General features: G+C 42.5%; 1 pseudogene and 3 gene segments (V, D, J or C); all 4 read left to right on the top strand.

Annotated features, from left to right (window-relative positions):
* The first annotated feature begins 21,628 nt into the window (after positions 1-21,628).
* On the top strand, positions 21,629-22,242 carry LOC119869014. The segment is given in 2 exon segments: positions 21,629-21,790; positions 21,894-22,242. Coding segments are annotated over 2 exon segments (384 nt in total).
* Positions 22,243-31,764: 9,522 nt separating this feature from the next.
* LOC119876518 lies at positions 31,765-32,379 on the top strand. The segment is given in 2 exon segments: positions 31,765-31,926; positions 32,030-32,379. Coding segments are annotated over 2 exon segments (381 nt in total).
* A 16,334-nt stretch (positions 32,380-48,713) lies between these two features.
* LOC119876539 lies at positions 48,714-52,955 on the top strand. The segment is given in 3 exon segments: positions 48,714-48,759; positions 48,863-49,210; positions 52,882-52,955. Coding segments are annotated over 3 exon segments (468 nt in total).
* An 18,976-nt stretch (positions 52,956-71,931) lies between these two features.
* LOC119876538 overlaps positions 71,932-72,089 on the top strand; it is a 13,016-nt pseudogene continuing 12,858 nt past the window's right edge.

The raw sequence follows: 72,089 nt of genomic DNA, 5'->3' as shown, positions 1-72,089 counted from the left end.
GTGACAAAGTGAGGGGACCTCAGTGTGAGTCCAGACACAAACCTCCCTGTAGAAGGGGATCAGGACCACCAGGGGGTGCACACTCCTCACTTTTGTCTTGAAGGCCCATGAGCAGGTGTAGATGGAGGTTCTGGGTAGTTTTCCTGTTGGGGTCTGGGCTTCCTCTCAGAAACAGTTTCCCCCAGGGAGTCTCTCTGAACATTTGATTGTGTGTTTACCTCTTCAGTCTCTCTCCTGGAGACTTCGAATTTAACTATAGCACTTGCACTTACTTGTACTTAACTTTTCCTGACCTGAAATATTAATCAATTACAAATTACTCCATTCATGTCATCTGAACATTTTGATGAGTCGTACTGGCACTCCCTTTGGATCACAGGACCCCAAGATAACTGTTCTCTTGCACATCATGGTATTCAGTAATCTCCATTCAACATAAGTGAAAAGAGACATTCTACAAAAATGTTAAAAATGGCCTGGGAGTGAGAAAAATTCCCAGCATGACATGGTAGGGAGGTGGACTCTGAGGTCACTCACACACACACAATCATGAGAGAACAAGCTTTAAATACCTTCACCTTCATATATGATGAGAGCCAGGCAAGCCTCTCATCACGTCATAAATGCCTGGATGGTGCCAGGGAGGCCACTAGCTTCGGGTGTGTGTTGTGGGTCAGTGGTGGGGACAGGATCCTGTTCCATGGGATTTGGGGAGGAGGTGGGGCCCTGGGGGCGCACTGAGGTCAGGAAGTGCAGCCTCATGATAGGTACAGGGCCCTTATACACCAGGACTGGGAAATCTCCCTGTATTCTGGCCCCATGTGAGGTGATGGGGAAAGGACAGCCTAGGACCTGGGTGCTCTCCAGACACCACATGTGCCTGCACCTGGACATCAGATGCCTCAGATTCCAGATCTGTGAGAATGAGTGTCTGTGGTTTGCTCAATCCAGTCCATGTCCAATATTCCAGGACTTGGAACAGCCCAAAGTAATTTTTCTTTGTTTAAATTGAATTTACTAATATTTAATACACATTCAGTGCTCATCACCTCACGTGCCCTCCTTAACTCCAATCCCCCAGTTTCCCATTGCCCACCCCCTCCCTTCCAGCGACCCTCAGTGTTTTTTCCCCAGAGTTAAGGGTCTCTCATGATTTGTCTTCCTCTGTAATATAACCCCACTAATTTTCATTCCTTCCTTTATGGTCTCTTTCAATATTTCCTATATTACACATATGAATGACACCATATCATTGTCTTTCTGTGATTAATTTCTCTCAACATAATACCTCCAGGGCCACCCATGTTGAAGGAAATGTTATTTCATGTTATTCATCATTTCTGACAGCTGTGTAATATCCCATTGTATATATAAACCACATTTTGAGTATATTTTTTATTAGAGTCCGTTTGCCAACATATATTATAATAGACAGTACTCATTCCGACAATTATTCCCCTCAGCTCCTGTCATCCAGGATCCCCAACCCCCTGACCATCTCCCCTTCCACTCTCATTGTTTTTTCCCCCATACTTAGGAGTTTATCATGTACCGTCACTGTCTCTGATCATTCCAACTCATTCTATCTCTTTTCCCCTTTATTCCCTTGCACTATTTCTTATGTTCTTTTTATGAGTGAAATCATAAAATGTTTGTCCTTCTCTGAATCACTTACTTCACTCAGCACAATACCCTTCACGTCCATCCACGTTGAAGCAAATGATGGGTATTCATTGTTTCTAATGGCTGAGTAATGTCCCAGTGTATATATAGACCGTATCTCCATTATCCATTCATCTGTCGATGGACATTGAAGCTCCTTCCACCGTTTCTTTATCCACTTTTCTGTAGAGGGGCTTCATGATTCCTACCATGGTTTGACTATTGTGGACATTGCTGCTGTGAACATTGGGGTGCAGGGGTCCCTTCATTTCATTAAATTTTCATATTTGTGGTAAATACCCTGTAGTTTAGTGGCTGCATCATAGGGCGGCTCTATTCTCACTGTTTCAGGACATTCCTTTCTATTTTCTGGAGTGGCTGAACAAGCCTGCATTCCCACCAAAGGTGAAAGAGACAGTTCCACTTCCTCAATATCCTCGCTTATATTTATTGTTTCCTAGCCTTGTTACTTTATCCATTCTGAGTTGTATAAGTGGGATCTTAGTGTGGTTTTCATTTGTATTTCCCTGATGACAAGTCATGTGGATCATTTTTCTCATCTGCCTGTTGGCCATGTGTAGGTCTTCTTTGGAGAAATGGCTGTTTGTGCCTTCTCTCCATTTCTTCACTGGATTGTTTGTTTTGTTGGGTCCTGATGTTGTTAAGGAAATATCTTTTCCTATTCTGTATGTTGCCTTTCATTTCGTCGCTTATTGCACTGTTGTACAGATTCTACCATGATGAAGTCCTAATAGTTGGCTTTCCCTATGTTTCCCTGTTGTTTCCTATGCCTTTTGAAAGGTGCCGTGGTAGCAGTCACTGCAGCTGAGGACAAAAAGTTGCTACCTGAATTCTCCTCTATGATTTTGAAGCTTTTGTTTCTCAGATTTTGGTACTTCATCCATTTTGAGATTATGTTTGTGTTTGGTGTAGCTGAATGGTCCACATTCATTCTTATGCAGGTGGCTGTCCAATTTTTTTCAGATCCATTTATTGATGAGGCATTTTTTCATTAAATATTTTTTCTTGCTTCTTGAAGAGTAGTTGCCCATAGAGTTGAGGGTCCATTTCTGCGTTCTCTGCTCTTTTCCATTGATCTATGTGTTGTTTTTGCCACACAGAAGGAGAATAATGATACAAGAGAGTCAGAGATACTCAGACACTTTGGATCTTCAGTATAAGGATGTTCTTTTATAACGTTTCCAGATGATGAGAAAGTGATGACCCAGTGGGATTTGTGTCTCTCCATCACCTTACAGGGTTGTGTTGTAGTGATGGTTGTGACATACGTGCCTTGTCACTTGCGAACATGTGGTGCCCTGTGTCCTCATTTCAAAACCACCTGCATCAGTGACTCTTCATCTGGGCATGAGTTCAGATTCCCTTTAGGATTTCCTCAATGAAACCCCTCAAGGGACCTACGTGACTTATTTACTCTTTATCACTGTATTTAAATGCAATCATTTTTGTCATGGGATATGCAAAAACCAGGTAACATGACCTGGTCATGTCAATATCTAACAGCCCTACCATCCTAATCCGTAGTCTACATGTGAACTTACATGACGGTGAAGCTGTTTCAGGGAAGGTTAGTCCACTCATGGTCAGCAAGGCAGTGGAGCGGCTCCAAATGCCCAGAAGCAAGGCAGTAGTTGGTTTTGCCAATTTCACTAATATTTATACAGATACCAGCTGTCTCCAAACACGCACACTCAGAACATAATGTGAGAGGATGGAGCAAGGGATGGAGCACACATTTCCTCTGACAGTATGCAGACCTGGACCTGAGATGGGCTTGGATGAATCTGTAAATTCACAGTGCAGTTGGCAATGGATTGGTATCATTTGCTATTGGTTTAGTTTCCTCTTTAGATGCTCACACCCTATCTTGTTGAGGCCTGTTTTGGGGATTTTATGACTCTCTTCCTGGCTGCATCAGAGAGCTGTTCTGAACATGGCCTCCTACCTCTAGCCTGGAGTTGAATGTTTGCACTTCCAGTCTTCAGGGAGCCCTCACAGGAGAGCCATCAAGCCCTTTCTGTCCTCAGTTTACACCTGAACCCATGTTGACCCTGCTTGTGTCTAAGCTGGTTTATCTCTGGCACATGAACGAGTCTCTAAACGTCAATAAGAGGGATTCCTGTCGTGTGGACCTGGGATGGTCCTCCGAGCAAGGGTCTCATGGTCTCTTACTTTCTGCTTGCTGGTGTCAGGTAGAAGTCACAGGACCAAACAGGGTTCAGTTTATGGAAACACAAATCACAACGCCTGCACTCAGACATAATGTTTACCCATCTCCAGAATCCTGTTCTTCTTAATCATCCATCAGATGGTGCCACTTTTTCTTTGCAGGACTCAGGGGGACCGCAGATCCTGGAAATTTCCCCACTTTGCCACTTGAGCACCATCATGCCAGGTTCGCTCCATGCAGGACCAGAATTCTTTTTTTTTAAATCGGTGTTCAATCTGCCAACATACAGAATAACACCCAGTGCTCATCCCACCAACGCCCACATCCGTGCCCATCACCCAGTCATCCCCACCCCACCCACCTCCTTTTCTACCACCACTTGTTCGTTTCCCAGAGTTAGGAGTCTCTCATGCTCTCTCTCCCTTTCTGATATTTCCCACTCATTTTTTCTCCCTTCCCCTTTATTCCCTTTCACTATTTTTATATTCCCCAAATGAATGAGACCATATAATGTTTGTCCTTCTCTGATTGACTTATTTCACTCAGCATAGTACCCTCCAGTTCCGTTCACATCGAAGCAATTGGTGGGTATTTGTCGTTTCCAATGGCTGAGTAATATTCCATTGTATACATAGACCACATCTTCTTTATCCATTCATCTTTCGATGGACACTCAGACACCTTCCACAGTTTGGGTATTGTGGACACTGCTGCTATAAATTCGGGGTTCAGTGCAGGATCAGAATTCTAAAGGTTCACACGTTCCTCTCTTGTCCTTAAAATCCTTGACAGTAGCTTCTGCAAGCAACCTCTTTCTTACTGTCGTTCCAATAGTTGACTCTCCCCTAAGTCAACACTCCACAGCTCCAACACTCCAAAACCTGCTCAGTATTATTTTTTAAGATTCTATTTGCTTATTCACAAGAAACACACACACACACACACACACACACACACACACAGATACTCAGTATTTTTTTATGAGTATTGCAGTTTATATTCTTTCATCTCTGATCAATTTCTTCGATGTTCGAAATGATTCAATAAGCATTCAGTTATTCCAGGGATGTGACAAGCCCTGAGTCCCCCTAATCCTCTGACATCTTAACTCCTTCTTCCCATATTTTTTTATACTAAAGATGGTGTGGTGAATTCTTTCTGATTTATATGTTGGTGGTCCACCTTGAACTCTGGTATTTTGTTTCAGAATGTCCTAAACATATTTCACCCCTGACTCTCATTCTGGATCCTATGGAATTATTTTTGTTTGCACAAGCCTATTCAATATGGTACAATCATTATATTATGTTGCAAGACTTACATGCTGACCTATGGGGTTCATACACCTAAGGTCATCCATCATGTGACATAAAGAGCAATGCACCTCCTAGCAGTGAGATGGAGCTTCTAGGAGGGCAGGTAGTTTTCCCACGGACTAGAATTTCAGGAATATTATAGGCAAGACTCCTTGTCTTTGTGAAGTGGACACAGGAACCTTTTGGTTGGTGGGCTCTTCTGGCAGTTTTCCTGATGCATATGATCCATTCAAAGTTGGAATGTGTTAGATTTGGAGACAGAACAGAAGTCGTGTGCACAGCCACAGGGTCAGGGGGACTGATCTGAGAAAACCAAATTTAAGGTTGATTAGAGGCACAGAGTGAAATTTAGTTGAAACTGAATTTTCCTGACACATTTGGTTTTTTTCCTTTTATTTTATTATTTTTTAATAAATTTATTTTTTATTGGTGTTCAATTTGGCAACATACAGAATAACACCCAGTGCTCATCCTGTCAAGTGCCCCTTCAGTGCCCACCACCCAGTCACCACCACCACCTCCCTCCTCCCGTTCCACCACCCTTACTTCTTTTCTCAGAGATAGGAGTCTTCCATGTTCTGTCTCTCTGATATTTCCTACCCATTTAATCTCCCTTCCCCTCTATTCCCTTTCACTATTATTTATATTCCCCAAATGAATGAGACCATATAATGTTTGTCCATCTCTGCTTGACTTATTTCACTCAGCATAATACCCTCCAGTTCTATCCACATCGAATCAAATGGTGGGTATTTGTCATTTCTAAGGGCTGAGTAATATTCCATTATATATATAAATCACATCTTCTTTATCCATTCATCTTTCAATGGACACCGAGGCTCCTTCAACAGTTTTCTGCCACATTTATTATCAAAAATACCCGATAAATCTGTCGAAGGGTTCAAGGGTAGATATTTTTCTTCTCTTAGATGGAATATACTATTTCAATGTAAAAGGTATTCATCAAAAACTTAGAGTGGAAAGGCAGCATTACACTGTTCATTTAGGAGGGATAAGAAAAATAGACATATAAGCTATACAATGGAAAATGCTCATCCTGACATCAGTTTATTATATCCCAAACTCTTCATGAATGCAGCTCATTCGGCATCAGGTAAGCTTATCAAAGCCATTGCAGAAAACCACAGATTTGACTGGAGTGACACACAGTGACTGAGTTGATAGAGAGTTACAAATCCAAGTACATTACCTGAAACACTGAAATTCAGCTATATTCTAAATTTAGCAGAATCATGTGATCCTTGATACAGCAGGGGTCCACATATCTCAGGAACCCTGTCAGTCTGTCCATCAGGTGTTTCAAGAGGGCCAGTAAGTCCTGTGGAGAGGAGCACAGGCCAAGATTCTGACTCACTGAAATGTGCACAAGGACATATGAACAAGACCTCTGCAATTTAAGGGGTAGGATAAAATCACTCTATGGGGACACTTGACACCTAAAAGCCAAGATTGACATGCTAAAAGCATTACAAAGAACCACGTGGACACAAAGTCTGAAGTCTGGAATATTACTTAATAAAAACATAGTTTCTCAAAGCAGTCATTATGAGCACACTAAGGCAATCACAACAGTTTGAAAGGTAGGGCAAGAGAAGAACAGGTAGGATTCGAGATCCAGAAGTTATCAGGTAACATTCAAAAACATGGTGTGGTGAAAAATGCCACTAAACAATTATGAAAAATAAGGGAAGAAAGTTGGAAGAGGTCCTTTCATTGATCCTTCAGGTGTAGATATCAGCTCATTGTGTGTGACCTCTACCATGCCCTTGTTGAAACCTAAGGCCCATGTAATGGGAGGAGGAGGTGGAGCCTTCGGGAGCACGTAAGTCAGCAGATGGATCCCCAAGATGGGATCAGGAACCTTATTCACCAGGACTTGGAAATCTCCATGCCTCCTGCTCCATGTGAGGTGACAGTGAAAGGACAGATTAGGACGTGGGTGCTCTCCAGACACCACATCTGCATGCACCTGGACGTCAGATGTCGCAGACTCCAGAACTATGGGAAATGAAGGTCGTTCTTTTGATTTGCCAAATCCATTTAGATGTTACAGCAGCCAGCACAGGCTAAAGTTTCCTTCTTCTTCTTCTTCTTCTTCTTCTTCTTCTTCTTCTTCTTCTTCTTCTTCTTCTTCTTCTTCTTCTTTCTCCTTCTTCTTCTTCTTCTTCTTCTTCTTCTTCTTCTTCTTCTTCTTCTTCTTCTTCTTTCTTCTTCTTCTTCTTCTTCTTCTTCTTCTTCTTCTTCTTCTTCTAATTATTATTATTTAATTAAATAAAATTTTCCAAAATTTACTATACACCCAGTGCTCATTACATCACGTACCCTCCTTAATGCCCATCACCCAGTTACCCCATCCCCACAATAACCTCCCTTCCAGTGACCCTCAGTTTAATTACCAGAGTTAAGTGACTCTCATGGTTTACATTCCTCTCTAGTATTACCCCGGTCAGTTCCACTCCTTCCCTTTTGGTCTCTTTCAATATTTCTTATACTCCACATATGACTGAGACCATATCATTGCCTATCAGTGATTGGTTTATTTTCTTCAATATAATACCTCAAGTTCCAACAATGTTGATGTGAATGTTCCTTCATGTTATACATAATTTCTAGCGACTTAATTATACTTCAATTTATATATAAACCACATCTTCTTTATACTTTTTCCTGTCAAGGAACACCATAGTTCCTCCCAGTTTAATTATTGTGAACATCGCTGCTGTGAACATTGGGGTGCAGGTGACACTTCATTTACTATATCTGTGTCTCTGAACCTAATACCCAGTAAACAATGGCTTGTTCACAGGGTGGCTCTATTCTCAGTTTTTGAATAAATTTGATTCCATTATCTGAGGAGCCTGCACCAGCTTTCATTCCTACCAACAGTGGAAGTGTTCTCCCTTTCTCCACATGCTCTGCAATATTTGTTATTTCCAGCCGTGTTAGTGTATCCATTCTGAGTTGTAGAAGTGGTATCTCCTTGTGATTTTCATTTGTATTACCCTGATAAAAATTCATGTGGATCATTTTGCTTTTTTTTAATAATAAATTATTTTTATTGGTGTTCAATTTGCCAACATACAGAATAACACCCAGTGCTCATGCCATCAAGTGCCCCCCTCAGTGTCTGCCACCCAGTCACCCCCACCCACCGCCCTCCTCCCCTTCCACCACTCCTAGATCATTTCCCAGAGTTAGGAGTCTTCCATGTTCTGTCTCCCTTTCTGATATTTCCTAATATTTCTTCCCCCTTCCCCTCTATTCCCTTTCACTATTATTTATATTCCCCAAATGAATGAGACCATATAATGTTTGTCCTTCTCTGATTGACTTATTTCACTCAGCATAATACCCTTCAGTTCCATCCATGTCGAAGCAAATGGTGGGTTTACCTCTTGTAGGAATACATATCATATATGTATACCTCTTGTAGGAATACATATCATAAAATTTTCCTAAAATAAATAAAATGAAATTAGAAAAAATAAGTATACAATATACATATAATATAAACATTAAAGAGAAAATTTAAGAACAAAATAATGGTGTGAAGATTAATTACATTAAACAAGTATGGAATTTGGGAAGACAAAAGAGAGAAATGTTCATTCTAAGTAGACAAATATTTGATTCTCTGGGAAAGGAGATGAATGATATATGGAAGAAACACATAATACAAAATTATAGTACAAATACACCAAGGTCCTATGTGGAGCCTCAGATGGAAGCTGTCCTCTCCCCAAGGTCACCAGCTGGTTCTGAAGATCAGGTGTACACTGTGCACATGCAGAGACCACAAGCTTGTACTGGACCCATGAGGATCCTCATGGTTAGGATCTGGATTGGAGGACCTCCCACCTGAATGGAACAACTCCTTGATCCTTCAGGTGATGATATCAGTTCCCTGGGTGTGACCTCTACCATCTGCATGCTGAAACCTATCGCCTATGTGATGTGAAGCAGAGGTGGAGCCTTAGCGGAGCACTTAGGTCAGAAGGTGTGCAGCCTCATGATGGGATCAGGTCCCTTATACACCAGGACTGGGAAAGCTCCCCGCACACTGGACCAATGTGAGGTGACAGGGAATGGACAGGCTAGGATGTGGGTGGTCGCCAGACACCACATATGCCTACTCTTGGACCTCAGGGTTTCCAGGCTCCAAGTCTATGGGAATGAGTGTCTGTTGTTTGATTCATCAAATCCATGTAGGATGTTCCAGCAGGGGAACAAAGATAAGGTCGTTTATATTGTCTTTATTTAAATGCAAATTGCCAGCATATTGTATAACACACAGTCCTCTTCACATCACATGCGATCCTTAATGCTGATCTGTTGTGCCCAACATTGCAAATCTGAGAAACCCCCAAGGAGCCGACTCCGATGCACATGCAAGAGGGTTTATTAGCAAGTTTGAGCTTGTATCCCAGTATACCCAACACAGTGGAGCAGGGACTCTGACCCCGAAGTGGGTTACAGCTGGGTTTTTTATGGGCTGGTCTAGGGGATTTTCAGAAGGGGTGGACTAATTTCTCAAGTTCTGTTTACATTCTGATATGGGGCTTTCAAGGGCATGGAGCTCTGTTCTCATTCTAATATGGAGCTTTCTGCCACTGGCTTGGGCTGTTGTCTTGTGATATGGGGTTCCCTGCTGAGGACATTCTGCAGTTTTTTCTGTAAAGTTCAGCTCTTCCTTACAGGGGCCTAAGATGGCTGTACTTATGATAATGCTAAACTTGAGGTGGAATGGACTTAATTTTTCTCAGCCTCCACATTTCCTCCTTACAGAGGAACCTAAGGAAAGACCCAATCATGGGTCCACGTTGGTCTCCGAGTGAGCCAGGGGAATGATTAAACCATCATTCAAACCAACCTTGTTGCTGTTCTTGCTCCCGTTTATGTCTAGCCAAACCTTTTCTGACTTTTGCCACAGATTTCCAGACCTTTCCTGAGTGGCCAGTAATGAAGCAACACTCCTCTTTTGGGGCAGCACATAACCCCCCTCCTTGCTTGCAAAAGCCTCTCTACACTTAAGATGCTCCCATCTTTTTAAACCTTAAAAGACTTTAAAAGTAAGGCTGAATTGGGTGCACATTTTTAAATGGCTAATGGGGATTGGTTGTGGCACGAAGAGGACCGGCATAAGCAACATTAGTGGGGAAAGTGAGAACGGTGCTGTCTTAGCTTTAGGGGATTGTGGCCTTTCCATTCTGGAACAAAGTCCATGATAATGGCGTGTGGGTCAGCTGGCCAGACGTGGGTGTAGTGGACCCAGGGAGTAATCCCATCGACCTTGAGAGCATTTAGTGTGGTCGGGATCACAATGTAGTGTCCCTTCTAGCGAGGTTGAAGTGTCTGGTGTTGGTATCTCCTCACCTACACCCAGTCACCTGCCCGGTATCCATGGGGACCCAGAGGTTGCCCAGTCTCTTAGAAGGCCCTCCGTTATGGTCAAAAATGCTCATGGATACGTTGTAACATTTGGAAGGAGAAAAGGAGTTGGTGATCATCAAATTCAGCAAGCACCTCAGGTTTTAAGTTGGATATAATAGGTGGAGCAAGACCCAACATGATCTCATAGGGAGTCAGTCCGATCTTATATGGGAAGTTCAACACCGTATATAGGGTGAAGGGGAGGAGAGTCACCCAGTGCCTGCCAGTCTCCAGGGCTAATTTAGGCCAGCGGATCTTGGCCAGGTTTCGGGTCTGCTGGTCACATAGTTTGGCTTGTTTCTCTTCCAGACTTTCTCTATTATTATAGACTCTTTCTGCTACTATTACTAAGTCCTGTAAGCTCTTCTCTCCTAGTCTCTCTACTCTTGCAATTTCTTTTTAATGTCCAAAGTGGCCTGGTTAACAGAAGCCATGATAATTGCAGCCTTTGTTTCTGGGGCTTCTGGGTTCATAAGGGTGTACTGCCTAAAAGCTTCCATGATTCTATCTAAGACGGCTGCTGGTCTCTCATCCTTACCTTGTCTCACATCATATACCTTGGCCAGATTGGTAGGCTTGCAAGCGGCAGACTGGAGACCTGCCATTAGAGTCTGGAAATAGACCTGGAGCCTCTCCTTACCTTCAGCTGAGTTGTAGTCCCAGGTGGGGCGGGATAAAGAGAAGGCAGCATTTATGAGGTCTGGGTTTTGAGTCAGCTATGTGTCCTCTCCCAGGACAGACTTCCAGGCTTCCATTTGAATTCGTTCTCTATCTTCGGTGGTGAAGAGATCCTACAAGAGCTGTTGTCAGTCATCCGAAGTAGGCGGTGGGTAAAGAGAATAGTATCTAAAAGCCCGATTAGATCTCTTGAATCCGGAATCTCCAACCAGGCACATGCACATGAGAATCAGCACAGCAAGCCGCACCCCCAGAACACCAACTGTAAGGTCAGAAGCAGCAAGTTCTTGACCAGCAGCGCTGGAATCGTAGAGGGGTATATGAGGGATTTACAGTATATAGAACTAGATGGTACTCTTCCTTCTTTTCCTGTTTACTTTTGGGTTTTCCCCCTTTTTAATTCTTCTTTTCTTTTTTTTCTCTCCTTTGTGATTCTTGGAATTTATTGTTTACTACTTAGTTTTAAAATTTGATTTTCAGTTAAGGGGATCTTTTGCTTTATTTCATTCCGTACTTTGTTTTCCATTTCTAGCCTCCTACTTTGTCAGAATTATCTAGGGTGAAATTTACTCAGGTTGTGGTTAATATTCTTAATGCCGCCCGCTGAAACAGCCACTCTGCACTGAGCAAAATGACTAGACAGAAGAAATAACCACAAAAGAAAGAAACAGAAACAATACTCTCTGCCTCAGACTTACAGAACTTGGATTACAACTCATATTCAGAAACCCAATTCAGAAGCATAACTGGAAAGCTACTAGTGGCTCTGGAAAAAAGCATAAAGGATCCGAGAGACTTCATGAATTCAGAATTTACATCTAATTAGACCAAATTTACAAATCTCAACGAAATGAGATGCAATCTAAACTGGAAGTCCTAATGATGAATCTGCTTTTTTAATAATAAATTTATTTTTTATTGGTGTTCAATTTGCCAACATACAGAATAACACCCAGTGCTCATCCCATCAAGTGCCCACCTCAGTGCTAATGATGAGTCTTAATGACATAGAAGAAAGAGTGAGTGACATAGAATACAAGTTGATGGCAAGGAAGTAAGCTGAGAAAAAAAAGGGAAAATAATTAAAAGAACATGAGGAAAGGTTAAGGGAAATAAATGATGGGTGTGCACACTCCTCACCACTTCTTGTCTTGAAGGCCCAGGAGCAGGTTCAGATGGAGGTTTTGGGCAGGTTTCCTGTAGGGCTCTATATCTTCTCCATGGAGCATATTCCCCCAGGGAGCCTCTATAGACTCAAGATTCTGAGTTGACTTCTTCAGTGTGTGATTTTAAAATTTGTTTCTTTATAAGAAACAGTTATTTCTATATTCACAGAGCACACAGTTGCTTACACTTCTTTAGACTTGTCACTAAATAGGAATAAATTACTAATATCTGAGGGGGGGAGGAGCAAGATGGCGGAAGAGTAGGGTCTCCAAATCACCTGTCTCCACCAAATTACCTAGAAAACCTTCAAATTATCCTGAAAATCTATCAATTCGGCCTGAGATTTAAAGAGAGACCAGCTGGAATGCTACAGTGAGAGGAGTTCATGCATCTATCAAGGTAGGAAGACGGGGAAAAAGAAATAAAGAAACAAAGGCCTCCAAGGGGGAGGGACCCCGCGAGGAGTCTGGCTGAGGCCGGGGCGAGTGTCCCCAGGACAGGAGAGCCCCGTCCCGGAGAAGCAGGAGCTGCACCAACCTTCCCGGGCGGAAAGGGGCTCGCAAGGAGTTGGAGCAGGACCCTGGAGGGCGAGGATGCCCTCCGGCTCCCTGGGACAGTAACAGAGCAACTGCGCGCCCAGGAGAGTGCGCCGAGCTCCCTAAGGGCTGCAGCGCGCACGGCGGGACCCAGAGCACCTCGGAGGGGCTCGGACGGCGGCTCCGCGGAGGGGGCTGCGCGGCCCCGGGAGCAGCTCGGAGGGGCTCGGGCAGAGGTAGAGGCTCCGTGCAGAGGGGGTTGCGCGGTTCCAGGAGCAGCTCGGAGGGGATCGGGCGGCAGATCCGCGGAGGGGGTTGCGCGGACCAGGAGCGCAAATCCAACAGCGCAGGCTCCAGAGCACAGGGCGCCGGGACACAGCCCAGGATCCAGCCTCCACCGGGACAGACAGAGGCCGGGAGGGCCCAGGACAGCAAGGACGCTCCTGCCCCGAGCTGAGCAGATCAGCGGCCCCGCCCCGGAGCCTCCAAGCCCTGCAGACAGAGACCTCCGGAGTTCCTGCCGGAGCTGAATCCAGGTTTCCTGAGCTGCCCCGCCACTGGGGCTGTTCCTCCTGCGGCCTCACGGGGTAAACAACCCCACTGAGCCCTGCACCAGGCAGGGGCACAGCAGCTCCCCCAACTGCTAACACCTGAAAATCAGCACAACAGGCCCCTCCCCCAGAACACCAGCTAGACTGACAACTTCCAGGAGAAGCCAAGGGACTTAAAGTACACAGAATCAGAAGATACTCCCCCGTGGTTCTTTTCTTTTTTTTTTTTTTTTGCTTTTTGATTTGTTTCCTTCCCCCACCCCCTTCTTTTCTCCTTTCTTTTTCTTTCTCTTTTTCTTTTTTTTTTCTTTTTTTTCTTCCCTTTTTTTCTCTTTCTCTTTTCTTTCCTTCTTTCTCTCCTCTCTTTTTCTTTTTTTTCCCAATACAACTTGCTTTTGGCCACTCTGCACTGAACAAAATGACTAGAAGGAAAACCTCACCTCAAAAGAAAGAATCAGAAACAGTCCTCTCTCCCACAGAGTTACAAAATCTGGATTACAATTCAATGTCAGAAAGCCAATTCAGAAGCACTATTATACAGCTACTGGTGGTTCTGGAAAAAAGTATAAAGGACTCAAGAGACTTCATGACTGCAGAATTTAGATCCAATCAGGCAGAAATTAAAAATCAATTGAATGAGATGCAATCCAAACTAGAAGTCCTAACGACGAGGGTTAACGAGGTGGAAGAACGAGTGAGAGACATAGAAGACAAGTTGATAGCAAAGAGGGAAACTGAGGAAAAAAGAGACAAACAATTAAAAGACCATGAAGATAGATTAAGGGAAATAAACGACAGCCTGAGGAAGAAAAACCTACGTTTAATTGGGGTTCCCGAGGGCGCCGAAAGGGACAGAGGGCCAGAATATGTATTTGAACAAATTCTAACTGAAAACTTTCCTAATCTGGGAAGGGAAACAGGCATTCAGATCCAGGAAATAGAGAGATCCCACCCTAAAATCAATAAAAACCGTTCAACACCTCGACATTTAATAGTGAAGCTTGCAAATTCCAAAGATAAAGAGAAGATCCTTAAAGCAGCAAGAGACAAGAAATCCCTGACTTTTATGGGGAGGAGTATTAGGGTAACAGCAGACCTCTCCACAGAGACCTGGCAGGCCAGAAAGGGCTGGCAGGATATATTCAGGGTCCTAAATGAGAAGAACATGCAACCAAGAATACTTTATCCAGCAAGGCTCTCATTCAAAATGGAAGGAGAGATAAAGAGCTTTCAAGACAGGCAGCAACTAAAAGAATATGTGACCTCCAAACCAGCTCTGCAAGAAATTTTAAGGGGGACTCTTAAAATTCCCCTTTAAGAAGAAGTTCAGTGAAACAGTCCACAAAAACAAGGACTGAATAGATATCATGATGACACTAAACTCATATCTCTCAATAGTAACTCTGAATGTGAACGGGCTTAATGACCCCATCAAAAGGCGCAGGGTTTCAGACTGGATAAAAAAGCAGGACCCATCTATTTGCTGTCTACAAGAGACTCATTTTAGACAGAAGGACACCTACAGCCTGAAAATAAAAGGTTGGAGAACCATTTACCATTCGAATGGTCCTCAAAAGAAAGCAGGGGTAGCCATCCTTATATCAGATAAACTAAAATTTACCCCGAAGACTGTAGTGAGAGATGAAGAGGGACACTATATCATACTTAAAGGATCTATTCAACAAGAGGACTTAACAATCCTCAATATATATGCCCCAAATGTGGGAGCTGCAAAATATATAAATCAATTATTAAACAAAGTGAAGAAATACTTAGATAATAATACACTTATACTTGGTGACTTCAATCTAGCTCTTTCTATACTCGATAGGTCTTCTAAGCACAACATCTCCAAAGAAATGAGAACTTTAAATGATACACTGGACCATATGGATTTCACAGATATCTACAGAACATTACATCCAAACTCAACTGAATACACATTCTTCTCAAGTGCACATGGAACTTTCTCCAGAATAGACCACATATTGGGTCACAAAACGGGTCTGAACCGATACCAAAAGATTGGGATTGTCCCCTGCATATTCTCAGACCATAATGCCTTGAAATTAGAACTAAATCACAACAAGAAGTTTGGAAGGACCTCAAACACGTGGAGGTTAAGGACCATCCTGCTAAAAGATAAAAGGGTCAACCAGGAAATTAAGGAAGAATTAAAAAGATTCATGGAAACTAATGAGAATGAAGATACAACCATTCAAAATCTTTGGGATGCAGCAAAAGCAGTCCTAAGGGGGAAATACATCGCAATACAAGCATCCATTCAAAAACTGGAAAGAACTCAAATACAAAAGCTAACCTTACACATAAAGGAGCTAGAGAAAAAACAGCAAATAGATCCTACACCCAAGAGAAGAAGGGAGTTACTAAAGATTCGAGCAGAACTCAACGAAATTTAGAGAAGAAACCATACCTATTGTACTCAAGCTGTTTGGAAAGATAGAAAGAGATGGAGTACTTCCAAATTCGTTGTATGAGGCCAGCATCGCCTTAATTCCAAAAGCAGACAAAGACCCCACCAAAAAGGAGAATTACAGACCAATATCCCTGATGAACATGGATGCAAAACTCTCAACAAGATACTGTCCAATAGGATCCAACAGTACATTAAGAAAATTATTCACCATGACCAAGTAGGACTTCTCCCTGGGACACAAGGCTGGTTCAACACCCGTAAAACAATCAATGTGATTCATCATATCAGCAAGAGAAAAATCAAGAACCATATGATCCTCTCATTGGATGCAGAGAAAGCATTTGACAAAATACAGCATCCATTCCTGATCAAAACTCTTCAGAGTGTAGGGATAGAGGGAACATTCCTCGACATCTTAAAAGCCATCTATGAAAAGCCCACAGCAAATATCATTCTCAATGGAGAAGCACTGGGAGCCTTTCCCCTAAGATCAGGAACAAGACAGGGATGTCCACTCTCACCACTGCTGTTCAACATAGTACTGGAAGTCCTAGCCTCAGCAATCAGACAACAAAAAGACATTAAAGGCATTCAAATTGGCAAAGAAGTCAAACTCTCCCTCTTTGCCGATGACATGATACTCTACATAGAAAACCCAAAAGTCTCCACCCCAAGATTGCTAGAACTCATACAGCAATTCGGTAGCGTGGCAGGATACAAAATCAATGTCCAGAAATCAGTGGCATTTCTATACACTAACAATGAGACTGAAGAAAGAGAAATTAAGGAGTCATTCCCATTTACAATTGCACCCAAAAGCATAAGATACCTAGGAATAAACCTAACCAAAGATGTAAAGGATCTATACCCTCAAAACTATAGAACACTTCTGAAAGAAATTGAGGAAGACACAAAGAGATGGAAAAATATTCCATGCTCATGGATTGGCAGAATTAATATTGTGAAAATGTCAATGTTACCCAGGGCAATATACACGTTTAATGCAATCCGTATCAAAATACCATGGACTTTCTTCAGAGAGTTAGAACAAATTATTTTAAGATTTGTGTGGAATCAGAAAAGACCCCGAATAGCCAGGGGAATTTTGAAAAAGAAAACCATATCTGGGGGCATCACAATGCCAGATTTCAGGTTGTACTACAAATCTGTGGTCATCAAGACAGTGTGGTACTGGCACAGAAACAGACACATAGATCAATGGAACAGAATAGAGAATCCAGAAGTGGACCCTGAACTTTATGGTCAACTAATATTCGATAAAGGAGGAAAGACTATCCATTGGAAGAAAGACAGTCTCTTCAATAAATGGTGCTGGGAAAATTGGACATCCACATGCAGAAGAATGAAACTAGACCACTCTCTTTCACCATACACAAAGATAAACTCAAAATGGATGAAAGATCTAAATGTGAGACAAGATTCCATCAAAATCCTAGAGAAGAACACAGGCAGCACCCTTTTTGAACTCGGCCATAGTAACTTCTTGCAAGATACATCCACGAAGGCAAAAGAAACAAAAGCAAAAATGAACTATTGGGACTTCATCAAGATAAGAAGCTTTTGCACAGCAAAGGATACAGTCAACAAAACTCAAAGACAACCTACAGAATGGGAGAAGATATTTGCAAATGACATATCAGATAAAGGGCTAGTTTCCAAGATCTATAAAGAACTTATTAAACTCAACACCAAAGAAACAAACAATTCAATCATGAAATGGGCAAAAGACATGAACAGAAATCTCACAGAGGAAGACATAGACATGGCCAACATGCATATGAGAAAATGCTCTGTATCACTTGCCATCAGGGAAATACAAATCAAAACCACAATGAGATACCACCTCACACCGGTGAGAATGGGGCAAATTAACAAGGCAGGAAACAACAAATGTTGGAGGGGATGCGGAGAAAAGGGAACCCTCTTACACTGTTGGTGGGAATGTGAACTGGTGTAGCCACTCTGGAAAACTGTGTGGAGGTTCCTCAATGAGTTAAAAATAGACCTGCCCTACGACCCAGCAATTGCACTGTTGGGGATTTACCCCAAAGATACAGATGCAGTGAAACGCCGGGACACCTGCACCCCGATGTTTATAGCAGCAATGGCCACGATAGCCAAACTTTGGAAGGAGCCTCGGTGTCCAAAGAAAGATGAATGGATAAAGAAGATGTGGTTTATGTATACAATGGAATATTACTCAGCTATTAGAAATGACAGATACCCACCATTTGCTTCAACGTGGATGGAACTGGAGGGTATTATGCTGAGTGAAGTAAGTCAGTCGGAGAAGGACAAACATTATATGTTCTCATTCATTTGGGGAATATAAATAATAGTGAAAGGGAATATAAGGGAAGGGAGAAGAAATGTGTGGGAAATATCAGAAAGGGAGACAGAACGTAAAGACTGCTATCTCTGGGAAAAGAACTAGGGGTGGTAGAAGGGGAGGAGGGCGGGGGGTGGGAGTGAATGGGTGACGGGCACTGGGTGTTATTCTGTATGTTAGTAAATTGAACACCAATAAAAAATAAATAAAAAAAGATAAAAAAAAATAAAGAGTCATAACTATAAAAAAAATAAATTACTAATATCTCCATGTTGAGGATGTCCAAAATAGGTCAACCTATATATGCACCTATAAAAAAATCGATGTAGAGAAAAACAATATGAAATATGGAAAATGGTTAGTGATCTCAAGAAAGCAGCACAAATCATGAAAAGATAATAGAAGATGCCTGAGGTACTACCCAGGGTCTCAGGTGGAACCTGTCTTCTCCCAAGGTCACCAGGTGGTACTGAAGGTCATGGGTACACTGTGCACAGAGACCAGAAGCTTCTACTGGATCCATGTTTACCCCCAGGATGAGGAGCTGGATTGGAGAACCTTCCACCTGCAGGGAATAACTCATTGACCAGTCAGGTGCTGATATCAGTTCCCTCTGTGTGACCTCTGCCATGTCCATGTTGGAACCTAATGACATTGAAATGGGGAAGGAGGTGGAGCCTTAGGGGAACATTTAGGTAAGGAGGGTGAAGCCTCAGGATAGGACCCTATCAAAACACCACCAACATTTTTCTAGACAATGCAACAAGCCTAAAATTTGTAAATAAACAGAAAAGATTCTGAGTGAGCAAAAGAATATTGAAACAAAAACAAATCAGGGCAGCCCGGGTGGCTCAGCGTTTTAGCACTGCCTTTTTGTCCAGGGCTCGATCCTGCAGACATGGGAACAAGTCCCATATCCGGCTCCCTATATGGTGCCTGCTGCTCCCTCTGCCTGAGTCTCTACCACTATCTCTGTATCCCTGTGTCTCTCATGAGTAAATAAACAAAAACTTAAAAAAAATGCAAAAGCCATCAGAATTCCAGATTTCAAAGTTGTGATCATCAAAACAGTATAATAGTGACAGTAAAACACGCACATGGTCAATGGAATAGAAAAAGAGCCCATAAATGGACACACAGCTCTATGGCCAACTTATCCTCGACAAATTACAAAAGACTATTGACTGAAAGAAGGGCAATCTCTTGAACAAGTGGTGTTGGGAACATTGGACAGCTGCAAATAGAATGAACCTGGACACATTCTTACACTCCACACAAAGATAAACTCAGAGTAGATGAAAGACCTAAATGTGAGTCAAGAAACTCTCAAAATCAAGGAGATTTTGTGACCTCGGCCACAAGAGGTTCTTGGTACTCGAAACTCCAAAGGGAAGGCAAACAAAAGTAAAAGTGAACTCTATGCACTACATAAAGGAAGGAGCTGTAGTACAGCTGTGGAAACACAACATAATTAAAAAGCAACCTAACAACTGGAAAAGATAGAGATGCCTGTGTAGGTTGAACAACTGTCTTTGGCTCAGGGAACCCTAGAGCTCTAGGATTGAGACCAGCATAAGGCTCCTTGTGGGGAGCCCACTTCTCCCTCTGCCGGTCTCTGAATCTCTCACTACATCTCTGATGAATAAATAAATAACGTCTTCCAAAAGAATAAAAACAATGGGAGAAGAGATTTGCAAATCTATCTCCAGATTAAGGCTAGTTTCCAAAATCGAAAAATAAATTACCAAACTAAACACCACAAAGTGAAAACTACAATAAGAAATGGGCAGAGGACATGATGATTCACCTTGTCCTGATTTGAGTTGTAGACTGTCACTTTATATTAGGTAGGTCATCCACATACAAAATGAAATGTATTAAAAAAAATGAAATGTATTGTCTCCTCTAGGTCTACCTTATATCAACTGCTTACCCGAATGATGCACATGCAATGAAATGCCGGGACACCTGCACCCTGATGCTTAGAGCAGCAATGTCCACAATAGGTAAACTGGAGAAGGAGCCTCGGTGACCATCGAAAGATGAATGGATAAAGAAGATGTGGTTTATGTATACAATGGAATATTACTCAGCCATTAGAAATGACAAATAACCACCATTTGCTTCAATGAAGATGGAACTGGAGCGTATTATGGCTGAGTGAAATAAGTCAATCAGAGAAGGACAAATGTATGGACTCATTCATTTGGGGAATATAAATAATAGTGAAAGGGAATAGAAGGGAAGGGAGAAGAAATGTGTAGAAAATATCAGAAATGGAGTTAGAACATGGAAGACTCCTAACTCTAGGAAACGAACTAGGGGTGGTGGAAAGGGATGATGGAGGGGGGAAGGGGTGAATGGGTGAAGGGCACTGAAGGGGGCACTTGACGGGATGAGCACTGGGTGTTATTTTATATGTTGGCAAATTGAACACCAATAAAAATAAATTTATTATTTAAAAAATGCTGCAATAAACATAGGATGCATGTAAAAAAAAAATAGAACAGACAATGCATCCTGAAGAAAAGAGGAAAATGCTTTCTGCCCCGGACTGGAGGACCTACCAGTAAACGTAGCAAGAAAACTACATTAAAAAAAAAAGAAAAAGTGGTAACCTGGAAAGAAAATAATTAGTTTTCCTATGACAATGTCTTAATAGAGTCAATGAGTAAAAACGTCACATAAAAACTGGAAGAAATAACTCATGAGCTCAGCAAAAGAATCAGTATATAAAATCAGTAAACAGGGAACCCTGGGTGGCACAGCAGTTTAGCACCTGCCTTTGGCCCAGGGCGCGATCCTGGAGACCCGGGATCGAATCCCATGTCGGGCTTCCGGTGCATAGAGCCTGCTTCTCCCTCTGCCTATGTCTCTGCCTCTCTCTGTCTCTCTCTCTGTGTGACTATCATAAGTAAATAAAAATTTAAAAAAAAATTAAAAAAATAATAAAATCAGCAAATAAAATAAAGATATATTCCTACATAATAAATACAAATTACATGTACAAATTTAACAAAATAATCTGATTTCCACTAGCACCGAAAATAAATATTTAGGATTAAAATTTATCAACAAGATGAAATATCTCCAGAAAATGTCCTATACTGATTTGTCTTTTGAAATGAACCAAGAAATTCAAAAATAACTGTCATTAGAACTTCATATAGTCAGAGAGTCATCTACACAAATTGCTATAGAATTGTGGTGCAACACTTGTGTTGGCTTTAAATACACGAATGTAAGTCTGTAGCTGGTCATATGGTCAGAGGACATGCAAATAGGGCTCTCCCTTCACTGATTAAACCAGCCCAGTCCCGACCCTGCAGCTGGGAGAGGAGCCCCAGCCCCAGGATCCCCAGGTGACCCGATTCAGTGATCAGGACACAACACAGACTAATTAACATGGAGTCTGTGCTCGGCTGGGTTTTCCTTGTCGCTATTTTACAAGGTAATTCATAAAGAACCAGAGACCTTGAGTCTGTGAGTGAAGGTGAGTGAGCGAAAGAGGGGATGTGGGACAGTTGTTTGACCAGGATGTCTTGTGTCTGCAGGTGTCCAGGGTGAGGTGCAGCTGGTGGAGTCTGGGGGAGACCTGGTGAAGCCTGCGGGGTCCCTGAGACTGTCCTGTGTGACCTCTGGATTCACCTTCAGCAGCTATGCCATGAGCTGGGTCCGCCAGGCTCCTGGGAAGGGGCTGCAGTGGGTCGCAGGTATTAACAGTGGTGGAAGTAGCACAAGCTACGCAGACGCTGTGAAGGGCCGATTCACCATCTCCAGAGACAACGCCAAGAACACAGTGTATCTGCAGATGAACAGCCTGAGAGCCGAGGACACGGCCGTGTATTACTGTGCGAAGGACACAGTGAGGCAAACTCAGTGTGAGCCCTGACACAAACCTCCCTGTAGAAGGGGATCAGGACCACCAGGGTGTGCGCACTCCTCACCACTTGTGTCTTGAAGGCCCAGGAGCAGGTGCAGAGGCTGGTTCTGGGCAGGTTTCCTGTCAGAGACCAGGTTTCCTCTCCATGGAGCAGTTTCCCCCCAGGAGACCCTCTGAACACTTGATCATGTGTTTACCTATTCAGTCTCTTTCTTAGAGACCTAGAATTCAAATATAGAACTTGCACTTACTTGTACTTAAATTCTCCTGACCCGAAATTTTAATCAATTACAAATAGCTCAATTCACATCATCTGAACCTTTTAATGAGTCCTAGTGGTGATCACTGAGGATCACAGGACCCCAAGCTAACATGCTGTCTTGCACATTGCGGTATAGCAGAATCCCCAGTCAACACAAGAGTAAAGAGACATTCTACAAAAATGTTAATAACAGCCTGGGAGTGAGAGAGATTTCCCGCATGACATCATGACATGGTAGGGATGTGGACTCAGAGGTCATTCACACAAAGCACACACACACACACACGCACACAATCACAAGAGTATAACCATTCATCACCTTCACCTTCATGTCTGATGAGAGCCAGGCAGGCCTCTCATCAGGTCATAAATGCCTGGATGGTGCCAGGGAAGGACACTGGCTCCGGGTGTGTGTTGTGGGTCAGTGGTGGGATGGGGTCCTGCTCCAGGAGGGGCTTGTGTGGTGTTAGTGTCCCAACTGCATCAAAAGAGGGAACTCCTGGGTTACAGTTTGATTTCTTATCCTTTGGGTGCAGGAGAAGAATGAGCAAGGAATGTCAGGGAGGTAACAGGCAGTAAAGACTGCACATGGTGTGAGGAATCATTTCACTAAACAAGCATCAAACTGGAAGGAAAAAAAGAGAAATATGGTCATTCTCAGTAGACAGATGTCTGAATTATAGGAAAAGGAGATGAATAATATATGGAAGCAGCACAAAACTTTAAATAATAGTACAAATAGGCCAAGATACTTCTCAGGTCTCAGATGGAAGGTGTCCTCTCCCCAAGGTCACAATCTGGTTCTGAAGGTCATGCATACACCATGTGCTCAGACACCAGAAGCTTCTACTGGATCAATGAGGAACTTCAGTGTGATGAGTTGGATTGAAGAACCTTCCACCTGCAGGGAATAACTCATGGATCCTTCTGGTGCTGACGTCTGATCACTGTGTGTGACCTTTACCATGCCCATGTTGGAACCGAACGTCCATGAGATGGGGAAGGAGGTGGAGCCTTAGGGGAACACTTAGGAAGGAGGTGCAGCCTCATGATAGGATCAGGGCCCTTATAAACCAGGACTGGGAAAGTTCCCTGCACCCTGGCCCCATGTGAAGTGATGGGGAAAGGATGGGGTAGGACGTGGGTGCTCTCCAGAGACCACATCTGCCTGCACTTGGACCTCAGACTTCCCAGATTCCAGATCTGTGAGAATGAGTGTCTTGTTTGATCGTCCCAGTCCATGTATGATGTTCCAGGAATTTTTTCCATTTTTTTCTTTGTTGTAATAGAATTTACCAATATTTACTACACACTCAGTGCTCATCATATCACATCCCCTCCTTAACTCCCATCACCCAGTTCCCCATCCCACACCCCCTCTCTTCCAGCGACCCTCAGGTTTTTTTCCCCCAGAGTCACATGTCTCCCATAATTTGTCTTCCTTGTAATATTACCAGACTTAAGTTTCACTCCTTCCCTTATGGTCTCTTTCAATATTTCCTATACTCCACATATGGGTGAGACCATATCATTGCCTTCCTGTGATTAATTTCTCTCACTATAATAGCTCCTGTTCCATCCAAGTTGAAGGAAATGGTATTTCATGTTATTCATCATTTCTGACAGGTGTGTAATATCCCATTGTATATATAAACCACATATTTTGTATATTTTTATTGGAGTTCGATTTGCCTACATATGACAGCCAGTACTCATTCCGTCAATTGCCCCCCTCAGCTCCTGTCATCCAGGTACCCCAACCCACCATCCAACTCCCCTTCCACTACTCCTTCCTTTTTTGCCCCCATAGGTAGGAGTTCCTCATGCACTGTTACTGTCTCTGATAATTCCCACTCATTCTATCTCCTTTCCACTTTGTTCCCTTGCACTATTTTTATGTAGTTTGTATGTGTGAAACCATATATTGTTTGTCCTTCTCAGAATCACTTACTTCACTCAGCATAATCCCTTCCAGTTCCATCCACATTGAAGCAAATGGTGGTTATTCGTCATTTCTAATGGCTGAGTAATATCCCATTGTATATATAAACCACATCTTTCTAAACATTCATCTCTCGATGGACACCGAGGCTCATTCCACATCTTCTTTATCACTCTTCTGTAGAAGGGAATCATGATTCCTCCCACAGTTTGGCTATTCTGGACATTGTTGCTGTGAACATTGGGAGGTAGGTGGTCCCCTAATTACATTAAATTTGCATCTTTGGGGTAAATACCATGTAATTCAATGGCTGTGTCCTAGGGTAGCTCTATTCTCACTTTTTCAGGACATTCCATTCTGTTTTCTGGAGTGGCTGAACAAGCCTGCATTCCTACTGAAAGAAAAGAAAGTTCCACTCTCTCGATATCCTCGCTTATATTTATTGCTTCCTGCTTGTTACTTTATCCATTCTGAGTTGCATCAGTGGGATCTTAGTGTGGTTTTCATTTGTATTTCCCTGATGTCAAGTCAAGTGTTCCTGATGGATTTCCCATGGGTGGGGCAGGAAGAGAAGATGGGGTGTTGGAGATCAAGGAGCGAGAAGGTAACACTCAAGAATACTGTGTGATGACAAATTCCACTTAGCAATTATGAGGGAACAAAAGTGAAGGAGGACCTTCCACCTGCAGGAAATAACTCATGGATCCTTCGGGTGCTGATATAGCTAACTGTGTGTCATCATCTCTACCATCCTCAGGTTGGAACCTCACATCTATGTGATGGAAGAAGGAGTTGGGACCTTAGGGGAACAATGAGGTCAGGAGATGGAGCCTCATGATGCGATCAGGAACCTGATCAGGAACCATCAGTACATGGAAAGCTCAATGCCCCCTGGCCCCATTTGAAAGGGGGAGAAAGGACATGCTAGGACATGGGCGCTCCAGACACCACATCTGCCTGCACATGGACCTTAGACATCCCAGACTCCAGAGCTGTGAGAATGAGCATCTGTTGTTTAGTCCACTGAATCTGGGAATGTGGTGACATCACCCAGAAACACTTAAACAGGGTCTCACCTCTTATTTGTCCTATACTAGTCTGTTATCTAGTCATTTGCAAATATTTTCTCCCATTCTGTAGGTTGTCTTTGAGTTTTGTTGACGGTATCTTTTGCTGTGCAAAAGCTTCTTATCTTGATGAAGTCCCAATAGTTCATTTTTGCTTTTGTTTCTCTTGCCTTCATGGATGAATCTTGCAAGAAGTTACTGTGGCCAAGTTCAAAAAGGGTGTTGCCTGTGTTCTCTACGATTTTGATGGAATCTTGTCTCACATTTTGATCTTTCATCCATTTTTTGTTTGTCTTGTGTTTTGTGTAAGAGAATGATCTAGTTTCATTCTTCTGTACATGGCTGTCCAATTTTCCAAGCACCGTTTATTGAAGAGACTCTTGTTTTTTCCAGTGGATAGTCTTTCCTGCTTTGTCGAATGTTAGTTGACCATAGAGTTCAGTGTCCACTTCTGGTTCTCCATTCTGTGCAATGGATCAATGTGTCTGTTTTTGTGCCACTACCAGAATGTCTTGATGATCACAGCTTTGTAGTAGAACTTGGAATCCAGGATTCTGATGCCCCAGTTCTAGTTTTGCTTTCAGTATTACCATGGTTATTTGGAGGTTTTTCTGATTCCACACAAACCTTAAGTTGATTTGTTCCAACCCTCTGAAGAAAGTCTGAGGTATTTTATAGGAATTGCATTGAACGTGTAAATTGCCCTGGGTAGCTTTAACATTTTCACAAAATTAATTCTTCCAATCCATGAGCATGGAATATTCATCAATATTCTTGTTTCTTCCTCAATTTCTTTCAGAAGTGTTCCATAGTTTTTAGGGTATAGAAACTGTACCTCTTTGGTTAGGGTTAATCCTGGGTATCTTATGCTTTTGGGTGCAATTTAAGATTTTTTTTCATGCCTTAACATTTCATTCTTTTATCTCATTGCTAGTGTACAGTAATGGAAGTGATTTCTGGGCATTTATTTTGTATCCTGCCACACTGCCGAATTGCTGTATGAGTTCAATCAACCTTGGGGTGGAGTCTTTTGAGTTTTCTAGATACAGTGTCATGTAATCTGCGAAGACAGAGGTTTTGACTTCTATTTTTTTTCTTTTTTGGTTTCTTCTTGTTTGCCAATATGAATGCCTTTTGTTTCTTTTTGTTGCCTTATTGCTGAGGCTAGGACTTCTAGTACTATGTTGAATAGCAGTGGTGAGAGTGTTTATCCCTGTCTTGTTTCTGATCTTAGGGGAAAGGCTCCCAGTGTTTCCCCATTGAGAATGATATTTGCTGTGGGCTTTTCTTAGATGGCTTTCAAGATGCTGAAGTATGTTCCCCTTATCCCTACGCACTGAAGAGTTTTGATCAGGAATGGATCCTGTATTTTGTCAAATGCTTTCTCTGTTTGTATTGAGAAGATCATATGGTTCTTGTCTTTTTTTTCTTGTTGATATGATCTATCATATTGATTGCTTTACGAGTGTTGAACCAGCCTTGCATCCCAGGTATAAATCCCATTGGTCATGGTGAATTATTTTGTTAATATATTGTTGTGTCCTATTGGGCAGTGTCTTGTTGAGAATTTTTGCTTCTGCGTTCATCAGGGTTATTGGTCTATAATTCGGTGGATTTTGGTGAAGTCTTTGTCTAGTTTTGGATTTAAGGTGATTCTGGCCTCATTAAAAGAGTTTGGAAGTATTCTGTCCCTTTCTATCTTCCAGAACAGCTTTAGTAAATACGTATGGCTTCTTCTTTAAATGTTTGATAGACTTCCCTGGGAAGCCATCTGAACCTGGATTTTTGTGTCTTGGGAGATTTTAGATGACTGCTTCAATTTCCTCCTTGGTTATTTGCCAGTTCGGGTTTTCTATTTCTTCGCATTCCAGTTTTGCTTATTTGTGGTTTTCCAGAAAAGCATCCATTTCTTCTGGATTGCCTAATTTATTGGCATAGAAGTGGTCCTAATATGTTTTTAAAATATTACTCAGCTATTAGAAATGACAAATACCCACCATTTGCTTCAACGTGGATGGAACTGGAGGGTATTATGCTGAGTGAAGTAGTAAGTCAGTCGGAGAAGGACAAACATTATATGTTCTCATTCATTTGGGGAATATAAATAATAGTGAAAGGGAATATAAGGGAAGGGAGAAGAAATGTGTGGGAAATATCAGAAAGGGAGACAGAACGTAAAGACTGCTAACTCTGGGAAACGAACTAGGGGTGGTAGAAGGGGAGGAGGGCGGGGGGTGGGAGTGAATGGGTGACGGGCACTGGGGGTTATTCTGTATGTTAGTAAATTGAACACCAATAAAAAATAAATTAAAAAAATAAAATCGTTTGTATTTCCTTCCTATTGTTTGTGAGCTATTGGGACATCATCAAGATAAAAAGCTATGCACAGCATAATAGTCAACAAAACTCAAAGCCAACCTAAAGAATGGGAGAAGATATTTGTCAATGACCTATCAGGTGAAGGGCTAATATACAATATCTTTTAAAAAAGTTATCTAGGTTAGTTGCTGTTATGAGGTGAGTTGAGAACCCTTACTCCTCCATGATCTTGCCCCCAACATTTTATGTATGTATGTATGTATGTATGTATTTATTTATTTATTTATTTATAGACAAAGTGACAAAATAGTTTGAGGGTAACAGAAAATCTCAAGATTCTTCAATGAGCACAAAGCCTGACTAGGGGCTTGATCCCAGGAACTTGTATCATCGTCTCAGCAGAAATCAAGAATCAATGGTTAACTGAATGTTTCCCCATGGGCAACATCCTTGGGCCAATTTTTTAAAGAGTGCATTTATTTATTCATGAGCGACACAAAGAGACAGAGACATAGGTAGATTGAGGAGAAGCAGACTCCATGCAGCGTGCCTGATGCTGGACTTGTCCCCAGTACTCAGATATCATACCCTGACCCAAAGACACACACTCAACCACTGAGGTACCCAGGTTTACTGCCGCAATATTTTAAACAAAGAATTTTTTCTTCCCTGAGAGACATACAGCGAGAGACAGAGACATAGGCAGAGGGAAGAGCAGGCTCCATGCAGGGAGTCCAATGTGGGATTCGATCCTGGGACTCCAGGGTCATGCCCTGGACCTAAGGCAGGCACCAAACTGCTGAGTCACCCAGGGATCCCTACCAAGTGATTTTAAACCAGAATCAATACCTATTCTTCTGAAGCTATTCAAATAATAGAAATTGAAGGAAAACTTCCAGGCTCATTCTCTGATGTCAGCATTACATTGACCCCCAAACTAAAGACCCAGCTACTAAGGAGAATTACAAACAATTATATTCATAAATATGGATGCAAAAGTCTTACCAAGTTCCTAACACTAAGATCCAACACTACAAAAATACTAACCAGAGAGGAAAAGGATCTATAGTCTCAAACTTCTAGAACACTTATGAAAGAAATTGAGGAAGACACACATAGATTGAAAACATTCTATTCTCATGGATTGGAGTTATAAGTATTGATAAAATATCTATGCTACCAAGAGCAATCGACACATTCAATGAAAACCCTATCAAAATACCATGAACTTTGTTCTTGGAAATAGAAGAAACAATCCTAAAACTTGTAAGGAACAAAGAATGATCCTGACAAGACAAGACAATGTTGAAAACAACCCAAAGCAGAAGGTATCACAATTGTGGAGTTCAAAGTTGTGATCCTCAAGATGGTATAATTTTGGCAGTAAAAGAGGCACATAGGTCAATGGAATAGAGTAGAGAATGCAGAAATGGAAACACAACTCTACGGTCATATTGTCTTTGACAAAGCACAAAAAAGAGTATCCGCTGGAAAAGGACAATCTTTTCAACAGGTGGGGTTGTGAATATTGGACAGTCACAAGTAAAAACATGAACCTGGGCCACATTCTTACAAGTGACACAAGATAAAAATCAGAGTAAATGAAAGTCTTAATTGTCAAGCAGGAAACCATCAAAATCCTAGAGATTTTGTGAACTCAGGCACAACAGTTTCTTGCTACTCAAGTTTCTAGGGGGAAGGAAAAAAAAAACCAAAGATAAACTATATGGATTCCATCAAGGAAAGAACAGTTGTACAGCTATGGAAACACTCAACATAATTTAAAGACAACCTATAAGATGGGAGAAAATATTTGCAAATTGATCATCAGATTAAGGCTGGTTTCCAAAATATACAGCACAATTATCAACCTAAACAACACAAAATGAAAAACCCAATCAGAAATTGGCAGAAGACATAAATAGACACCCTGTCCTGATATGAAATCCCACCTCACATCATATATTATGTAGCCCATGCACATGAACAATGAAATTCATTGTCTCCTGAAGGTTTGCCTTTTACAAACTCCATGATTAGACCAGACAATGAATCCAACAGAAAAGAGGGAAAAAAATTTTCTGTCCCACTGGAAGGCCTACCAGAGAAATGGCAGAAAAAATAAATGTGAGGCAGGGCAAGATGACAGAGGAGTAGGGGTCCTCAACTCAGCTGGCCCCATCAAATACCTAGATAAATTACAAACCATCCTGAACACCTACAAATTCGACCTGAGGCTTAAATAGAGATTGGCCAGAACAGTACAGCGAAAAGGGTATTCACTTCTAACAATGTAGGAAGGCAGAAATAATAAAATAAAAAAAATCAACTAGGGGAGGAGCACCGTGATGAGCCCATGTAAGGCCCACAGCTAAAGCCTCCAGGACATGAAAGTCCAGCCCTGGAGAAGCTGGAACATTATATATCCGCCTTGTGTCTTCACACACAGAAAAGTGATTACCAGTAAAATTGGGCAAAATCGCAGGAGGGGCCCACTTCTCCCTCTGCCGGTCTCTGAATCTCACTCCATCTCTGATGAATAAACGAATAACATCTTCCAAAAGAATAAAAACAATGGGAGAAGAGATTTGCAAATCTATCTCCAGATTAAGGCTAGTTTCCAAAATCGAAAAATAAATTACCAAACTAAACACCACAAAGTGAAAACTACAATAAGAAATGGGCAGAGGACATGACGATTCACCTTGTCCTGATTTGAGTTGTAGACTGTCACTTTATATTAGGTAGGTCATCCACATACAAAATGAAATTTATTGTCTCCTCTAGGTCTACCTTTTATCAACTGCTTACCCGAATGATGCACGTGCAATGAAATGCCAGGACACCTGCACCCCGATGCTTAGAGCAGCAATGTCCACAATAGGTAAACTGGAGAAGATGCTTCGGTGACCATTGAAAGATGAATGGATAAAGAAGATGTGGTTTATGTATACAATGGAATATTACTCAGCCATTGGAAATGACAAATAACCACCATTTGCTTCAATGAAGTTGGAACTGGAGCATATTATGGCTGAGTGAAATAAGTCAATCGGCGAAGGACAAACGTATGGTCTCATTCATTTGGGGAATATAAATAATAGTGAAAGGGAATAGAAGGGAAGGGAGAAGAAATGTGTAGAAAATATCAGAATTGGAGTTAGAACATGGAAGACTCCTAACTCTAGGAAACGAACTAGGGGTGGTGGAAGGGGATGATGGAGGGGGGTAGGGGTGAATGGGTGAAGGGCACTGAAGGGGGCACTTGACGGGATGAGCACTAGGTGTTATTTTGTATGTTGGCAAATTGAACACCAATAAAAATAGATTTATTATTTAAAAAATGCTGCAATAAACATAGGATGCATGTAAAAAAAAAAAATAGAACAGACAATGCATCCTGAAGACAAGAGGAAAAAGCTTTCTGCCCCGGTTTGGAGGACCTACCAGTAAACGTAGCAAGAAAACTACATTAAAAAAAAAGAAAAAGTGGTAACCTGGAAAGAAAATAATTAGTTTTCCTATGACAATGTCTTAATAGAGTCAATGAGTAAAAACGTCACATAAAAACTGGAAGAAATAACTCATGAGCTCAGCAAAAGAATCAGTATATAAAATCAGCAAATAAAATAAAGATATATTCCTACATAATAAATACAAATTACATGTACAAATTTAACAAAATAATCTGATTTCCACTAGCACCAAAAATAAATATTTAAGATTAAAATTTATTAACAAGATGAAATATCTCCAGAAAATGTCCTATACTGATGTGTCTTTTGAAATGAACCAAGAAATTCAAAAATAACTGTCATTAGAACTTCATATAGTCAGAGAGTCATCTACACAAATTGCTATAGAATTGTGGTGCAACACTTGAGTTGGCTTTAAATACATGAATGTAAGTCTGTAGCTGGTCATATGGACAGAGGACATGCAAATAGGGCGTTCCCTTCACTGATTAAACCAGCCCAGTCCCGACCCTGCAGCTGGGAGAGGAGCCCCAGCCCCAGCATCCCCAGGTGACCCAATTCAGTGATCAGGACACAACACAGACAAATTACCATGGAGTCTGTGCTCCGCTGGGTTTTCCTTGTCGCTATTTTACAAGGTAATTCATAGAGAACCAGAAACCTTGAGTCTGTGAGTGAAGGTGAGTGAGCGAAAGAGGGGATGTGGGACAGTTGTTTGACCAGGATGTCTTGTGTCTGCAGGTGTCCAGGGTGAGGTGCAGCTGGTGGAGTCTGGGGGAGACCTGGTGAAGCCTGCGGGGTCCCTGAGACTGTCCTGTGTGACCTCTGGATTCACCTTCAGTAGCTACGGCATGAGCTGGGTCCGCCAGGCTCCTGGGAAGGGGCTGCAGTGGGTCGCAGGTATTAACAGCGGTGGAAACACAGGCTACGCAGACGCTGTGAAGGGCCGATTCACCATCTCCAGAGACAACGCCAAGAACACAGTGTATCTGCAGATGAACAGCCTGAGAGCCGAGGACACGGCCGTGTATTACTGTGCGAAGGACACAGTGAGGCAAACTCAGTGTGAGCCCTGACACAAACCTCCCTGTAGAAGGGGATCAGGACCACCAGGGTGTGCGCACTCCTCACCACTTGTGTCTTGAAGGCCCAGGAGCAGGTGCAGAGGCTGGTTCTGGGCAGGTTTCCTGTCAGGGACCAGGCTTCCTCTCCATGGAGCAGTTTCCCCCCAGGAGACCCTCTGAACACTTGATCATGTGTTTACCTATTCAGTCTCTTTCTTAGAGACCTAGAATTCAAATATAGAACTTGCACTTACTTGTACTTAAATTCTCCTGACCCGAAATTTTAATCAATTACAAATAGCTCAATTCACATCATCTGAACCTTTTAATGAGTCCTAGTGGTGATCACTGAGGATCACAGGACCCCAAGCTAACATGCTGTCTTGCACATTGCGGTATAGCAGAATCCCCAGTCAACACAAGAGTAAAGAGACATTCTACAAAAATGTTAATAACAGCCTGGGAGTGAGAGAGATTTCCTGCATGACATCATGACATGGTAGGGATGTGGACTCAGAGGTCATTCACACAAAGCACACACACACACACACACGCACACAATCACAAGAGTATAACCATTCATCACCTTCACCTTCATGTCTGATGAGAGCCAGGCAGGCCTCTCATCAGGTCATAAATGCCTGGATGGTGCCAGGGAAGGACACTGGCTCCGGGTGTGTGTTGTGGGTCAGTGGTGGGATGGGGTCCTGCTCCAGGAGGGGCTTGTGTGGTGTTAGTGTCCCAACTGCATCAAAAGAGGGAACTCCTGGGTTACAGTTTGATTTCTTATCCTTTGGGTGCAGGAGAAGAATGAGCAAGGAATGTCAGGGAGGTAACAGGCAGTAAAGACTGCACATGGTGTGAGGAATCATTTCACTAAACAAGCATCAAACTGGAAGGAAAAAAGAGAAACATGGTCATTCTCGGTAGACAGATGTCTGAATCATAGGGAAAGGAGATGAATAATATATGGAAGCAACACGAAACTTTAAATAATAGTACAAATAGGCCAAGATACTTCTCAGGTCTCAGATGGAAGGTGTCCTCTCCCCAAGGTCACAATCTGGTTCTGAAGGTCATGTATACACCATGTGCTCAGACACCAGAAGCTTCTACTGGATCAATGAGGAACCTCAGTGTGATGAGTTGGATTGGAGAACCTTCCACCTGCAGGGAATAACTCATGGATCCTTCTGGTGCTGACGTCTGATCACTGTGTGTGACCTTTACCATGCCCATGTTGGAACCGAACGTCCATGAGATGGGGAAGGAGATGGAGCCTTAGGGGAACACTTAGGTAAGGAGGTGCAGCCTCATGATAGGATCAGGGCCCTTATAAACCAGGACTGGGAAAGTTCCCTGCACCCTGGCCCCATGTGAGGTGATGGGGAAAGGATGGGGTAGGACGTGGGTGCTCTCCAGAGACCACATCTGCCTGCACCTGGACCTCAGACTTCCCAGATTCCAGATCTGTGAGAATGAGTGTCTGTTGTTTGATCGTCCCAGTCCATGTATGATGTTCCAGGAACTTTTGCCATTTTTTTTTGTTGAAATTGAATTTACCAATATTTACTACACACTCAGTGCTCATCATATCACATCCCCTCCTTAACTCCCATCACCCAGTTCCCCATCCCACACCCCCTCTCTTCCAGCGACGCTGAGGTTTTTTTCCTCCAGAGTTACATGTCTCCCATGATTTGTCTTCCTCTGTAATATTACCAGACTTAAGTTTCACTCCTTCCCTTATGGTCTCTTTCAATATTTCCTATACTCCACATATGGGTGAGACCACATCATTGCCTTTCTGTGATTAATTTCTCTCACTATAATAGCTCCTGTTCCATCCATGTTGAAGGAAATGCTATTTCATGTTATTCATCATTTCTGACAGGTGTGTAATATCCCATTGTATATATAAAACACATATTTGTATATTTTTATTGGAGTTCGATTTGCCTACATATGACAGCCAGTACTCATTCCGTCAATTGCCCCCCTCAGCTCCTGTCATACAGGTACCCCAACCCACCAACCAACTCCCCTTCCACTACTCCTTCCTTTTTTTCCCCCATAGGTAGGAGTTTCTCATGCACTGTTACTGTGTCTGATAATTCCCACTCATTCTATCTTCTTTCCCCTTTGTTCCCTTGCACTATTTTTATGTACTTTGTATGTGTGAAACCATATAATGTTTGTCCTTCTCTGAATCACTTACTTCACTCAGCATAATCCCTTCCAGTTCCATCCACATTGAAGCAAATGGTGGTTTTTCGTCATTTCTAATGGCTGAGTAATGTCCCATTGTATATATAAACCACATCTTCTCTAAACATTCATCTGTCGATGGACACTGAGGCTCATTCCACATCTTCTTTATCACTCTTCTGTAGAAGGGAATCATGATTCCTCCCACAGTTTGGCTATTCTGGACATTGATGCTGTGAACATTGGGATGCAGGGGTCCCTTAATTACATTAACTTTGCATCTTTGGGGTAAATACCATGTAATTCAATGGCTGTGTCCTAGGGTAGCTCTATTCTCACTTTTTCAGGACATTCCATTCTGTTTTCTGGAGTGGCTGAATAAGCCTGCATTCCCACCAAAAGAAGAGAAAGTTCCACTTTCTCAATATCCTCCCTTATATTTATTGCTTCCTGCCTTGTTACTTTATCCATTCTGAGTTGTATAAGTCGGACCTTAGTGTCGTTTTCATTTGTATTTCCCTGATGTCAAGTCAAGTGTTCCTGATGGATTTCCCATGGGTGGGGCAGGAAGAGAAGATGCGGTGTTGGAGATCAAGGAGCAAGCAGGTAACACTCAAGAATACTGTGTGATGACAAATTCCACTTAACAATTATGAGGGAACAAAAGTGAAGGAGGACCTTCCACCTGCAGGAAATAACTCATGGATCTTTCGGGTGCTGATATAGCTAACTGTGTGTCATCATCTCTACCATCCTCAGGTTGAAACCTCACGTCTATGTGATGGAAGAAGGAGTTGGGACCTTAGGGGAACAATGAGGTCAGGAGATGGAGCCTCATGATGCGATCAGGAACCTGATCAGGAACCATCAGTACATGGAAAGCTCAATGCCCCCTGGCCCCATTTGAAAGGGGGAGAAAGGACATGCTAATACATGGGCGCTCCAGACACCACATCTGCCTGCACCTGGACCTTAGACTTCCCAGACTCCAGAGCTGTGAGAATGAGCGTCTGTTGTTTAGTCCACTGCATCTGGGAATGTGGTGACATCACCCAGAAACACTTAAACAGGGTTTCACCTCTTATTTGTCCTATACTAGTCTGTTATCTAGTCATTTGCAAATATTTTCTCCCAATCTGTAGGTTGTCTTTGAGTTTTGTTGACGGTATGTTTTGCTGTGCAAAAGCTTCTTATCTTGATGAAGTCCCAATAGTTTATTTTTGCTTTTGTTTCTCTTGCCTTCATGGATGAATCTTGCAAGAAGTTACTGTGGCCAAGTTCAAAAAGGGTGTTGCCTGTGTTCTCTAAGATTTTGATGGTATCTTGTCTCACATTTTGACCTTTCATCAATTTTTTGTTTGTCTTGTGTTTTGTGTAAGAGAATGAACTAGTTTCATTCTTCTGTACATGGCTGTCCAATTTTCCAAGCACCGTTTATTGAAGAGACTCTTGTTTTTTCCACTGGATAGTCTTTCCTGCTTTGTAGAATATTAGTTGACCATAGAGTTCAGTGTCCACTTCTGGTTCTCCATTCTGTGCAATTGATCAATGTGTCTGTTTTTGTGCCACTACCAGAATGTCTTGATGATCACAGCTTTGTAGTAGAACTTGGAATCCAGCATTCTGATGCCCCAGTTCTGGTTTTCCTTTCAGTATTACCATGGCTATTTGGAGGTTTTTCTGATTCCACACAAACCTTAAGTTGATTTGTTCCAACCCTCTGAAGAAAGTCTGAGGTATTTTATAGGAATTGCATTGAACGTGTAAATTGCCCTGGGTAGCTTTGACATTTTCACAAAATTAATTCTTCCAATCCATGAGCATGGAATATTCATCAATATTCTTGTTTCTTCCTCAATTTCTTTCAGAAGTGTTCCATAGTTTTTAGGGTATAGAAACTGTACCTCTTTGGTTAGGGTTAATCCTGGGTATCTTATGCTTTTGGGTGCAATTTAAGATTTTTTTTTCATGCCTTAATATTTCTTTCTTTTATCTCATTGCTAGTGTACAGTAATGGAAGTGATTTCTGGGCATTTATTTTGTATCCTGCCACACTGCCGAATTGCTGTATGAGTTCAATCAACCTTGGGGTGGAGTCTTTTGAGTTTTCTAGATACAGTGTCATGTAATCTGCGAAGACAGAGGTTTTGACTTCTATTTTTTTTCTTTTTTGGTTTCGACTTCTTGTTTGCCAATATGAATGCCTTTTGTTTCTTTTTGTTGCCTTATTGCTGAGGCTAGGACTTCTAGTACTATGTTGAATTGCAGTGGTGAGAGTGTTTATCCCTGTCTTGTTTCTGATCTTAGGGGAAAGGCTCCCAGTGTTTCCCCATTGAGAATGATATTTGCTGTGGGCTTTTCTTAGATGGCTTTCAAGATGCTGAAGTATGTTCCCCTTATCCCTACGCACTGAAGAGTTTTGATCAGGAATGGATCCTCTATTTTGTCATTTGATTTCTCTGTTTGTATTGAGAAGATCCTATGGTTCTTGTCTTTTTTCTCTTGTTGATATGATCTATCATATTGATTGCTTTACGAGTGTTGAACCAGCCTTGCATCCCAGGTATAAATCCCATTGGTCATGGTGAATTATTTTGTTAATATATTGTTGTGTCCTATTGGGCAGTGTCTTGTTGAGAATTTTTGCTTCTGCGTTCATCAGGGTTATTGGTCTATAATTCGGTGGATTTTGGTGAAGTCTTTGTCTAGTTTTGGATTTAAGGTGATTCTGGCCTCATTAAAAGAGTTTGGAAGTATTCTGTCCCTTTCTATCTTCCAGAACAGCTTTAGTAAATACGTATGGCTTCTTCTTTAAATGTTTGATAGACTTCCCTGGGAAGCCATCTGAACCTGGATTTTTGTGTCTTGGGAGATTTTAGATGACTGCTTCAATTTCCTCCTTGGTTATTTGCCAGTTCGGGTTTTCTATTTCTTCGCATTCCAGTTTTGCTTATTTGTGGTTTTCCAGAAAAGCATCCATTTCTTCTGGATTGCCTAATTTATTGGCATAGAAGTGGTCCTAATATGTTTTTAAAATATTACTCAGCTATTAGAAATGACAAATACCCACCATTTGCTTCAACGTGGATGGAACTGGAGGGTATTATGCTGAGTGAAGTAGTAAGTCAGTCGGAGAAGGACAAACATTATATGTTCTCATTCATTTGGGGAATATAAATAATAGTGAAAGGGAATATAAGGGAAGGGAGAAGAAATGTGTGGGAAATATCAGAAAGGGAGACAGAACGTAAAGACTGCTAACTCTGGGAAACGAACTAGGGGTGGTAGAAGGGGAGGAGGGCGGGGGGTGGGAGTGAATGGGTGACGGGCACTGGGGGTTATTCTGTATGTTAGTAAATTGAACACCAATAAAAAATAAATTAAAAAAATAAAATCGTTTGTATTTCCTTCCTATTGTTTGTGAGCTATTGGGACATCATCAAGATAAAAAGCTATGCACAGCATAATAGTCAACAAAACTCAAAGCCAACCTAAAGAATGGGAGAAGATATTTGTCAATGACCTATCGGGTGAAGGGCTAATATACAATATCTTTTTAAAAAGTTATCTTGGTTAGTTGCTGTTATGAGGTGAGTTGAGAACCCTTACTCCTCCATGATCTTGCCCCCAACATTGTATGTATGTATGTATGTATGTATGTATTTATTTATTTATAGACAAAGTGACAAAATAGTTTGAGGGTAACAGAAAATCTCAAGATTCTTCAATGAGCACAAAGCCTGACTAGGGGCTTGATCCCAGGAACTTGTATCATCGTCTCAGCAGAAATCAAGAATCAATGGTTAACTGAATGTTTCCCCATGGGCAACATCCTTGGGCCAATTTTTTAAAGAGTACATTTATTTATTCATGAGCGACACACAGAGACAGAGACATAGGTAGAGGGAGGAGAAGCAGACTCCATGCAGCGTGCCTGATGCTGGACTTGTCCCCAGTACTCAGATATCATACCCTGACCCAAAGACACACACTCAACCACTGAGGTACCCAGGTTTACTGCCGCAATATTTTAAACAAAGAATTTTTTCTTCCCTGAGAGACATACAGAGAGAGACAGAGACACAGGCAGAGGGAGGATCAAGCTCCATGCAGGGAGTCCAATGTGGGATTCGATCCTGGGACTCCAGGGTCATGCCCTGGACCTAAGGCAGACACCAAACTGCTGAGCCACCCAGGGATCCCTACCAAGTGATTTTAAACCAGAATCAATACCTATTCTTCTGAAGCTATTCAAATAATAGAAATTGAAGGAAAACTTCCAGGCTCATTCTCTGATGTCAGCATTACATTGACCCCCAAACTAAAGACCCAGCTACTAAGGAGAATTACAAACAATTATATTCATAAATATGGATGCAAAAGTCTTACCAAGTTCCTAACGCTAAGATCCAACACTACAAAAATACTAACCAGAGAGGAAAAGGATCTATAGTCTCAAACTTCTAGAACACTTATGAAAGAAATTGAGGAAGACACACATAGATTGAAAACATTCTATTCTCATGGATTGGAGTTATAAGTATTGATAAAATAGCTATGCTACCAAGAGCAATCGACACATTCAATTCAATGAAAACCCTATCAAAATACCATGAACTTTGTTCTTGGAAATAGAAGAAACAATCCTAAAACTTGTAAGGAACAAAGAATGATCCTGACAAGACAAGACAATGTTAAAAACAACCCAAAGCAGAAGGTATCACAATTGTGGAGTTCAAAGTTGTGATCCCCAAGATGGTATAATTTTGGCAGTAAAAGAGGCACATAGGTCAATGGAATAGAGTAGAGAATGCAGAAATGGAAACACAACTCTACGGTCATATTGTCTTTGACAAAGCACAAAAAAAGAGTATCCACTGGAAAAGGACAATCTTTTCAACAGGTGGGGTTGTGAATATTGGACAGTCACAAGTAAAAACATGAACCTGGGCCACATTCTTACAAGTGACACAGAGATAAAAATCAGAGTAAATGAAAGTCCTAATTGTGAAGCAGGAAACCATCAAAATCCTAGAGATTTTGTGAACTCAGGCACAACAGTTTCTTGCTACTCAAGGTTCTAGGGGGAAGGAAAACAAAACCAAAGATAAACTGTATGGATTCCATCAAGGAAAGAGCAGTAGTACAGCTATGGAAACACTCAACATAATTTAAAGACAACCTATAAGATGGGAGAAAATATTTGCAAATTGATCATCAGATTAAGGCTGGTTTCCAAAATATACAGCACAATTATCAATCTAAACAACACAAAATGAAAAACCCAATCAGAAATTGGCAGAAGACATAAATAGACACCCTGTCCTGATATGAAATCCCACCTCACATCATATATTATGTAGCCCATGCACATGAACAATGAAATTCATTGTCTCCTGAAGGTCTGCCTTTTACGAACTCCGTGATTAGACCAGACAATGAATCCAACAGAAAAGAGGGAAATAATTTTCTGTTCCACTGGAAGGCCTACCAGAGAAATGGCAGAAAAAATAAATGTGAGGCAGGGCAAGATGACAGAGGAGTAGGGGTCCTCAACTCAGCTGGCCCCATCAAATACCTAGATAAGTTACAAACCATCCTGAACACCTACAAATTCGACCTGAGACTTAAAGAGAGATTGGCCAGAACACTACAGAGAAAAGGGTTTTCACTTCTAACAATGTAGGAAGGCAGAAATAATAAAATAAAAAAAATCAACTAGGGGAGGAGCACCGTGATGAGCCCATGTAAGGCCCACAGCTAAAGCCTCCAGGACATGAAAGTCCAGCCCTGGAGAAGCTGGAACATTATAAATCCGCCTTGTGTTTTCCCAGACAGAAAAGTGATTACCAGTAAAATTGGGCAAAATCGCAGGAGGGGCATTGAAGCATCCAGTTCCCAGTGTCACTAGTAGAGGAAGTGAGTCCAGGGGCAAGCACAACAAATGTGGGATCTCAGTAAAGGGCTGAAACGCGCACCAGGAGGGAATGTAGGAGAAGCCAGTCTATCCAGGGGCTGGGGGTGGGATCTCAAGAGGGAGCTGTCTGTGTCCCGCTGGCTTCGGGAAACTTGATCCCTGGGAGCACAATTCCAGCAGCCAGGGCCCTGGATCCCAGGGCACAGAGTGGATACAGACCAGGATCCCGGACATCCCCTGGAAGAGATGGAGGTGGGGAGGGCACAGGACAGAGAGGACTCTCATGCCACTGGACGCCCTGAAAGCTGTGCAGACCTGCACCCACAGGCCAGGCTGTGAGCATCTAGGCCAGTGCAGACTGGGAGACTGTGGTAGTTACTGAGGGGAGCCAATTCCACGGTTCGAGAACTGGCTGCCACCATGCTGTTGTTCCTCCTTGTTTCACCTTGTGCCTGAGAGAGAAGGGCTTCCAGGGAACAAAGGACTCACACGGTAAACAGCTCCCACTATGCCCAGCACCCAGGAAGGGTGAAAGGAGGGAAAATGAGTGGGAAACATCAGTGAGGTTGACAAACCATGAGAGACTCCTAACTCTGGGAAACGAACAAGGGCTAGTGGAAGAGGAAGTGAGTGGGTGCTTTTGGTGAATTGGTGATGGGCACTGACAGGGACACTGATGGGATGAACACTGGGTGCTTGTTATAGGTCGGATTCAAACTTCAGTAAAATATATAATAAGGGCAGCCCTGATGTTTCAGAATTTTATAGCTGCCTTCAGCTCAGGGTGTGATCCTGGAGACCCGGGATCAAGTTCCACATTGGGTTCCCTGCAAGGACCCTGCTTCTCCCTTTGCCTGTGTCTGTGCTTCTCTCTCTCTTTGTCTGTCATGAATAAATAAATTATAGATAGATAGATAGATAGATATAGATATATATGTATCATATATATACATACATATATTATGTACATATATATAATGCTGATAAAATAACATCTTATTGAAGAAGAAATGGGTCAATGAAAAAAAAAAAGGAGGGAGGGGAAAGATGGCAGAAGAGTAGGGTCCCCAAATCACCTGTCCCCACCAAATTACCTAGATAACCTTCAAATCATCCTGAAAATCTATGAATTAGGCTTGAGATTTAAAGAGAGACCAGCTGGAATGCTACAGTGAGAAGAGTTCATGCTTCTATCAAGGTAGGAAGACGGGGAAAAAGAAATAATGAAACAAAAGGCATCAAGGGGGAGGGGCCATGCGAGGAGCCAGGCTAAGCCTGGGGCGAGTGCCCCCAGGACAGGAGAGGTCCTTCCCAGAGAAGCAGGAGCTTCACCAATATTCCCGGGGGGATAGGCGCCCCCAGGGAGTTAGAGCAGGACGCAGGCGGGCGGGGATGCCTTCGGGCTCCCTGGGACACTAACAGACACTTGCTCACCCAGGAGAGTGCACCGAGATCCCTAAGGGCTGCAGCGCGCATGCATTGACCCGGGAGCAGATCCGAGGGGCTCGGGCAGTGGCTCTGCACGGAGGGGCTGCGCGGCCCCAGGAGCAGCTCGGCGGCGGTGGCTCCAGAAAAGGAGGAGGCTCCGTGCGTAGGGGGCTGCGGCTCTGGGAGCAGCTCAGAGGGGTTCAGGTGTCAGCTCCATGGAGGGGGCTATGCAGACGGGAGCATGAATCCAACAGTGCAGGCCCCAAAACACAAGGCGCCGGGACACAGCCCAGGACCCAGCCTCCCCCAGGAGAGGAAGAGTCCAGGAGGGCCCAGGACAGCAAGGACGCTCCTGCCCCGAGCTGAGCAGATCAGAGGCCCCGCCCCAGAGCTTCCAGGCCCTGCAGATGGAGAGCTCTGTAGTTACTGCGGGGGCTGAATCCAGATTTCCAGAGCTGGCCTCTGCCACTGGGGTTGTTCCTTCTGGGGCCTCCCAGGGTAAACAACCCCCACTGAACCCTGCACCAGGCAGGGAGCAGAGCAACTCCTCCAAGTGCTAACACCTGAAAATCAGCACAACAGGCCCCTCCCCCAGAAGACCAGATAGACGGACAAGTTCCAGGGGAAGTCAAGGGACTTAAAGTATACAGAAACAGAAGATACTCCCCCGTGTTTGTTTATTTATTTCTGATTACTTCCCCCACACTTTTTTCCCTTTCTTTCTTTTTCTTTCTCTTTTTCTTCTCTTTTTTTCCTTTTTCTTCCTTTTTTCTTTTTCCTTTTTCTCTTTTCTTTCCTTCTTTCTCTCCTCTGTCTCCTTTTCCCAATACAACTTGTTTTTGGCCACTCTGCACTGAGCAAAATCACTAGAAGGAAAACCTCACCTCAAAAGAAAGAATCAGAAACAGTCCTCTCTTCCACAGAGTTACAAAATCTGGATTACAATTCAATGTCAGAAAGCCAATTCAGAAGCACTATTATACAGCTACTGGTGGCTCTAGAAAAAAACATGAAGGACTCAAGAGATTTCATGACTGCAGAATTTAGATCCAATCAGGCAGAAATTAAAAATCAATTGAATGAGATGCAATCCAAACGAGAAGTACTAGCGATGAGGGTTAACGAGGTGGAAGAATGAGTGAGTGATATAGAAGACAATATGATGGCAAAGAGGGAAACTGAGGAAAAAAGACACAGACAATTAAAAGACCAGGAAGACAGATTAAGGGAGATAAACGAAAGCCTGAGGAAGAAAAACACATTTAATTGGGGTTCCCGAGGGCGCCAAAAGGGACAAAGGGCCAGAATATGTATTTGAACAAATCATAGCTGAAATCTTTCCTAATCTGGGACAGGAAACAGGCCTTCTGATCCAGGAAATAGAGAGATCCTCCCTTAAAATCAATAAAAACCGTTCAAAACCTCGACACTTAATAGTGAATCTTGCAAATTCAAAAGATAAAGAGAAGGTCCTTAAAGCAGCAAGACACAAGAAATCCCTGAATTTTATGGGGAGGACTATTAGGGTAACAGCAGAACTCTCCACAGCGACCTGGCGCCAGAAAGGGCTGAAAGGATATATTCAGGGTCTTAAATGAGAAGAACATGCAACCAAGAATACTTTATCCAGCAAGGCTCTCATTCAAAATGGAAGGAGAGATAAAGAGCTTCCAAGACAGACAGGAACAGAAAGAATCTGTGACCTCCAAACCAGCTCTGCAAGAAATTTTAAGGGGGACTCTTAAAATTCACCTTTAAGAAGAATTTCAGTGGAATAATCCACAAAAACAAGGACTGAATAGATATCATGATGACACTAAACTCATATCTGTCAATAGTAACACTGAACATCAACGGGTTAATGACCCCATCAAAAGGCACAGGGTTTCAGGCTGGATAAAAAAGCAGAACCCATCTATTTGCTGTCTACAAGAGACTCATTTTAGACAGAAGGACACCTACAACCTGAAAATAAAAGGTTACAGAACCATTTAACATTCAAACGGTCTTCAAAAGAGAGCAGGCGTAGCCATCCTTAGATCAGATGAACTAAAATTTACCCCGAAGACTGTAGTGAGAGATGAAGAGGGACACTATCTCATACTTAAAGGATCTATCCAACAAGAGGCCTTAACAATCCTCAATATATATGCTGCAAATGTGGGAGCTGCAAAATATTTAAACCAATTAATAAGCAAAGTGAAGAAATTCTTAGATAATAATACACTTATACTTGGTGACTTCAATCTAGCTCTTTCTACCCTCGATAGGTCTTCTAAGCACAACATCTACAAAGAAACGAGAGCTTTAAATGATACACTGGACCAGATGGATTTCACAGATATCTACAGAACTTTACATCCAAACTCAACTGAATACACATTCTTCTCAAGGGCACATGGAACTTTCTCCAGAATAGACCACATACTGGGTCAAAATTGGGTGTGAACCGATACCAAAAGATTGGGATCATCCCCTGCATATTCTCAGACCATAATGCCTTGAAATTAGAACTAAATCACAACGAGAAGTGTGGAAGGACCTCAAAAACGTGAAGGTTAAGGACCATTCTGCTGAAAGATGAAAGGGTCAACCAGGAAATTAAGGAAGAATTAAAAAGATTCATGGAAACTAATGAGAATGAAGATACAACCTTTCAAAATCTTTGGGATGCAGCAAAAGCAGTCCTAAGGGGGAAAAACATCACAATACAAGCATCCATTCAAAAACTGGAAAGAACTCAAATACAAAAACTGACCTTACACCTAAAGAAACTAGAGAAAAAACAGCAGATGGACCCTACACTCAGCAGAAGAAGAGAGTTAATTAAGATTCGAGCAGAACTCAATGAAATCGAGACCAGAAGAACCATGGAACAGATCAACGGAACCAGGAGTTGGTTCTTTGAAAGAATTAATAAGATAGATAAACCATTAGCCAACCTCATTGAAAAGAAGAAAGAAAAGACTCAAATTAATAAAATCATGAATGAGAAAGGAGAGATCACTACCAATACCAAGGAAATACAAACGATTTTAAAAACATATTATGAGCAGCTATATGCCAATAAATGAGGCAGTCTAGAAGAAATGGACGCATTCCTGAAAAGCCACAAACAACCAAAACGGGAACAGGAAGAAATAGAAAACCTGAACAAGCCAATAACCAGGGAGGAAATTGAAGCAGTCATCAAAAACCTCCCAAGACACAAGAGTCCAGGGTCAGATGGCTTCCCTGGGGAATTCTATCAAAAATTTAGAGAAGAAACCATACCTATTGTACTCAAGCTGTTTGGAAAGATAGAAAGAGATGGAGTACTTCCAAATTCGTTGTATGAGGCCAGCATCGCCTTAATTCCAAAACCAGGCAAAGACCCAACCAAAAAGGAGAATTACAGACCAATGTCCCTGATGAACATGGATGGAAAAATTCTCAACAAGATACTAGCCAATAGGATTCAACAGTACTTTAAGAAAATTATTCACCATGACCAAGTAGGATTTATCCCTGGGAAACAAGCCTGATTCAACACTCATAAAGCAATCAATGTTATTCATAATGTCAGCAAGAGAAAAACCAAGAACCATATGATCCTCTCATTAGATGCAGAGAAAGCATTTGACAAAATACAGCATCCATTCCTGATCAAAACTCTTCAGAGTGTAGGGATAGAGGGAACTTTCCTCGACATCTTAAAAGCCATCTACGAAAAGCCCACAGCAAATATCATTCTCAATGGGGAAGCACTGGGAGCCTTTCCCCTAAGATCAGGAAGAAGACAGGGATGTCCACTCTCACCACTGCTATTCAACATAGTACTAGAAGTCCTAGCCTCAGCAATCAGACAACAAAAAGATATTAAAGACATTCAAATTGGCAAAGAAGAAGTCAAACTCTCCCTCTTCACCAATGACATGATACTCTACATACGAAACCCAAAAGCCTCCACCCCAAGATTCGTAGAACTCATATAGCAATTTGGTAGCGTGGCAGGATACAAAATCAATGCCCAGAAATCGATGGCATGTCTATACACTAACAATTAGGCTGAAGAAAGAGTAATTAAAGAGTCAATCCCATTTACAATTGCACCCAAAAGCATAAGACACCTAGGAATAAACCTACCCATACAGGCAAAGGACGTATACCCTAAAAACTATAGAACACTTCTGAAAGAAATTGAGGAAGACACAAAGAGATGGAAAAATATTCCATGCTCATGGATTGGCAGAATTAATATTGTGAAAATGTCATGTTACCCAGGGAAATGTACAGGTTTAATGCAATCCCTATCAAAATACCATGGTCTTTCTTCAGAGAGTTAGAACAATTTATTTTAAGATTTGTGTGGAATCGGAAAAGATCCCGAATAGCCAGGGGAATTTTAAAAAAGGAAACCATATCTGGGGGCATCACAATGCCAGATTTCAAGTTGTACTACAAAGCTGTGGCCATCAAGACAGTGTGGTACTGGCACAAATACAGACACATAGATCAATGGAACAGATTAGAGAGCAAAATTTGAATAACTAAGGCAAATTGCAAAACATCTAGAATCCCAATGAACTAAGATGGTTTCATGAAAAAATAAAAAATGAATAAAATACAACAAATAAGAAGAGTGAACCCAAAACCAAAAAAATTCTGACTCAAAAGAGACAAGAAACCAAAATAACAGAACAAAGGGGAAAAAAGTCTAAGATCAAATGGCTTGATCTATTAATTTTTCCAAGTATTTAAAGAAGAATTAATGCTGAAACATTTCGATCTCTTCAAAATCTAATGAGAAAGGAACATGCCCAAATCTTGGTATGAGGCCAGCATCACCCTGACACTAAAGTCAGGGAAGGACTCTATGAAAAAGGAAACTACAGTCCAATTTTTCAGATGAACATAAATGCAAAAATCCTAGCATTCAAATCCAACAGCACATGGAATGGATAATACGGGATGACCTGGAGGAAATCATCTCTGGGATGCAAGGAAAATTCAACATGCCCAAACCATAAATGGGACCCCCTGTATTAATAGAGTGAAAGATTAGATTACATGATCATTTCCTTTGATGCCTAAAATGATTTGACAAATTCCAACACACGTTTATCTTCAAAAAATCTTAACAATCAAGGAACAGAAAAAATTGCCTCCATGAAATACTGGTAATTTATGGAAAAACCCACATCCAACACCATAATCAACAGTGAAATGCTGAAGCCCTCCTGTCAAGTCAAGAGCCACACAAGGATGCTTATTCCTACCATGAGTATTCATCTTGGTACCATGAAGGAGAAGAAACTGTGACACCCCAAATATATCAGCTGGTCCCCTGGGTTGTTGTGAACTAAAGTCACTTGGGAATCAACCAGTGGAGAGACAGGCTGAGCCGCCTATGTCCCCTTGATGGCAAGAAATAAATCTACATGGGCATTTTCCCATCCCTATACCTGGAGGGAAGAATCATCCTTAGCACCAGAATAAGGACCTTAGGACCCGGAAGGCAAACAACCCTTGTCAGTCCCTCACTAATTCACTGACTCAAGCTAATATCCTGACTTTATATCTACACAAACCCAATGTTTTGTTGTCGAAGTGACACAAGGGCTACATAATTTGGTCACTGTCTGGATGTTGTATTCTTGGGAGCTCATGCACTTGCAAAATGAAATACATTTCACCTTAGATCAGTTTTCTGTCTACCGAGTAATTAGACCAAAGAACCTAGAAGAAACGAAGGAAAATCTTTCTGCTCCAATGACTGGAAGATCAAACCAATACATTCGGAAATAATAAAATAAATTATATTTAAATCCGTAGACAGGACAAAAATTCTTTTTTCCACATGACATGATCTGCTAGAGAGGCAAACACTTTAAACTCCACAAACTGGGATCCCTGGGTGGCACAGCGGTTTGGCGCCTGCCTTTAGCCCAGGGCACGATCCTGGAGACCCGGGATCGAATCCCACGTTGGGCTCCCAGTGCATGGAGCCTGTTTCTCCCTCTGCCTATGTCTCTGCCTCTCTCTCTCTCTCTCTGTGACTATCATAAATAAATAAAATAAATTAAAAAAAATAAAAAAATAAACTCCACAAACTGTTAAAATTAATTATTTCAGGGAACCTTCAGGGTATAAGATCATGTGAAATAAAGCTATGTTTCCACACACTAACAACAAATTATCTAAAAGAATCAGAACGGGAGACAGAACATGAAAGACTCCAAACTCTAGGAAACAAACAACGGGTGGTAGAAGGGGAGGTGGGCGGGGTGTGGGGGTGACTGGGTGACAGGCACTGAGGTCGGCACTTGACGGGATGAGCACTGGGTTTTGTTAAATGTTGGCAAATTGAACACCAATAAAAAATAAATTTATGATAAAAAAGAAAAAAAAAGAATAGAAAATTACCAAAATATTCCTTTCACACTGCAGAAAAATAAAAATAATTAGTATTAAATATCCATAGGTGGTAACATGCTATATACTAAAAATTACCTAAATTGATGAATGGGTTTTAATAAGACATTGAGAGATACAAAGCTAATTCTGTCCACATGTTAGGACACTTCATATCGTTACATGATATTACAGAAATTTGACCTCAAAAATAATGCAATCATGTTTATGAAACTTGTAAAGAATCTAATCTAAGTCTGGAGCTAACTATATACTCAGAGGACATGCAAATAGGGCCTTCCCTTCACCTATTAAACTAGCCCATTCCTGAACCTGCAGCTGGGAGAGGAGCCCAGATCCCAGCATCCCCAGGGGACCCCATTCAGGAATCAGGACAGAACACACACAACTCACCATGAAGTCTGTGCTCCATTGGGTTTTCCATGTTGCTATTTTAAAAGGTGATTCATGGAGAACAAGAGACCTTGAATCTGTGAGTGGAAGTGAGTGAGAGAAACAGGGGATGGGGGACCTTTTCCTGACCAGGATGTCTTGTGTCTGCAGGTGTCCAGGGTGAGGTGCAGCTGGTGGAGTCTGGGGGAGACCTGGTGAAGCCTGGGTTGCCCCTGAGACTCTCCTGTGTAGCCTCTGGATTCACATTCAGTAGTTACTGGATAAGCTGGGTCCACCAGGCTCCAGGGAAAGGGCTTCAGTGGGTCTCAGTAATGAACAAATATGGAAGTACCACATACCATGCAGATGCTGTGAAGGGCCAATTTACCATCTTCAGAGACAATGCCAAGAACACACTGTATCTGCAGATGAACAGCCTGAGAGCTGAGGACATGGATGTATATTACTGTGTACACACCGTGAGGGGACCACAGCATGAGCTCAGACACAAACCTCTCTGTACGGGATCCCTGGGTGGCGCAGCGGTTTGGCGCCTGCCTCTGGCCCAGGGCGCGATCCTGGAGACCCGGGATCGAATCCCACGTCGGGCTCCCGGTGCATGGAGCCTGCTTCTCCTTCTGCCTATGTCTCTGCCTCTCTCTCTCTGTGTGTGACTATAATAAATAAATAAATAAATAAATAAATAAATAAATAAATAAATAAAAAACCCTCTCTGTAGAAGGGGATCGGGACCACTAGGATGTGCACACTCCTGACTAGTTGTCACTTGAAGTCCTAGAAGCAGGTGCAGAGGGTGGTTCTGGGCAGGTTTCCTGTCAGGGTCTGGGCTTCCTCTCCAAGGAGCAGTTTCCCCCAGGGAGCCCCTCTCAACACTTGATTATGTGTTTACCTATTCAGTCTCTTTCTAAGAGACTTAGAATTCAAATATAGCACTTGCACTTACTTGTACTTAACTTTTCCTGACCCGAAATATTAATCAATTACAAATACCTCCATTCACATCATCTGAAGCTTTTATTTTTATTTTTTTATTTTTATTTTTTTTTAAAGATTTTATTTATTTATTCATGATAGTCACACAGAGAGAGACAGAGAGGCAGAGACACAGGCAGAGGGAGAAGCAGGCTCCATGCTGGGAGCCCGATGTGGGATTCGATCCCGGGTCTCCAGGATCGCGCCCCGGGCCAAAGGCAGGCGTCAAACCGCTGCGCCACCCAGGGATCCCCATCTGAAGCTTTTTTTTTTTCCCATCTGAAGCTTTTAATGAGACCTAGTGTACCTCACTGTGGATCACAGGACCCCAAGCAAACATGCTGTCTTGCATATCTTGGTATAGAGGAATCCCCAATCACACAAGAGAAAAGAAACATAATACAAAAATGTTACTAACAGCCTGGGATTGAGAGATATTCCCAGCATGACGTGGTAGGGATGTGGACTCAGAGTTCATTCACAAACACACACACACACACACACACACAATAACGAGAGTATAACCTTTCATCACCTTCACCTTCACTTCTGATGAAAGCCAGGCCGGCCTCTCATCATGTCACAAATGCCTGTATTGTGCCAGGGAATGACACTGGCTCTGGGTGTGTATTGTGGGCCAGTGGTGGGGACGGCGTCCTTCTCCAGGAAGGGCTTGTGTGGAGTTAGTGTCCCAACTGCATCAAAAGAGGGAACTCCTGGGTTACTGTTTGATTTATTTTCCTTTGGGTGGAGGAGAAGAATGTGAAAGGAATTTCAGGGAGCTACCAGTAAATAAAGACTGGATATGGTGTGAAGAATTCACCAAACCAGGGTAAAACTGGAAGGACAAAAGAGAAACATGGTCATTCTCAGTAGACAAGTGTCTAAATCATATGGAAAGGAGATGAATAATATATGGAAGCAGCACGAAACTTTAAATAATAATACAAATAGGCCAAGATCCTACCCAGGTCTCAGATGGAAGCTGTCCTCTTCCCAAGGAACCATCTGGTTCTGAAGGTCATGTGTACTTGGTGTGCTCAGCGACCAGAAGCTTCTACTGGACCATGAGGATCCTCAGGGTGAGGAGCTGGATTGAAGGACCTTCGACCTGCATGGAAATACCCATGGATCCTTCAGGTGCTTATGTCAGCTAACTGGTTGTGACCTTTACCATCCCTGTGGTGAAACCTAATGTCCATGTGATGGGGGGAGGAGGTGGAGCCTTAAGGACCACTTAGGTTAGGAGATGCAGCCTCATTATGGGATCAGGCACTTATACACCAGGATTGGGAAAGCTCCCAGCACCCTGGCTCCATGTGAGGTGACTGGGAAGGGACGGGATAGGATGTGGGCGCTCCCCAGACACCACAGCTCCCTACACCTGGACCTCAGACGACCCAGACACCAGATCTGTGAGAATGAGTGTCTGTTGTTTGATCTGTCCAGCTCATGTATGATGTTCCAACAGGGAATATGGGCTTAAGTAATTTTTTCTTTATTTAAATTGAATTTACCAACATTCACTCTACCGTCAGTGTTCATCATATCATGTAAACTTCTTAAACTCCCATCACCCAGTTACCCCATTCTCCACCTCCTCCCTTCTAGTGACCCTCATTTTTTCCCCAGAGTTCAGTGTGTCTCATGATTTGTCTTCCTCTCTAGTCTTACCCCACTAAGTTTCACTCCTTCCCTTATGGTCTCTTTCAAAATCAATGAGACCATATCCTTGCCTTTCTATGCTTGATTTTTTCTCAATATAATGACTCCAGTTCCATCCATGTTGACGGAAACATTATTTCATGTTATTCATTATGTCTGACGGTTATGTAATATCCCATTGTATATATAAAGCACATCTTCTTTTTTGTATATTGTTTATTGGAGTGCGATTTGCCAACATACAGCATATCACCCAGTGCTCATCCAATCAAGTGCCCCCCTCAGTGCCTGTCACCCAGTCACCCCCATTACCCGCCCACCTCCCCATCCACTACCCCTTGTTCTTTTCCCAGAGTTAGGAGTCTCTCAACTTCTGTCACCCCCTCTGATATTTCCACTCATTTTCTTTCCATTCTCCTATGATCCCTTTCACTGTTTTTATATTCCCCAAGAATGAGACCATATAATGTTTTTCCTTCTCCAATTGACTTATTTCACTCAGCATAATATCCTCCAGTTCCATTCAAGTCAAAATGATTGGTGGGTATTCATCATTTCTAATGGCCGAGAAACATCCCACTGTATACATAGACCACAGCTTCTTTATCCATTCATCTGTCAATAGACACTGAGGCTCCTTCCACTGTTTGGCTGTTGTGGACTGTGCTGCTGTGAACATTGAGATGCAAGTGTCCCTTCATTTCATTAAATCTGTGTCTTTGGGGTAAATAGCCTGTAGTGCAGTGGCTGGCTCCTAGGGTGGCTCTATTCTCACGTTTTCAGGACATTCCATTCTGTTCTCCATACCGACTCAACAAGCATAATTCCCACCAGGAATAAAAGAGGCTTCCACTTTCTCAATATTCTCCCTTATATTTGTTGTTTCTGGCCTTTTTACTTTATCCATTCTGAGTTGTATAAGTGGTATCTTAGTGTGGTTTTCATTTGTATTTCCCTGATGACAAGTCAGGTGGATCATTTTTGTCCTCTGCCTGTTGGCCATTTGTCGGTCTTCTTTGGAGAAAAGCCTTTTCATGTATTCTCCCCATTTCTTGACTGGAATGATTGCTATGTTGGCTGCTGAATTTGTTAACGTAATATCTTGTCCTATTCTGTAGGCTGCCTTTTGTTTTGTCGCCTGTTGTATTGTTGTACAGATTCTATCTTGATGAAGTCCTAACAGTTTATTTTTCCCTTTGTTTCCTATGCCTTTTTTGATCAGCCTTGCTAGCAGTCACTGCAACTGACGACAAAAAGATGCTACCTGAATCCACTTCTAGGATTCGGATGAATTGTTGTCTCAGATTTCAGTATTTCATTATTTTAAGATTATCTTTTTGCATGGTGTAGCAGAATGGTCCACTTTCACTCTTATGCAGGTGGCTGTCCAATATTTTTCAGATCTATTTTTGGATGTGTATTTTTTCATTAGATATTTTTTCTTGCTTTTTGAGGAGTAGTTGCCCATAGGCTGAGGGTCCCTTTCTGTGCTCTCTGGTCTGTTCAATTGATCTATGTGTTGTTTTTGCCAGTACCACGCTATCTTGATGACAAAGGCTTTATAATAGAGATTCTCTGCAAACATTGTTATGCCCTGCAGCTGTAGTTTTGTTTCTGTTGTTGTTTTTTTTCCCAAAATGATTCTACCTGTTTGACAACTAAGGAAAGAAATTGAAGAAGACACAAAGAGATGAAAAACATTCTGTACTTACAGATTAGAACAACGAATATTGTCAGGGCACCTGTGTTGCTCAGAGGTTGAGTGTCTGCAATTGGCTGGGGTTGTGATCCTGGGGTCTTGGGATAGTGTCCTGCATCAGGCTTTTGGAAGGGAGCCTGTTTCTCCCTCTGCCTCTGTGACTCTCCTGAATAAACAAATAAATCTTTAAAACAAAAACAAAAATATTGGGGATCCCTTGGTGGCTCACCGGTTTGGCGCCTTCTTTTGGACCAGGGTTCGATTCCCGAGTCCCGGGATTGTGTCCCACGTCGGGCTCCAGGCATGGTCCTGCTTCTCCCTAAGACTGTGTCTCTGCCTCTCTATCTCTGTATCATTAATGAATAAATAAAATCTTTAAAAAAACAAAAATAAATCCTGTGAAAATCTCTATGTTGCCCAGAAGCTTCTACATATTCAAAGCAATCCTTGTGAAATCATCCTGGACATTTTTCACAGAGTATGAACATAAAATCCTAAAATTTTTATGGCACACACAGAGATATTAGGGACACATGGATGCACGGTTGTGGCCCTTCTGTATTTGTTGTGAGAAGTATCATGTAACCACCCTTATCCAGTGAAGGGTGCATTTCTCACCTGGAACTAGGACTAATCTGTTGCAAACCATAAGTATCTGTCAAAAAGTCAGAGTGGACACACTGAACAGAAGGAGAACAATGATACAAGAGAGTCAGAGATACTCAGACACTTTGGAACTTTAGTTTAAGGATGTTCTTTTATAACGTTTCCAGAAGATGAGGATGTGACGACCCAGTGGGATTTGTGTCTCACCATCACCTTACAGGGTTGTGTTGTACTGATGGCCTTTAGGTGTGTCCCTTGTCACTGGATAAACATTTGGTGCCCCGTGTCCTCATTTCAACCCACCTGCATCTGTGACTCTCCCTTTGGCCATGATATCAATTTCCCTTTAGGATTTCCTCAGTGGAACCCCTCAAGGGTCCTACATGACTTATTTGGCCTTTATCATTTGATTTAAATGCAATCATTTTTGTCATGTTATTTGCAACAACCAGGTAACATGACCTGGTTATGTCAATATCTAACAGCTCTACCATCCTATTCCAGAGTCTACATGTGAACATATATAACAGTGAAGCTATTTCAGGGAAGGTAAGTCCACTCATGGTCAGCAAGGCAGGGGAGCAGCTCTGAATGCTCAGAAGCAGGGCATTGGTTGGCTGTGATGATTTCATCATTTATACAAAGAGCAGCTATCTCCAGACATGAACACTCAGAAAATAGATGTGAGATGATAGAGCAAGGGATAGAGCACACAGATCCTCTTGCAGTGTGCAGCTCTGGACCTGAGCTGGGCTTACATGGATGTCTAAATGCACAGTGAAATTGGAAATAGATTGTTATCATGTGCTGTTGGTGTTGTTTCCTCTATAGATGCTCACACCTCACCTTGTTGAGGCCTGTATTGGGGTTTTGTGACTCTTCCTGACTGCATTGTAGAGCAGTTATGAACATGGCATCCTACGTCTAGCCTGGGATTGAATGTTTGCACCCCGGAGTCTTCAGGGAGCCCTCATAGGAGAGCCATCAATCCCTTTCTGTCCTCAGTTGACATCTGAATCATGTGTTCACCATACCTGTGTCTGGGCTGGTGTATCTCAGACACATGAATGGATCTCTAAACGACAATATAAAGGCTCTATAGCATGGAACTGGGGTCATCCTCTGAGGGCTTGTCACGAGTGAGGGTCTAGTTTCTGCCTGCTGGTTTCAGAATAGATGTCACTGGACCACACAGCGTTCAGTTTATGGAAACAAAGCACAACGACTGCACTCAGACCCAATGTTCACAAGTCTATAGGTTCCAGTCCTTCTTAACCATGCATCACATTGTGCCACTTTTTCTTCTTGGCACTCAGGGGGTCCTTAGATCCAGAAATTTCCCTATTTTTCCATTTGAGCACCATCATACCAGGTCCATCCCCCACAGGAGTACAATTGTACAAGTTCATATATTCCTCTCTTGTCCTTAAAATTCTTGACAGTAGCTTCTGCAAGCAACCTTCCTCCTGCTGTCATCCCTACAATTGTATCTCCCCAATGTCAATACCACACAGCTCCACCAATTCCAAACCTGCTCAGTATTCTATTAGGAGTCCTTCTGTTGTTGCTTTTTCAACTCTGATCGGTTTCATGGATATTCGAAATGATTCAATAACTTTCCAGCTGTTTCAGGGATGTGACAAGCCCTGAGTCCCCTAAAACTTCTGACATGTTAACTTCTCTCTCCCATATTTTCTTATACTAAAGATGGTGTGGTTAAATTTTCCTGATTTATATGTTGGAGGTGAACTTTGGACCCTGGTGTTTTGTTTCAGAATATCGTAAACTTATTTTCACCCCTACTCTGATTCTGGATCCTAAGGACTCATTTTTGTTTGTACAAGCCTACTGAGTATTGTACTAATACTATATTATGTTTCAGGAAGTAATTATAGACATATGTGGTCCATGAACATAAGGTCATTCAACAGGTGACATAAGGAGCAATGCATGGTCTTGGAGTGAGACTGGGGATTCAAGGAGGACACAGATGCTCCCAAAGGACCAGAATTGCAGGAATATTATTGGCAGGACTCCATGTCTCTGTGCAGGTGACACAGGTGCCATTTGAGTGGTAGGCTCTGCTTGCAGTCTTCCTGATGCATATGTTCCATTGAAAGATGGAAAGGGGGGTACCTGGGTGCTCAGCAGTTTAGTGCCACCTTCAGTCCAGGGCCTGATCCTGGAGATCAGAGATCGAGTCCCACATCAGGCTCCATGCATGGAGCCTGCTTCTCACTCTGCCTGTGTTCTCCATCTCTCTCTCTCTCTCTCTCTCTGTGGGTCTCTCATGAATAAATAAAACATTAAAAAAAGATGGAATGAGCTAGATTTGGAAACAGAACAGAAGTCCTGTATGCAGCCTGCGGGGTCAGGGGGACTGATCTAAGAAACCAAAATTACGGTTGATCAGAGGCACAAATTAAAATTTCTTTGAAACGGAAATTTCCTGCTGCATTTGTTATCAAAAATACCTGATAAATCCGTAGAAGAGGTTCATGGTAGATAGTTTTCTTCTCTTAGATGGATATAGTATTTGAATGTAAAAAGAGTTCGTGAAAAACTTACAGTTGCCAAGCAGCACCATACTGTTAGTTTAGGAGGGATAAGAAAAATAGAAATATAGGGTATACAATGGAAAATGTTCATTCTGACACGAGTTTATTATAGCCCAATCTCTGCTTGAATGAGTTCATTCTGTATCAGGTAGCTCATCAAAGTGATTACAGAAGATCACAGAGTTTACTGCAGTGAAACACAGTGACTGAGGTGTTAGAGACTTACAAATAGAACTGCATTACCTGAAACCCTCTGAAATTCAGCTAAATTCTAAATTTAGAATTGCAGGAATATTATAGGCAAGACTCCGTGTCTTTGTGAAGTGGACACAGGCGTCTTTTGGTTGGCAGTCTTCCAGATGCATGTGATTCATTCAAAGATGCAATGTGTTAGATTTGGAGACAGAAGACAAGTCCTGTACATAGCTCATAGGGTCAGGAGCAATGATCTGAGAAATTCAAAATGAAGGTTGATTAAAGGCATAGATTGAAAAGAATTGAAACTGAATTTTCCACCCACATTTGTTATCAAAAATACCTTTCATCAAAATACATCATTTTTTAATAATAAATTTATTATTTATTGATGCTCAATTTGCCAACATACAGAATAACACCCAGTGCTCATCCTGCCAAGTGCTCCCCTCCTTGCCCATCACCCAGTCACCCCAACACTCCGCCCAACTCCCCTTCCACTACCCCTTTTTCAAGAGAGTCAGAGATCCTCAGACACTTTGGATCTTCAGTATAAGTATGTTCTTTTATAACGTTTCCAGAAGATGAGGATGTGATGACCCAGTGGGATTTGTGTCTCTCCATCACAGTACAGGGCTGTGTTGTAGTGATGGTTGTGACACATGTGCCTTGTCACTTGCGAACATGTGGTGCCCTGTGCCCTCATTTCAAACCCACCTGCATCAGTGACTCTCCCTCTTGGCATGAGTTCAGATTCCCTTTAGGATTTCCTCAATGGACCACCTCAAGGGATTTACATGACTTATTTCCTCTTTCTCATTGTATTTAAATGTAATCATTTTTGTCTTGGGATAGGCAAAAACCAGGTAACATGACCTGGTCATGTCAATATCTAACAGCCCTACCATCCTAATCCATAGTCTACATGTGAACTTACATGACGGTGAAGCTGTTTCAGGGAAGGTTAGTCCACTCATGGTCAGCAAGGCAGTGGATCAGCTCCAAATGCCTAGAAGCAAGGCAGTAGTTGTCTTTGTCAATTTCACTAATATTTATACACATACCAGCTGTCTCCAAACATGCACACTCAGAACATAATGTGAAAGGATGGAGCAAGGGATGGAGCACACATTTCCGCTGGCAGTGTGCAGACCTTGACCGGAGATGGGCTTGGATGACTCTGTAAATTCACAGTGCAGTTGGCAATGGATTGTTATCATTTGCTATTGGTTTAGTTTCCTCTTTAGATGCTCACACCCTACCTTGTTGAGGCCTGTTTTCAGGATTTTGTGACTCTCTCCTGGCTGCATCAGAGAGCTGTTCTGAACATGGCCTCCTACCTCTGGCCTAGGGTTGAATGTTTGCACTTCCAGTCTTCAGGGAGCCCTCACAGGAGAGCCATCAAGCCCTTTCTGTCCTCAGTTTACAACTGAACCCCATGTTCACCCTACTTGTGTCTAAGCTGGCTTATCACAGGCACATGAATGAGTCTCTAAATGTCAATAGGAGGGATTCCTTTGGTGTGGACCTGGGATGGTCCTCCGAGCAAGGGTCTCATGGTCTCTTACTTTCTGCTTGCTGGTCTCAGGATAGAAGTCACAGGACCAAACAGGGTTCAGTTTATGGAAACACAAATCACAACGCCTGCACTCAGACATAATGTTTACCCATCTCCAGAATCCTGTTCTTCTTAATCATCCATCACATGGTGCCACTATTTCTTTGCAGGACTCAGGGGGACCGCAGATCCTGGAAATTTCTCCACTTTGCCACTTGAGCACCATCATACCAGGTTCGCTCCATGCAGGACCAGAATTCGTTTTTTTTTTTTTAATTAGTGTTCAATTTGCCAGCATACAGTTAAAAGTGTTAGATTTGGAGACAGAACAGAAGTCGTGTGCACAGCCACAGGGTCAGGGGGACTGATCTGAGAAAACCAAATTTAAGGTTGAATAGAGGCACAGATTGAAATTGAATTGAAAGTGAATTTTCCTGACACATTTTGTTTTTTTCCTTTTATTTTATTATTTTTAAATAAATTTATTTTGTATTGGTGTTCAATTTGGCAACATGCAGAATAACATCCAGTTCTCATCCCGTCAAGTGCCCCTTCAGTGCCCACCATCCAGTCACCCCCATCCCCACACTCCTCCCGTTCCACCACCCTTAGTTCTTTTCCCAGAGATAGGAGTCTTCCATGTTCTGTCTACCTCTCTGATATTTCCTACATATTTCTTCTCCCTTCCCCTCTATTCCCTTTCACTATTATTTATATTCCCCAAATGAATGAGACTATATAATGTTTGTCCTTCTCCGATTGACTTATTTCACTCAGCATAATACCCTCCAGCTATATCCACATCAAATCAAATGGTGGGTATTTGTCATTTCTAAGGGCTGAGTAATATTGCATTGTATATATAAACCACATCTTCTTTATCCATTCATCTTTTGATGGACACGGAGGCTCCTTCCACAGTTTCCTGCCACATTTATTAACAAAAATACCCTATAAATCTGTCGAAGGGTTCAAGGGTCGATATTTTTCTTCTCTTAGATGGAATATACTATTTGAATATAAAAGGAATTCATAAAAAACTTACATTGGAAAGGCAGCATTACACTGTTCATTTAAGAGGGATAAGAAAAATAGAAATATAGGCTGTACCATGGAAAGTGTTCATCCTGACACCAGTTTATTATATCTCAAACTCTGCATGAATGCAGCTCATTCTGCATCAGGTAAGCTTATCAAAGCCATTACAGAAAATCACAGATTTGACTGGAGTGACACACAGTGACTGAGTTGATAGAGAGTTACAAATCCAAGTACATTACCTGAAACACTGAAATTCAGCTATATTCTAAATTTAGCAAAATCATGTAATCCTCGATACAGCAGGGTTCCACATATCTAAGGAACCCTGCCAGTCTGTCCATCAGGTGTTTCAAGAGAGCCAGTAAGTCCTGTGGAGAGGAGCACAGGCCAAGATTCTGACTCACTGATGTGCACAAGGACATATGAGAAACCCTCTACAATTTAAGGGGTAGGATAAAATCACTCTATGGGGACACATGACACCTAAAAGCCAAGATTGACATGCAAAAAGCAGTACAAATTACCACGTGGACACAAAGTCTGAAGTCTGGAATATTACTTAATAAAAACATAGTTTCTCAAAGCAGTCAATATGAACACACAAAGGCGGTCACAACAGTTTGACAAGTAGGGCAAGAGGAGAACATATAGGACTTGAGATCCAGGAGTTATCAGGTAACATTCAAAAACATGGTGTAGTGAAAAATGCCACTAAACAATTATGAAAAATAAGGGAAGAAAGTTGGAGGAGGTCCTTTCATTGATCCTTCAGGTATAGATATCAGCTCATTGTGTGCGAACTCTACCATCCCCTTGTTGAAACCTAAGTCCCATGAGATGGGAGGAGGAGGTGGGCCTTGCGGAGCACTTAAGTCAGCAGATCGATCCCCATGATGGGATCAGGAACCTTGTTCACCAGGACTAGGAAATTTCCATACCTCCGCTCCATGTGAGGTGACAGGGAAAGGAGAGACTAGGACGTGGGTGCTCTCCAGACACCACATCTGCATGCACCTGGATGTCAGATGTCACAGACTCCAGAACTATGGGAAATGAAGGTCTTTCTTTGATTTGCCAAATCCATTTAGATGTTACAGCAGCCAGCACAGGCTAAAGTTCTCTTCTTCTTCTTCTTCTTCTTCTTCTTCTTATTATTATTATTATTATTATTATTTAATTAAATACAATTTTCCAAACTTTACTATACACCCAGTGCTCATTACATCACGTACCCTCCTTAATTCCCATCACCCAGTTACCCCATCCCCACAATAACCTCCCTTCCAGTGACCCTCAATTTAATTACCAGAGTTAAGTGACTCTCACGGTATACCTTCCTCTCTAGTATTACCCTGGTCAGTTCCACTCCTTCCCTTTTGGTCTCTTTCAATATTTCTTATACTCCACATATGACTGAGACCATATCATTGCCTATCAGTGATTGGTTTATTTTCTTCAATATAATACCTCAAGTTCCAACCATGTTGACGTGAATGTTCCTTCATGTTAAACATAATTTCTAGCAACTTAATTATACTTCAATTTATATATAAACCACATCTTCTTTATCCTTTTTCCTGTCAAGGAACACCATAGTTCCTCCCAGTTTAATTATTGTGGACATGCTGCTGTGAACATTGGGGTGCAGGTGACCCTTCATTTAACTATATCTGTGTCTCTGAAGCTAATACCCAGTATAGCAATGGCTGGGCATAGGGTGGCTGTATTCTCAGTTTTTGAATAAATTTGATTCCATTATCTGAGGAGCCTGCACCAGCTTTCGTTCCTACCAACAGTGCAAGAGTTCTCCCTTTCTCCACATCCTCTGCAATATTTGTTATTTGCAGCCGTGTCAGTGTATCCATTCTGAGTTGTATAAGTGGTATCTCCTTGTGATTTTCATTTGTATTTCCCTGATAACAATTCATGTGGATCATCTTGCTTTTTTTAATAATAAATTTATTTTTTATTATTGTTCAATACAGAATAACACCCAGTGCTAACCCCGTCAAGTGCCTCCCTCAGTGTCTGCCACCCAGTCACCCCCACCCGCCGTCCTCCTCCCCTTCCACCACTCCTAGATCATTTCCCAGAGTTAGGGGTCTTCCATGTTCTGTCTCCCTTTCTGATTTTTCCTACCCATTTCTTCTCCCTTCCCCTCTATTCCCTTTCACTATTATTTATATTCCCCAAATTAATGAGACCATATTATGTTTGTCCTTCTCTGATTGACTTATTTCACTCAGCATAATACCCTTCATTTCCATCCACGTCAAAGCAAATGGTGGGTGTACCACCTGTAGGAATACATATCATAAAATTTTCTTAAAATAAATAAAATGAAATTAGAAAAAATAAGTATACAATATACATATAATATACACATTAAAGAGAAAATTTAAGAACAAAATAATGGTGTGAAGATTAATTACATTAAACAAGTATGGAAATTGGGAAGACAAAAGAGAGAAATGGTCATTCTAAGTAGACAAATATCTGATTCTCTGGGAAAGGAGATTAAAGATATATGGAAGAAGCACATAACACAAAATTATAGTACAAATACACCAAGATCCTACGTGGAGCCTCAGGTGGAAGCTATCCTCTCCTCAAGGTCACCAGCTGGTTCTGAAGATCAGGTGTACACTGTGCACATGCAGAGACCACAAGCTTTTACTGGACCCATGAGGATCCTCATGGTTAGGTTCTGGATTGGAGGATCTCCCACCTGCATGGAACAACTCCTTGATCCTTCAGGTGATGATATCAGTTCCCTGGGTGTGACCTCTACCATCTGCATGGTGAAACCTATCACCCATGTGATGTGAGGCAGTGGTGGAGCCTTAGCGGAGCACTTAGGTCAGAAGGTGTGCAGCCTCATGATGGGATCAGGTCCCTTATACACCAGGACTGGGAAAGCTCCCCGCACACTGGACCAATGTGAGGTGACAGGGAATGGACAGGCTAGGATGTGGGCGGTCGCCAGACACCACATATGCCTACTCTTGGACCTCAGGGTTTCCAGGCTCCAAGTCTATGGGAATGAGTGTCTGTTGTTTGATTCATCAAGTCCATGTAGGATGTTCCAGCAGGGGAACCAGATTAAGGTCATTTATATTGTCTTTATTTAAATGCAATTTGCCAGCATATTGTATAACACACAGTCCTCTTCACATCACATGCCCTCCTTAATGCTGATCTGTTATGCCCAAGATTGGAAATCTGAGAAACCACCAAGGAGCTGACACCGATGCAAGTGCAAGAGGGTTTATTAGCAAGCTCGAGCTTGGATCTCAGTATACCCAACACAGTGGAGCAGGGACTTTAACCCCGAAGTGTGTTACAGCTGGGTTTTTTATGGGCTGGTCTAGGGGATTTTCAGAAGGGGAGAAGGAATTTCTCAAGTTCTGTTTACATTCTGATATGGGGCTTTCAAGGGCATGGAGCTCTGTTCTCATTCTAATATGGGGCTTTCTGCCACTGGCTTGAGTTGTTGTCTTCCGATATTGGATTCCCTACTGAGGACATTCTGCAATTTTTTCTGTAAAGTTCAGCTCTTCTTTACAGGGGCCTAAGATGGCTGTACTTGTGATAATGCTAAACTTGAGGTAGAATGGCCTTAATTTTTCTCCGCCTCCACATTTCCCCCTCTCAGAGAAACCTAAGGAAGGACCCAATCATGGGTCCCCGTTGGTTTCCGAGTGAGCCACTGGGAATGGTTAAACCATGATTCAAACCAACCTTGTCGCTGTTCTTGCTCCCATTTACATCTAGCCAAACCTTTTCTGACTTTTGCCACAGATTCCCGGACCTTTCCTGAGTGGCCAGTAAAGAAGCAACACTACTCTTTTGGGGCAGTACATAACCCCCCTCCTTGCTTGCAACAGCCTCTCTACACTTAAGATGCTCCCATCTTTTAAAACTTAAAAGACTTTGAAAGCAAGGCTGAATTGGGTGCACATTTTTAAATGGCTAATGGAGATTGGTTGTGGCATGAAGAGGACAGAGCATAAGCAACATTAGTGGGGTGAGAACGGAGCAGTCTTCGCTTTAGGGGATTTTGGCCTTTCCATTCTGGAACAAAGTCCATGATAATGCCGTGTGGGTCAGCTGGCCAGATGTGGGTGTAGTGGACCCAGGGAGTAATCCCATCGACCTTGAGAGCATTGGGAGTGGTCAGGATCACAATGTAGTGTCCCTTCTAGCGAGGTTGAAGTGTCTGGTGTTGGCTTCTCCTCACCTACACCCAGTCACCTGGCTTGTATCCATGGGAACCCAGAGCTTGCCCAGTCTCTTAGAGGGCCCTCAGCTATGGTCACAACTGCTCATGGATTCGTTGTAACATTTGGAGGGAGAAAAGGAGTTGGTGTTTATCAAATTCTGCAAGCACCTCAGGGTTTAAATTGGAGATAATAGGTGGAGGAATACTGAACATGATCTCATAGGGAGTCAGTCTGATCCTATATGGGAAGTTCCTCACCCTATATAGGAGAAAGGCGAGGAGAGTCACCCCGTCCCCGCCAGTCTCCAGGGCTAATTTAGTTAAAGTATCCTTTAATATTCTGTTTATCCTCTCTACCTGTCCTGAGCTTTGGGGCCTATATGCACAATGTAATTTCCAGTCTGCCCCAAGTGCTAGTGCCACTCCCCCTGTTTCCTTAGAGAAGAATCCTGGGCTGTTGTCTGATCCAATCTTTCTTAAAATTTTTATTTATTTATGATAGTCACACACACACACACACACAGAGAGAGAGAGAGAGAGAGAGAGGCCGAGACACAGGCAGAGGGAGAAGCAGGCTCCATGCACCGGGAGCCCGATGTGGGATTCGATCCTGGGTGTCCAGGATCGCACCCTGGGTAAAGGCAGGTGCCAAACCGCTGCGCCACCCAGGGATCCTGTCTGATCCAATCTTAAGAGGAATACCATACCTCAGTAAAATGTCTTCTAGCAGTTTCTTGGTCATGGTCTGTACTGTTTCATGTTTGGTAGGAAATGCCTCTGTCCATCCAGAAAAATTATCTACAAACACTAGTAAATACCTGTATCCATATTTTTCAGGTTTTACCTCAGTGAAGTCCACTTCTCAGTAGGCTCCTGGGCGGTCCCCTCAGAGCCGAGTGCCCAGGTTAGATCCATGGGTGGTGGCATTAGTTAACTGGCATGTGTGGCAGCTTGCCACAATCTGTTCCATCTTTGCTCGAGTTTTTACTAGTAATCTTTGCATGTCATATGAGGTCTTCCATCTTCCTTATTCCCATGTGACTACTCCGGTGCATTTTTTATAGGAATCGCCATCCTACTTCCTCCTGCAGCCAATGGTCAATGTCAGTCATTGGGGCTGATGGCGTTTGGTGGAGAAGATATTCGACTTATAAACTCAGGACAAGCACCTGAATCAGGCACCCTTCTTTTTTTTAGAATTTTTGCCCCTTCAGGATGGAAGTGAATTTGTGCCCCCATCTAGGTGAGCAAATCCTGACCTAACAATGGGTAGGGGCACTCAGGGATGACCATGAAGGAATGGGATACCCAGCCCATGCCGAGATCCACAGTTCTTCGGGTAGCCCATGACTACTGTCTGGTGCCCGTGACCTCTTGCACCCATGAAGTCTTGTTTGCCAATTTCCCTTGGGGTTGTAATAAAACCGAATGCTGTGCACCAGTGTCCACTAAGAATTCAATGGGTTTCCCCTCCACTCTGAGAGTAATCCTGGGCTTGGGGAGAGGTGCCAAACCCCAACTCCCCTAGTCGTCCAGGTCCTCCATCTCCAAGATCTTGGCAGGGGCCTTAGATCCTTTGTTAAGATAGTTTTTTACCCAGTGGCCCTCTTCTTTACAATAATCACATTGGTTTTTGTTCAGCTTAGGGCACTCCTGACGGGGACCAGGGCCATCCTCCTTACATGTCCCTGAAGCCAGCTTCTTGAAGTGCCTCAGTCTTTCCCGTGGGTCCTCCGTGGTTGTGGCCAGCGGATCTTGGCCAGGTTTCGGGTCTGCTGGTCACATAGTTTGGCTTGTTGGTCTTCCAGACTTTCTCTATTATTATACACTCTTTCTGCTACTATTACTAAGTCCTGCAAGTTCTCCTCTCCTAGTCGCTCTACTCTTTGCAATTTCTTTTTAATGTCCAGAGTGACCTGGTTAACAAAAGCCATGATAATTGCAGCCTTTGTTTCTGGGGCTTCTGGGTTCATAGGGGTGTACTGCCTAAAAGCCTCCATGATTCTATCTAATAAGGCTGCTGGACTCTCATCCTTACCCTCTCTCACATCACATACGATGGCCAGATTGGTAGGCTTGCAAGCGGAAGCCTGGAGACGTGCCATTAGAGTTTGGCAGCAGACCGGGATCTCTCCTTACCATTCAGCCAAGTTGTAGTCCCAGGTGGGGCGGGATAAACAGAAGGCAGCATTTATGAGGTCTGGGTTTTGAGTCGGCTGTCTGTCCTCTCCCAGGACAGGTGGACAGCTTCCACCTGAATTCGTTCTCTCTCTTCGGTGGTGAAGAGAACCTGCAGGAGCTGTTGGCAGTCATCCCAATTAGGCTGGTGGGTAAAGAGATCAGTATCTAAAAGCCCTATTATTTCCCACACATTTCTTCTTCCTTCCCTTATATTCCCTTTCACTATTATTTATATTCCTCAAATGAATGAGAACATACATAGGAAATATCAGAAAGGGAGACAGAACATAAAGACTTGAAACTCTGGGAAACCAACTAGGGGTGGTGGAAGAGGAGGAGGGCGGGGCGTGGGGGTGAGTGAGTGACGGGCACTGAGGGGGACACTTGAGGGGATGAGCACTGGGTGTTATTCTGTATGTTGATAAATTGAACACCAATAAAAATTATTTTATTAAAAAAATAAAAAAATAGAAGCCTGATCGGATCTCTCAAATTAAAAAAAATATTTTTAATTTAAAAATTGAAATAAAAAGATCTCTCGAATTATCAGAGAACTATGCAATTTGGATTTTCCAATTATATAAATCACCGGTGGAGAACGGCCAATATAGCATTAAATATATTGCCAGTCTCATTAGGGGCCCCATGGCGCAGAGAGGAAGGGCTATGGAGTTGGCCAGCCCCGCATTTGCAGGTGGTCCTTCCGTGTGTCCCTGCTGCTGACCCGCACACAGGGACTCCCTCGTCAGGGAGGGGTGGTGACCCTTCTGCATCCCCCAACGCCTCCAAGGAGGGGGGGAAGGGGGAGTGGGTGCCAAAAGGGCGGCGGGAGAATCAGGTCCTCCAGGGAGGAATCCTGAAAGACCAGATTAAGGGGCGCTTGGGCCGTAGAGTCGGTCTCCTTATCAGCTTTCCACAGGACTAGGATCTCGGTAGGTTCTGCTTTGGGGGGTAAAAGTCGTTTTAGCCAAGGAGGGGGATTCTCGATCATGTCCTGCCAGGCCAAGATGGAGGGCACCTGGTCAGAGTGGCCATCCAGTTTGTCCCTGAAGATCACGGTCTTAACCTGAATGATAATAGGTAGGTGGAAAGTTCCTTCTAGGGGGGCCATCCCAGGTCAAAGTTTGGCCATTATGAAATGCAGTAAGTTTGAAATCTCCCTCTCCTTATGTAAACAGTTATGACAGCTAACAAAGACACAGTGACACAGACAAATGCACAAACAGTTAGTAAGGACATAGTAACACAGACAAACTTTCCAGTGTGGCTGGAGAGACAAAACAGAAAGTAATCCGAAGGCTTGGCATCTGGCCCTCCTTACAGATGAGGACGTCCATCCTCCTTATAGATGAGGATTCCCGTCCTCCTTACAGCTGAGGACTTCCGTCCTCCTTACAGATGAGGACCCCGTCCTCCTTGCAGATGAGGACCTCTGTCATCCTTACAGACGAGGACCCCCTTCTCCTTACAGATGGGGACCTCCGTCCTCCTTACAGTTAAGGACCTTCGTCCTCCTTACAGATGAGAACCCCATCCTCCTTACATGAGGACACTGTCCTCCTTACAGATGAGGACCCTGTCATCCTTACAGATGGAGACCTCCATCCTCCTTACAGATAAGGACCTCTGTCATGCTTACAGATGGGGACCTCTGTCCTCCTTAAAGATGAAGACCTCTGTCCTCCTTACACGAGGACCCCATCTTCCTTACAGATGAAGACCTTGTCCTCCAGGCAGGGTAAAGGGACGTCTGCTCAAGACCCCCGGTCAACAGCCTGCCAGTGCATCTGCCTAAGCTGATGTTGACCCAATACAGATTGGAATTCCTACAGGTAAAAGTACAGTTTAGAGCTCTCAGAGAATATTTGCACAAAAGGTGGAAAAAGCTGAGAGCCCTCACCATGCGTGAAACCATCCCAATGGGGTCCTGGGGATTTTTGGATCCTGGACAAACCCGCAAATCTGAGAAACCACCATGGGGCCGACACCATTGCAAGCACCCGAGTGTTTATTAGCAAGCCCGAGCTTGGGTCCAAGTATACCCAAACACAGCTGAGCAGGACTTGGAACCCAAAGTGGGTACAGCTGGATTTTATATGGGCTGGTCTTGGGGATTTTCAGAAGGGGTGGGGGAATTTCTCAAGTTTTGTTTACATTCTGAGATGTGGCTTTCAGGGGCATGGAGCTTTCTTCTCATTCTAATATGGGGCTTTCTGTCACTGGCTTGGGCTGTAGTCTTTCTGATATAGGATTCTCTCCCTGGGCAATTCTGAGCTCTGTTGTCTTTCTGATATGGGATTCCCTGCCAAGGACATTCTGCAGTTTTTTTCTCTAAAGTTCAGTTCTTATTCACAGGGGCCTAAGATGGCTGTACTTGTGCTAATGCCAAACTTCTGGTGGAATGGCCTTAATTTTTCTTGACCTGCACAATCAATGAGTCGCTCCATCCACCTGCCCACCTCTTTTCCAGAGACCATTACTTTGTTTCCAGAATTAAGTGTCTCTCATGGTTTGTCTTCCTCTCTAATTTTCCCAACTCTGTTCCTCTGCTTTCCCTTATAATCCCTTGCAATATTTCTTATATTCCACATATGAGTGAGAACATATGTTTGCTTTCTTTCTCTCACTGACTTATTTCACTCAGCATAACGTCCTCCAGTTGCATCCATGACAAAGCAAATGGTGGGTATTGATTCTTTCTGATGGAGGAACAACAACAATGGCAACAGCAAGGTCTCCAGCCCTGGAGTCAGCTCCCTGCAGTAGCTAACCCAGTTTCCCGGTCCCCCCCCCACTCTGGCTTAGATGCTCCCGGGGTAGTGGGGGCACTGACCTGCAAGCTTGGTGACTCAGGCAGCAGGAGAGTCCTGGCTGTCCCTGGGGCAATGCAGGATCCTGGGTTTTGTCTGATGGGTGCCCTGGGATCCAGGGCCATGCGCTTCTGGAATTGCGCTCCCATGGCCCGAACCTCCTAAAGGCCGCAATATACAGACCCCACTGTCCAGAGACCCTGCCTCCCTGGCTTCTCCCAAATGCCCTGCAGGCTGCACTCCAGCTCTTTACTGGGACCTATCCACAAGTTTTGGTGCGCTTTCCCCCATGGTGCACTTCCTCTCTTAGTGACTCTGGGAAACTGGAGGCTTCACTGCCCCTCCTGCGATTCTGTCCAATTTCCCTGCTAAGCGCTTTTCAGTTAAGGAAGAATACAGTGTAGATTTTTTAAAGTTCCCACTTCTCTGGGGTGGGCTTTCCTGTCCCAGATGTTCTCACCCATCTTGCCACACTTCCTCTTATTTGAGTCCATATGACATGAACTGCTACAGGGTCAAATCCTACAAATCCACTCACAAACCCTTAGAACTAATGAGTGTGTTCAGAGAATCTATAGGATACAGAATCAACATAGAAAATAAATTTATGTTTTAACACACTAACAACAAATTACCTAAAAGACAATTAACATAATAATTCTGTTGACACCAGCATTAAAAATAAAGTATTTAGGATTCAACTTCAGGAAGTATAAAATATTGTATAATAAAAATTACCTACATTAATGGGAGTAAAAGGCTAGGCTGGGAGCATCAAGGCCAGTGCTGGCTGGAAGATATTTGCAAATGACATATCAGATAAAGGGCTAGTTTCCAAGATCTATAAAGAACTTCAAAAGAAAACCAAACCTGGGGCATCAGAATGCATGATTTCAAGCTATAGACCATAGCTATGATCATTAATACGGTGCGGTCCTGGCACAAAAACAGACACAGAGATGAATAGAACAGCATAGAGAACCAGGAAATGGACCTCCAAATATATGGTAAAAATCTTCGAGAAAGTAGGAAGGAATATTCCCTGGGCAAATAAAGCAGTCTCAAAAATAATTGACATGAATAAAATTGAACAACCTCTGTAGAATAATTAAACTGGACCATTCTCTTATACCAAACAAAAATATAAAATCAAAGTAATTAAAATGTGAGACAACAGGAAAAAAATGTGAGACAACAATCCGTCTAAATCTCTGTCAGGAGAGGAGAGGGAACAACTTTTTGGAACTTAGCGACAGCAATTTTTTCCAAGGCATATCTAAAAAGGCAAGGCCAACAAAAGCAAAAATGATTTTTTTGCATTGTGGCAGGATACAAAATCAATGCCCAGAAGTCAGTGGCATTTCTATACACTAACAATGAGACTGAAGAAAGAGAAATTAAGCAGTCAATCCCATTTATAATTGCTCCCAAAATCATAAGATACCCAGGAATAAACCTAACCAAAGAGGTAAAGGTTGTATACCCTAAAAACTAAAGAAGACTTCTGAAAGATATTGAGGAAGACACAAGAGATGGAAAAATAGTCCATGCTCATAGATTGGCAGAATTAATATTGTGAAAATGTCAATGTTACCCAGGGAAATTTACACGTTTAATGCAATCCCTATCAAAATACCATGGACTTTCTTCAGAGTCTTAGAACAAATTATTTTGAGATATGTGTGGAATCAGAAAAGACCGTGAATAGCCAGGAGAATTTTAAAAAAGAAAACCATACCTGGGGGCATCACAATGCCAGATTTCAGGTTGTACTACAAAGCTGTGGTCATCAAGACAGTGTCGTACTGGCCCAAAAAGAGACACATAGATCAATACAACAGAATAGAGAATCCAGAAGTGGACCCTCAACTTTATGGTCAACTAATATTTGACAAAGGAGGAAAGACTATCCCCTAGAAGAAAGAAAGTCTCTTCAATGAATGGTGCTGGGAAAATTGGACATCCACATGCATAAGAATGAAACTAGACCACTCTCTTGCACCATACAGAAAGATAAACTCAAAATAGATGAAAGACCTAAATGTGAGACAAGATTCCATCAAAATCTTAGAGGAGAACACAGTCAAAACCCTTTTTGAACTCGGCTACAGTAACTTCTCATAAGATACATCCACGAATGCAAAAGAAACAAAAGCAAAAATGAACTATTGGGACTTCATCAAGATAAGAAGCTTTTGCACAAAAAGGGATACAGTCAACAAAACTAAATACAACCTTCAGAATGGGAGAAGATATTTGCAAATGACATATCACATTAAGGACTAGTTTCCAAGATCTGTAAGGAACCTATTAACTCAACACCAAAGACACAAACAATCCAATCATGAAATGGGCAAAAGACATGAACAGAAATCTCACAGAGGAAGACATAGACATGGCCAACAAGCACATGAGAAAATGCTCCGCATCCCTTGCCATCAGGAAAATATAAATCAAAACCACAATGAGATATCACATCACACCAGTGAGAATGGGGAAAATCAACAAGGCAGGAAACCACAAATTTTGGAGAGGATGCGGAGAAAAGGAAACCCCCTTGCACTGTTGGTGGGAATGTAAAATGGTGCAGCCACTCTGGAAAACTGTGTTGAGTTTCCTCAAAGTGTTAAGAATAGATCTGCCCTATGACCGAACAATTGCACTGCTGGGTATTTACCTCAAAAATGCAGATGCAATGAAATGACCGAACACCTGAACCCTGATGTTTGTAGCAGAAATTTCTACAATAGCCAAACTGTGGAAGCAGCCTCGGTGTCTGTTGAAAGATGAATGGATAAAGAAGATGTGGCTTATGTGTACAATGGAATATTACTCAGCCATTAGAAATTACAAATACTCACCATTTGCTTCAACGTGCAAGGAACTGGAGAGTATTATGCTGAATGAAATGAGTCAGTTGGAGAAGGACAAACATTATATGTTCTCATTCAATGGGGGGAATATAAATAATAGTGAAAGGGGATAAAGGGAACGGAGAGGAAATGGGTTGGAAATATCAGAAAGGGAGACCAAACATGAAGACTCCTAACTCTGGGAAACAAAGTAGGGGTGGTGGAAGGGGAGCAGGGTGGGGGTTGGGGGTGAATGGGTGATGGGCACTGAGGGGGGCACTTGACGGGATGAACACTGGGTGTTATTCTGTATGTTGGCAAATTGAACACCAATAAAAAATAAATTTATTATTAAATAAACAATCATATACAATAAAGCTGATTTCTACACACTAACAACAAATTATCTCTATTAAATATAAAAAAACAATCTCTTTTACACTGGTATCAAAAATTCATATTTATTATTAAACTTCATTACGGAGAGGAAATACTTTTTAGAAAATGACCTATATTAATGACAGAGTTTTAAAAAGGCAAAAAGGCAAATATAAATACGTTGATGGATTAGAACATCATAAGTCGAGTGTATCAACAAAAGAAAGTGATCTACAGTTGTGAAGTAATATAACTTATAAAGAATTGTATATAACTGATAAAGTATAACATAAGTATATAACTTATAAAGAATAGAATTGAGGTCTGGAGGTGACTATATTATCAGAGGACATATAAAAAGAGCCCTCCCCCTAGTGATTAAACCAGCCCAGCCCCTACCCTGCAGCTGGGAGAGGAGCTCCAGAACCAGGATCCCCAGGTGATCCCCTTCAGGGATCAGAACAGAACAGAGACAACTCACCATGGAGTCTGTGCTCAGCTGGGTTTTCCTTGTCGCTATTTTAAAAAGTAATTCGTAGAGAAAAAGAGACCTTGAGTCTGTGAGTGGAGGTGAGTGAGAGAAACAGGGGATGTGGGAGTATATTGACCAGGATGTCTTGTGTCGGCAGGTGTCCAGGGT

This window comes from Canis lupus, chromosome 8, assembly GCF_011100685.1.
Source record: "Canis lupus familiaris isolate Mischka breed German Shepherd chromosome 8, alternate assembly UU_Cfam_GSD_1.0, whole genome shotgun sequence".
Classification (NCBI taxonomy): domain Eukaryota; kingdom Metazoa; phylum Chordata; class Mammalia; order Carnivora; family Canidae; genus Canis; species Canis lupus.
The sequence above is the reverse complement of the archived record's forward strand: the minus strand, read 5'-3'. Positions and strand labels throughout refer to the sequence as shown.